General features: G+C 38.6%; 7 protein-coding genes across 7 annotated transcripts in view; 4 read left to right on the top strand and 3 right to left on the bottom strand.

Moving 5' to 3' along the window:
- Positions 1-9903: 9903 nt before the first annotated feature.
- On the bottom strand, positions 9904-10317 carry LOC116142102 (auxin-responsive protein SAUR64-like). The gene has a single exon (XM_031427552.1). It carries the CDS (start codon positions 10315-10317, stop codon positions 9904-9906), a length of 414 nt encoding a protein of 137 aa, XP_031283412.1.
- Positions 10318-11913: 1596 nt separating this feature from the next.
- Positions 11914-12324, bottom strand: LOC116142103 (auxin-responsive protein SAUR62-like). The gene has a single exon (XM_031427553.1). It carries the CDS (start codon positions 12322-12324, stop codon positions 11914-11916), a length of 411 nt encoding a protein of 136 aa, XP_031283413.1.
- Positions 12325-18768: 6444 nt separating this feature from the next.
- On the bottom strand, positions 18769-19207 carry LOC116142094 (auxin-responsive protein SAUR64-like). Its single transcript, XM_031427545.1, has one exon. The coding sequence runs from the start codon at positions 19177-19179 to the stop codon at positions 18769-18771; it is 411 nt and encodes a 136-aa protein (XP_031283405.1). The 5' UTR covers positions 19180-19207.
- A 20320-nt stretch (positions 19208-39527) lies between these two features.
- Positions 39528-46403, top strand: LOC116142165 (alanine--tRNA ligase, chloroplastic/mitochondrial). The gene is made up of 13 exons (XM_031427601.1): positions 39528-39672; positions 40621-40716; positions 40816-41024; positions 41429-41607; positions 41766-41844; positions 41931-42065; positions 42214-42363; positions 42532-42642; positions 42747-43649; positions 43751-44023; positions 44660-44869; positions 45439-45596; positions 45910-46403. The coding sequence occupies exons 1-13, from the start codon at positions 39564-39566 to the stop codon at positions 46244-46246; spliced, it is 2949 nt and encodes a 982-aa protein (XP_031283461.1). The 5' UTR covers positions 39528-39563; the 3' UTR covers positions 46247-46403.
- A 2693-nt stretch (positions 46404-49096) lies between these two features.
- Positions 49097-50672, top strand: LOC116142171 (expansin-like A2). The gene is made up of 5 exons (XM_031427607.1): positions 49097-49255; positions 49395-49504; positions 49593-49771; positions 49995-50127; positions 50220-50672. Exons 1-5 carry the CDS (start codon positions 49144-49146, stop codon positions 50463-50465), a joined length of 780 nt encoding a protein of 259 aa, XP_031283467.1. The 5' UTR covers positions 49097-49143; the 3' UTR covers positions 50466-50672.
- A 10990-nt stretch (positions 50673-61662) lies between these two features.
- LOC116142173 (cytokinin riboside 5'-monophosphate phosphoribohydrolase LOG5-like) lies at positions 61663-63209 on the top strand. Its single transcript, XM_031427609.1, has 7 exons — positions 61663-61820; positions 61931-62028; positions 62119-62149; positions 62248-62347; positions 62444-62514; positions 62625-62768; positions 62859-63209. Exons 1-7 carry the CDS (start codon positions 61698-61700, stop codon positions 62970-62972), a joined length of 681 nt encoding a protein of 226 aa, XP_031283469.1. The 5' UTR covers positions 61663-61697; the 3' UTR covers positions 62973-63209.
- An 8202-nt stretch (positions 63210-71411) lies between these two features.
- Positions 71412-71881, top strand: part of LOC116142156 (NAC domain-containing protein 22-like) — a 1381-nt gene continuing 911 nt past the window's right edge. Inside the window, exons 1-2 of the mRNA XM_031427591.1 lie at positions 71412-71669; positions 71765-71881. The exon at positions 71765-71881 is cut by the window's right edge and continues 152 nt beyond it. Of these exons, the coding sequence (XP_031283451.1) occupies positions 71513-71669; positions 71765-71881 (274 nt within the window). The 5' untranslated portion in view covers positions 71412-71512. The remainder of the gene's footprint in view (positions 71670-71764) is intronic.

Genomic DNA, 71881 nt, shown 5'->3' with positions numbered 1-71881 from the left:
AAGTCATCAACATAGAGGGAAATCACAGCCACTCCTTTCTCAGTTTTCCTAATATAGAGAGTGTGTTCATTAGGACTTATTGAGTAACCAAGGCTACACAAATGATCATTTATTCGGCTGTACCAGGCTCTAAGGGCCTGCTTCAAACCATACAAGGCCTTCCTCAGTAGGTACACATAGTCCTCCTTTCCCTCAACCTTGTAGCCTTCGGGTTGCTCTACATACAGCTCCTCTGAAATCCATCCATTCAGGAATGCTGACTTGACATCCAACTGGAAAATTTTCCAGTTGAACTGAGCTACAAGAGCCAACAACAGCCTGATTGTGTCTTGCCTAACAACCGGGGCAAAAGTTTCTGAAAAATCAATGCCTGGCTGCTGTGCAAAACCCTTCACCACCAGCCTTGCTTTGTGCTTGTAGATTGAGCCATTAGGGTTGATTTTCAATTTGAAAATCCATTTAACCTGAATGACTTTTCTTTTTTCAGGTCTTGGTACCAATTTCCAGGTTTGATTCTTATTGATCATGCTTAGTTCTTCCTGCATTGCAGCCTTCCACAATTCAGATTTTGCAGCATCAAAATAGCATCTTGGTTCCACCACTGCCACATTGCACCTTTCATACACATCTGTCAAAGTTCTTGTTCCTCTAACAGCATGATCATCTTCCTCATCTGAATCTGCCTCTTGAATCAGTCCCTCATTTCTCTCATTCTGACTTGATTCAGTTTGCACATCAACCTTTTTTTCTTTCCAATTCCAGACTCCACATTCATCAACCTTTATGTCCCTTGTGATTACAATCTTTTTGGACTCAGGAACATAAACTCTATAAGCTTTAGAGTTGCTGCTGTAGCCTATAAATATCCCAATTTCTGCCTTGTCATCCAATTTGGACCTTTTGCTGGCTGGGATCATCACATAGGCTATGCTTCCAAATCCTTTTAGGTTTCCTACTGCTGGCTTGACTCCACTCCAAGCCTCAATTGGTGTTTGAAGTTTGACTGCCCTGGTGGGCAGCTTATTCAGCAGGAAAACTGCTGTATTAACAGCTTCTGCCCAGAACACTTTAGAGAGGTTCTTTCCAGCCATCATACACCTGGCCATTTCCATAATGGTTTGGTTTCTTCTTTCACAAACACCATTCTGTTGAGGGGTGTATGGTGCTATGAACTGCTGCTTAATTCCAGCTAGGCTGCAAATTCTTTTAAACTCATTTGAAGTGTACTCTGTTCCATTGTCACTCCTTACTGTTTTGATCAAAGTTCCAGCTTCATTCTCCACCAGCAACTTAAATTGTTTGAACACAACAGCCACTTCATTTTTCTGCTTCAAGAAATAAACCCAAGTCACCCCTGAGAAATCATCAATGAAGAGTACAAAGCACCTGCTGCCTTTTAAAGATTCAATCTTCATTGGTCCACACACATCCGAGTGGATCAATTGCAGCTTGTGACTTGCTCTCCAGGTTTGATCCAAAGGGAATGATGGCCTACTGAGTTTTCCAAGCTGGCAGGCTGTGCACAAGGTCCTCTTCTCTTCTATCTCGGGCAGGTCTGAAACCATGTCCCTTGACTTGAGTTCTTTAATTCTAAGATAGTGAAAATGTCCAAGTCTTCTATGCCATAACTCAGACTCTTCAACCTTGGTGATTAATGTTGAGTTTTCTGGTTTTTTCCAGTCCAAAGGAAAACTTTTACCCAGCATCCTAACACTCAACAACTCATTTCCCTCACTATCCTTTATAATGCATGAATGGTTTTGGAAATGCAAGGTATAATTTCTCTCTAACATTTGGCCTACACTTAACAAATTTTGTGCAATTTCAGGTACAAATAGAACATTAGAAATAACCTTAGTTCCTGCCTGAGTTTGGACTGCCACATCTCCAATCACTCTTGCTTCCACATAGTCACCATTTCCAATCTTAACCTTGGAGCTATAGGTCCTGTCCAGTCTAACAAAAATCTCCACATTTGTTGCCATGTGGTTAGTGCATCTGCTATCTATCAGCCAAACATCTTTGCTGGTCTGCATTGAGTAGCATGAAGCTACAAATAGTTGTTCTGGTTCACTGGTCTGCTGCTGGTCATCTGCACTTTATGCTTGCTATGGTGGCTGTGCAGCCTTGTTCCTGCACACTTTCTCAATGTGGCCAAATTGCTTGCATCCCCTGCATTGAATCCCAGGCCTGAACCGGCACTTGCTGTCCGGATGTCCCTTCTTTTTGCAGTGGGAACATGGTGGATAATTTCTTCCTCCACTCTGCCTTTCCCACTGTCCACCAGCTCTCTCTTTTCCTCTCTTATCCCCAGCATATTTTCTATTACTTCCCTGCATATTCACTCCCTTTTGAGTAGCCAACATAGCTCCTTCATTTGAGTCCTCCTACCTCATCAACCTTCTTTGCTCTTAGGCCTGTAGGGCATGAACCAATTCAGTGAGGCTGATTTGGGAGAGATCTTTTGAATCCTCTAAGGAAGATATCTTGGACTCAAACCTTTCCGGAAGGCTGACTAACACTTTCTCAACTATTATCTTGTCACTCATCTCAACTCCTAACAGTCTGATTTTGTTCACCACACTCATGAGTCTATCTACATACTCTTTAACTTTCTCTACCTCCTGCATTCTCAACATTTCAAACTCTCTGCGCAGGTTCATGACTTGCATGTTTTGGGTTGTATCACTTCCCATGAACTCTTCTCTTAGTCTATCCCAAGCTTCCTTTGCAGTTTCACACGCCATTATCCTAGTAAATAAAAGGTCTATTACTGCCGAATGTATGTGAGAAAGAGCTCTTGGAGCTTTGGACATTTCCTCTTCATACATTCTCATTTGATTCAAAGTTGGGTTTGGACCAAGTTAAGGTGGTTGTTTCTCCTCTTCCACATATTGCCACAGCCCTTGCCCTCTTAGGTAGGCTCTCATTCTAACAGCCCAAATGTGATACTAGTCCCCATTGAACACTGAAGGTGAGAGAGAAGCAGATCGAGTAGCCATGCACAAAAACTGGTTGCAGTTTTGAAAGTTTTGTTCTTGCGGGAAGTTTGAAGTTTGATGGTGATTTGGGACGAGTTTTTCGAGTGAACTTGCTAGATGATCGTTGGTTAATGAAGCTCTGATACCATGTTAGTTTTTGATAATGCCGGTTGTGCAAGGAAAAGAGAAAGAGGAATGAAAAACTGGATGATATTTTCATTAGACAAAAGTCTGCATATAACATACTTTCACTTACTGTTTCAACAACTATCAGAGACTTTTACTTAATCTCAGCTAAACCACTCAAAACTAAGACTACTGAACCGTGAAGCAACCCCATGCACGTCCATGCACAGCAAAAATATTTTCAGACTTTCATACATTCGGCAAACCAGACTTCCAGCACAGCATCAACCTTCAACAGAAACCAACTAAAGGCAAATAAATTAACATGATTCGGTAATCGGCTGATTCCTCTTTCAAACCAAAGTACTTGAATAAAAGTATGGAATAGTTTTGTTTTTTTTTTAAGATTAGCTAAGATTCCATTTCTCGGAACATTGTTCCTAAGGATTCCTCTTGTCTTCTCTTACTGCTCTATGTATCTTCGTTGTGAATTCTGTTATTTATCAATGCACTTCTTGGACCTAAAAAACAGCATGATAAAGTACAAAGGTGATAGATCTACAGTAAGAACCACGAAAATTGATATAAGCTAGGGGTGAAGTCATAAGAAGTAGAACTACATTCATAAAGGTTAGGAAGTTAATTCATTGAAATAAGGACTCAAATTAATTAAGTAACCATGTAAAGTTATGACTTCTTCCTAACGAATTATTTTATATCATCAAAGAAAAAGACCATTGAAAGTTAAGAATTTTGGCGCAAAGACTAAAATAGAAAAAGAAAGTTGAAGATTGATAATATATCATATGGAAGAAACATAACTCGCATCAGTTATTAGACAAATCTCCTTCACTGTCAATACAAGAAAGGGAAAAAAAAAATTCCTTTCGGATTTACATAATTAAAAATTACAGCAAGTAAGTAAATTGCGTAATCTGTTTTTAGTCAGTAAGTCTACAAAGTCATTGCTATCAAAACAAAAAGAAATTCAATGGCCAAATATAAGTGTTTGCTGGGCCTTGTCCTTGAGTAAGAGAAGATGATGCCAAATGGTGACATGTTGCAATAGAGGTGAGTAAAGCCTTCTCTAATTCTGCAGGCATGTGTCCTCAGACCAATGAAATGACATACTTTAAGAGGGTACTATCACAAGGCAATGTGATAGCTCCATGAGTTGGAAGACCAAACTCTTCTTCAGACATTCTCAAGAGCTCTATGAAGACATTTTGGCTGAGATATTCCAAGGGAACCATGAACCTTTTCTCATCAGTTGTATACACAACAAAATGGCCTTTATCTGCAACTAAACTTTTTGGATACAAGATTCTCCTATGCTTTGCAGAAGCCATTCTTTGCCACTTCCTTGCCAATTCAACAAGCCTTTTTGGGCTGATCATGATTGGAAATCCGACTTAGACCTTTAACAAACTAGAATTTTTGAGTTATAGAGCTTATGTTTTTAAGCAGGACTAATTGTGCTATGCAGAAGTCAGTCAGCTGTGATATATATAATTTCACAAGTATAGCCCAGTTCACTTATTTTTGCCTTCTTTATGTTATGTTGATTGGAAGAAATGCCATGTGATCATCAATTATGTTTTGATTATTGCTAAGCAATAAGCATCAAGCCCCATGTATGCCATAATCACTTGGTCGTTATGCATTTGTTTTCTTCTGCCAAAAGGGATGCATTAAAGTTCTTAGTCCCTGTTGGTATTTGGCCAGAGAACTCTAAGAAAGAAAAGGAGAAAAAATGCTGAAAGTGAACTGCACTCTTTCATTATACTGTAACTTGCAATATATACACAACAAAGCTTACTGTTTTACCAACTACAACAACCATTCAGACTTTTAAATTTCAAAAACAAAGTTGGTAACTTAATACAAACTTATCTTACACTAAATACACCTAAACATGACACAAAAGTTAACAACTCCAGCAGCTTCAATTTCGGCAGAAAAGAGGGAATGCATCTGCTGCTTGGCACCAAACACTCATTCAAAAATAAACTGACTTAACTGAATTTTCCATCAAATTATCAATGCTTCAACACTCCTCCTTGATAATTTTGCTGGAAACACCAAGTCTGATCCTGAAGTCTTCTGACCTCCTGTACCAACTCCAAAGCGTGCTCCCTTTCACATACCTGATAACTATTTTTGCAGCTTAAAATGTGTTTCTTTAGTGATTCATAAACCTGGACAGTAGGCTAGTTGCAAACATGATGTCTGGCTGTTGCTGTAAGATTAACAAGCAGCAACAAGCTTCTGAACTGACCCTCATCAACCCTTTCTGCATTTTCATCTCTTGACAGCTTCAGATTTGGAACCAGAGGCACCTCCACGATTTGCAATTTTCCATATTGAACTTCTTCAACACTTCAATCGCATACTTTTCTTGATTAACAAAAATCCCAGCTGAACTTTGATGAACCTGCATTCCAAGAAAGTAAGCCATTTCTCCTAAATCTGTCATCTCAAACTCCTCAAACATGGACCTCTTGAATTCTTCAAGCTGAGTTTGCTTACTCCCTGTCACAAGTAAATCATCAACATACAAGGAAATGATCATAATAGCTTCATCATTCTCCCTAACATACAATGTATGTTCATTTGGACTTCTTACAAAATCCAAATTCAGCAAGTGATTATTTATTCTGCTGTACCAGGCCCTAGGTGCATGTTTAAGGCCATACAAGGCCTTTCTTAGGAGATACACTTTGTCTTCCTTTCCCCTGACTTCATACGCTTCCGGTTGCTCAACATATATCTCCTCATTTAGCCACCCATTAAGGAAGGAAGATTTGATGTCCAGCTGAAATATTTTCCATGAGAATTAGGCTGCCACTGCAAGTAGTAGCCGGATTGTGTCATGCCTTGCAACTGGTGCAAAGGTATCCAGAAAATCAACTCCATGCTGTTGAGCAAAGCCTTTGACAATCAGCCTTGTTTTATGCTTGAGGACTGAACCATCCGGATTAAGCTTCTTCTTGAAAATCCATTTAACTTAGATCACTTTTCTGTTTTGAGGTCTGTCTACCAAGTTTTAATTTTGGTTCTTTTCAATCATTGGAAGCTCCTCCTTCGTGGCCACTCTCCACACCTCTGATTTTGCAGCCTCAAAGTAACATGTTGGCTCAAGTGAGGCCATGTTGCATCTCTCATAAATCTCAGTTAAAGGTCTGGTACCTCTAACTGAAATTTCATCTTCCACATCACTCTCAACATCATCAAAAATCTGCTCATGTACAGCTTCTGTCCAGCCTGGTTTTGTCTCTACATCAGGTTTGTTTTCTTCCCAATTCCATACTCCATCCTCATCAATCTTGACACCCCTTGAAATCTGAATTTTTCTGGTTTCTAGAACATATACCCTATAGGCTTTAGATTGACAACTATAGCCTATAAAGATAACAATTAATGCCTTTTCATCTAGCTTGGACCTTTTTGCTGCTGGAACCAAAATGTAGCATATACTCCTGAAAAATTTTAGCCTCTCTACTGTTGGTTTAACTCCATTCCATGCTTCATAGGGTGTTTTGCTGTCCAAGGCTTTTGTGGGAAGCCTATTGAGCAGAAAAACTGCTGTGTTAACAGCTTCTGCCCAAAATTTCTTTGGCAATCTCTTCTCAGCCACCATGCATCTAGCCATCTCTACAACTGACCTGTTTTTCCTCTCACTGACTCCATTTTGCTGTGGAGTGTAGGGGCTGCTGTATTGGTGCTTAATTCCAGCATCTTTGCACACTTGCTCAAACTCTTGAGAAGTGTACTCTGTACCATTATCACTTCTCAAGATCTTTATGGTTTTTTNCTCCATTTTGCTATGGAGTGTAGGGGCTGCTGTATTGGTGCTTAATTCCAGCATCTTTGCACACTTGCTCAAACTCTTGAGAGGTGTACTCTGTACCATTATCACTTCTCAAGATCTTTATGGTTTTTTCTGCCTGATTTTCCACCAGAAGCTTGAACTCTTTGAATACACCAGCAACCTGTCCTTTTTGCTTCAAAAAATACACCCAACACATCCTAGAATAGTCATCAATGAATAACACAAAGTATCTATTTCCATTTAATGACAAGGTTTCCATGGGACCACACACATCTGTATGAATAAGTTGCAGTTTTTCAGTTGCTCTCCAGGTTTGATTTGCGGGAAACGATTGCCTACTCAACTTGCCAAGTTGACAAGCTTTGCACATGGTATCACTCTCCTCTAATTCAGGCAGGTTATGGAGTAGCTTCTTGGTCTGAATTTCTTTGAGACCTTGGTAATGGACATGACCAAGTCTCTTATGTCACTTTACAAATTCATCTACCTTTACACTGAAGGCCCTATGTTCAGTTTTTTTCAGTTTGATGGGAAAGCTTTTTCCCACCATTTTGACTCTCATTAACTCACACCCCTTACTATCTAAAATTTGACAGATTTGATTGTCAAAATGTAAAACATAATGGTTTTCTAACATTTGTCCTACACTTAGGAGGCTTTGAGTAATTTTGGGTGCATATAAAACATTTGAGATGAGTTTTGTACCTGTGGAGGTTTGGATTGCAACATCTCCCTTCCCCTTTGCTTCAACATAATCACCATTTGCCATTTTAATCCTAGACCGATGTGCTGAGTTTAATCTCACAAAATCCTGCAAGTGTGGTGTCATATGGTTTGTACACCCACTGTCAACCACCCACTGTCAGCTTATCTCATGCCTCTTTTGGAGTCTCATATGTCATGATCCTTGTGAATACAAGGTCTGTTACAGTAGCATGAATGTGGGAGAGAGCTCTTGCTGCTTTGGCTATTTCTTCCTCATGCAATCTCATTTTGTTCAGGGTAGGATTCTGTCCTAAAGGAGGTGGCTATCTATTTTCTTCCACATACTGCCACAGCCCTTGACCTCGGAGGAAGGCCTTCATCTTTACAGCCCATATGTGGTAGTGCTCCCCATTGAATACTGGAGGTGACATCAGGGCTGATTGAGCAGCCATTGTCTCAAGTTTCGTGTCTGACGCAGGGTAAACAAAGGTGCAGATGCAGGTTGTTTTGGGCTGAAAATGGGAGGTGTTCTTGAGTAAAGGTTGATGACTAAGTGTAAGAGAGATTTCAGGTTGTTTTGGTGTAAAGCTCTGATACCATTTGTTGGTTTTTGGCCGGAGAACTCTAAGAAAGAAAAGGAGAAAAAATGCTGAAAGTGAACTGCACTCTTTCATTATACTGTAACTTGCAATATATACACAACAAAGCTTACTGTTTTACCAACTACAACAACCATTCAAACTTTTAAATTTCAAAAACAAAGTTGGTAACTTAATACAAACTTATCTTACACTAAATACACCTAAACATGACACAAAAGTTAACAACTCCAGCAGCTTCAATTTCGGCAGAAAAGAGGGAATGCATCTGCTGCTTGGCACCAAACACTCATTCAAAAATAAACTGACTTAACTGAATTTTCCATCAAATTATCAATGCTTCAACAGTCCCACTTAAGTTAGGCATTAAACTTCCCAAGAGAAAACAGAAATCGAACAAAATCATGTTGTTATTCAAAGTATGTTGAGCTTATGTTAGACCAAAATCTTCTCGATAAAAGCAGGACCTAATTACTATATATGATTACTTACCTATATATGATTTGAGGCACAAAATCTTGCATGCTTATGTAAACAAACAATCTTAGAAGAATCTGCCAAATTTATAGAGCAGTAATTGCAAGGCACAAGCCCATGTGCTTTCCTTGTGCAGTGACTATCAATGCAAAGCTATTGTAAGTATCCATGTTAGACTAAATGATTTAGATACTGAACACAAATGAGACACAGAAAGCAACAAAAGGCAAGCATATTACCGCGATATGAAATTTGGCTGTTTCTTCTTTAAACCAACTACTTGAATCAAATTATGGAGATAATTTTGTCTATTTCAGATCTTCACTTGCCAAGAATCCATCAAGCTGATTATGTTGCACATATTGTTCCCCATATGGAATAAATGAGTTAGTTTTACCAAGCCGCATTCCTCGGAATATTTTGCCAAAGGATTTTGTTTGTCTTATCTTACTGTTCGATGTATCTACGAAGTGAATTCTATTATTAAGTACAATAGTTACAGATCCTCTCTAAGAGATAAAAATTTGATATAACCCAGGAGGAAAGTCTTAAGAAATTGAACTACCTTCAATACAGGTTAAGATGTTCATAGAAAAAAATGACTTAAATAAATAGCAGCCGTGTGATGACTTCTTCCTAAAGATTAATATTATATCCCAGAAACTAAAATTAGATCAAGATCATTAGGAGTTAAGAATCTTGTTGCGAAGAGTGAAATAGAAAAAGATTATGGAGGGAACATAACTAAAATCAGTTATTCAAGTCAAACTTTTCCTTCCCTGTAGTTAGGACATTGCAACTACTCAGCTTCAAGAAATCATTCCCTCTAGTCCTCGTTAAATCTTCAGTACCTTTATAAGTTTCACAGCTTATATGCAGCCCTGCTTTTCTGAGTAAACTACGGTAACTGATTAAATTGATCTATAGAAACTCAAATAAATTTTAAGGAATTTAGTAGAATGAAAATTTGCATTCACTAGTACAAATAGTTTGTTGCTATTGGTTACAAGAAACATTCATCTGAAAAATACATTTCTCATTCACAGTCAATACTGACAGAAAAAAGTTTCCTTCCGGATTAAGAAGACTAAAAATTATGAATGAAATTACATCACATCAAAAGCTAATTGTACAATCTGTTTACAGTCAATAAGTCTACAGAGTCATTGCTATAAAAATATTTTCAATAACCAAATATCAGTGTTTGTTGGTAGTGGCTTTGTCCTTGTGCAAGAGAACATGATGCCAACTGGTGACATGTAGCTATGGAAGTGAGTAAAGCCTTCTCTAATTCTGCAGGCATGCATCCTCGGACCAATGAAATGACATACTTCAAGAGGGTACCATCACAAGGCAATGTGATAGCTCCTTGAGTTGGAAGACCAAACTCTTCTTCAAACATTCTCAAGAGCTCTATGAAGACATTTTGGCTGAGATATTCCAAGGGAACCATGAACCTTTTCTTGTCAGTTGTATACACAACAAAATGGCCTTTATCAGCAACAAAACTTCTTGGATACGAGATTCTCCTACGCTTTGCAGAAGCCATTCTCTGCCACTTCCTTGCCAGTTCAATAAGCCTTTTTGGGTTGATCATGATTGCAAGTTAGAATTAGACCTCGGAAAAACTAGAACTCCAGTAGTTATGGAGCTTGTGTTTTTAAGCAGGACTATTTGCTGTGCTGAAGTTTGCGGGCAGCTGTGATATATATATATTCACAAGTATAGCCAGGACCACTCATTGTTGTCTTCCTTGTGTTGTGTTGATTGGAAGTTAGGCCATGTGATCATCGCCTGAATAAGTGGTTGCGATATTGAGCATATGTTTAGATTATTGTTGACCATCAACACCCATGTAGGCCAATATCACTTTAGTTGTGACACATATTTTCCTCTGCCAATAAGGAACGCATTAAAATTCTTAGGCCCAGTTAAGCATTAAACCTCCCCAGAGAAAACAGAAATCAAACAGAATCATGTTGTTTTTGGAAGTATGTTCAGATTATGTTAGACCAAAATCTTCTTGAGAAAATCACGACCTACTGACTAGATATGGTTTGAGGCGCAAAATCTTTCATGCTTGTGCAAACAAACAAGATTAGAAGAATCTACCAATTTTTTAGAGCAGGAATTGCAGGGTACAAGCCCATGTGCTTCCTTATGCTGAGACTATCAATGCAAAGCTATTGTAATTATCCATGTTAGACTATATGACTGAGATACTGAAGACAGAAAAATCAACAAAAGGCCAAAAATGTAACATAATTTGGAAATTCGCCGCTTCCACTTTCAAACCAAACTGCTTGGATAAGATTATGGAAATAATTTTGTCATCTTTAGATCTTCACTTGCTAAGATTCTATCAATTTGGTTGTGTTACACATAATGTTCCTCAGATGTAACAAATGAGTTAGTTTTGCCAGGCCCCATTCCTTGGAATATTGTTCCTAAGGATTTTTCTTGTCTTTTCTCCATGTTCTATGCATCTTTGTAGTGAAGTCTGTTATTTATCAAACCAGAAAAGAGTGCATGAAATAAAGTACAATAGTTATAGATCCCTTTAAGAACCGAAATAGTCGATGTAAGCTAGGAAAAAAGTCACAAGAAGTAGAACTACTTTCAACAAAGGTTAATTCCTGATGGAGATCAGGAACTAAGAAATCGTTTGAAAAGGGTGAAATAGAAAATGAAAATTCAGATTGAGAATGTATCATATGGAGGGAACATACCTAGTGTCAGTTATTCAAGAAAATGTAGTCAAGCTTTACCTTCCCTAATCCCTGTAGTTAGGACATGGCAATCACTCAGCTTCAAGAAATCATTCCCTCCAGTCCTCATTAAATCTCCTCTACCTTTATAACTTTCATAGCTTATATGCAGCCCTGCTTTTATAAGTATTATGTATTTAATAAGTTAACTGATTAAACTGATCTCTAGAAACTTGAATAAATTTAAAGGAATTCAGTAAAATGAAAATTTGCATTCACCAAAAAATGAAGTTGTTGTTGGTTACTAGATATATTTAATCGAAAATAACATTTCTCATTCACAGTCAATTCGTGAAAGGAAAATTTTTCCTTTTGGATTCACAAGATTAAAAATTATGAATGAAATTACATCACATCAAAAAGTTAAATGTATAATTTGTTTACAGTCAATAAGTCTACAAAAGAATCTTTGCTACCAAAAAGTTTCAATAGCTAAAAATAAGTGTTTGTTGATGGCTTTGTCCTTGAGCAAGAGAAGACGATGCCAAGTGGCGACATGTTGCTATGGAAGTGAGCACAGCGTTCTCTAACTCTTCGGGCATGTGTCGTTGGATCAATGAAATGACATACTCCAAGAGGGTACTACCACAAGGCAATATGATTGCTCCCTCGCTTGAAAGACCAAACTCTTCTTCGGACATTCTCAAGAGCTCCCTGAAGACATTTTGACTCAGATATTCCAAGGGAACCATGAACCTTTTCTTATCAGTCGTGTACACAATAAAATGGCCTTCACCGGCAACTACACTTCTTGGATACGAGATTCTCCTATGCTTTACCAAAGCCATTCTCTGCCACTTCCTTGCCAGTTTATAAAGTTTCTTTGAGATGATCATGATTAAAAATCAGAATGAGACTTGAACAAACTAAAACTCTGAGTTATAGAGCTTATTAATCTTAAGCACAACTATGAGCTGTGCAGAAGTCAGTGGCTAGCTGTGCTATATATATCCACAAGTATAGACATGATGACTTATTGTTATCATTTTTACGTTGTGTTAATTGGAAATAAGGCCATGTGATCAGTAACTGAATAGGTGGTTGGGATATCGGCCATAGATTTTGATTGTTGTTAAGCATCAACGCTGCATGTAGGGCAGTAGCACATGGTTGTTATGCATTTCTTTTCTTACACAAAGAGCCACTTAAACTTAAGCAATTAATTTCCTATGAAAATAGAAATAAAACTAAATCATATGCTTATCCAAAAACCATGTTTTGATAATTTCAGACAAAAATCACTTGATAAAAGTAGGACCCAATGACTAGATATGGTCAGAGCCACAAAATCTTGCATGTTTATGTAAACCAACAAGGTTAGAAGAATCTGCCAAATTTTTAGAGCAGTAATTGCAAGGCACAAGCCCATGTGCTTTCCTTGTGCAGTGACTATCAATGCAAAACTATTGTAAGTGTCCATGTTAGACTAAATGATTTAGATACTGTACACAAACGAGACAGAGAAAGCAACAAAAGGCAAACATATTGTTGTTGTTTATGCACTGTAGTTTAGCAAAGAAAAGAAAGGGAGCTAAAACTGAATGAATCAAGTTGTGTTTTTCTACATTTCGAAAAATGTTTACATTACAGCTAATAAAGCAAAGTTTAACACTGACTTATACCTACTTTGCAGACATATAATAACTTAAATTAATCGAAAGCCACACACTTATATCAACTACCAACTGCTGCATCAGAACATCCCTTACAATCTAGAATGCGTATCACACTTTTACAAAATAAGCAAAACATGCAGCATATCAAATACACCCCTGGCAGATTTCAGTTCAGATTTTGCCGCCAACACACATTCAAAAACTTAAAATAAACTGCTGCATTTCCAGCCATGCATCAACGTTCAACACTCCTCCTTGATGGTTGGCTGGAAAAACCAAGTTTGAATCTGAATTCTTCAAACTTGGCTTTGGAGACAGCTTTGGTCATAATGTCAGCCACTTGCAATTCACTCCTGCAATGCATCAGTTTCACTTCACCATTTTGCTCAGCCTCCCTCACTGCATGGAACTTTATTTTTATATGCTTTGTGTGTCCATGTTGCACAGGATTCTTGGCCATAGCTACTACAGATAGATTGTCACACATGATGGCAGTAGCTTTGTTCTGTTTCAGCTTCAAATCATCAAGGATTTTTCTCAACCAAATGGCTTGATTCACAGCTGCGGCAGCGGATATATACTCTGCTTCAGCTGTGGATTGAGCCACAGTTTCCTGCTTCCTGGAAAGCCAGCAGATAGCACCATGATTCAGGAAAAATGCAAATCCTAAAGTGCTCCTCATATCATCTGTCGAACCAGCCCAATCGCTATCCGAATAACCAACTAAACTGAAGTCTTCTGATCTCTTGAACCACACCCCATAATCAATACTTCCTTTTACATACCTCACCCATTTTGCTGTTTTGAAGTGTGTTTCAATTGGATTACTCATAAACCTGGATAGCAAACTGGTTGCATACATCAAATCTGCCTAGTTGCTGTCAAATACAGCAGACACCCTATTAAACTCTTGTACAATCCTTCATCAACCTTCTTAACATCCTCATCCTTCGACAGCTTTAAGTTTGGAACCAAAGGCAGATTTACTGGTTTGCAGTTTTCCATGCAGAATTTTTTCAAAACTTCACTTGCATACCTTTTTTGATTCACAAAGATCCCATCCACTTGTTGATCAATCTCCATTCCAAGAAAGTAAGACATTCCACCCAAGTCAGTCATTTCAAACTCACTTTGCATGGATTTCTTGAATTCATCCACTTGAGTTTGATTGCTCCCAATTACTAGAAGATCATCCACATACAAAGAAATGATCATCAAGTCATCTTCAGCTTCTCTAATGTATAGAGTGTGTTCATTTGGACTCCTAACAAAATCCAAGTTCAGCAGGTGGTCATTAATCCTGCTGTACCAGGCCCTTAGAGCCTGTTTTAGGCCATGCAAGGCCTTCCTAAGCAAATACACCTTTCCCTCTTCTCCTTGGATCACATACCCTTCAGGTTGTTCAATGTAGATTTCCTTATTCAATCAGCCATTCAAGAAGGCGGATTTTACATCCATTTGGTACACTTTCCAGGAGAATTGAGCAGCCACTGCAAGTAGCAGCCTAATGGTGTCATGCCGTGCAACAGGAGCAAATGTCTCTAGGAAATCCACTCCATACTGCTGAGCAAATCCCTTAACTACAAGCCTGGCCTTATGCTTCAGAATTGACCCATCCGGATTCAGCTTTTTTCTGAAAATCCATTTCACCTGAATAACTTTTCTGTTTTCTGGTCTGTCCACCAGCTTCCAGGTTTGGTTTTTTTCTATCATGGCAAGCTCCTCCTTCATGGCACTCCTCCAGGATTCTGATTGTGCAGCCTCTAAATAACTTGTAGGTTCCATTTGTGCTAAGTTGCACCTGTCATACACATCAACCAGTGTTCTGGTTCCCCTAACAGCAACTTCTTCTTCTGATTCCTCCCCTGAATCTTCTTCAATTTGATTAGGTTGAACCTCACTCAATTGAGGTTGTGTATCTACATCAGCTCTACCCTTTTCCCAGTTCCAAACTCCTCTCTCATCAACCTTAACATCTTAGGACACCACCACTTTTCTAGAGTCAGGAAGGTAAATCATGTAGGCCTTGGATTGGCTGCTGTAGCCAATAAATATTTCAGTCACAGCCTTATCCTCCAGCTTAGTCCTCTTTGCAGATGGCACTAGGACGTAGCAAAGGCTTCCAAAAATCTTCAGTTCATCCACTGCTAGTCTGACTCCAGTCCATGCTTCAAAAGATGTTTGGTTTTTTAAGGCTTTGGTGGGAATTCTGTTAAGTAGGTAGACACTTGTGTTTGCTACTTCTGCCCAAAATGGTTTGGGAAGATTTTTCTCAGCCATTAAGCACCTTGCCATTTCCATGACTGTCCTGTTTCTGCTCTCACAAACTCCATTCTGTTGTGGAGTGTATGGGCTACTGAATTCATGCCTTATTCCAACTTCAGTGCAGATTTTTTCAAACTCTTGAGAAGTGTATTCAGTGCCATTATCACTTCTCAAGATTTTGATGGATTTTTCTGTCAAATTTTCTACTTCTAGTTTGAATTTTCTGAATGTTCCAGCCACCTCATTTTTCTATCTTAGGAAGTAAATCCACCCAATCCTAGACCAATCATCTATGAACAATATAAAGTACTTGCTCCCATTGAGTGATAAGGTTTGCATGGGGCCACATACATCCGAGTAAACAAGCTGGAGTTTTTCAAAGGCTCTCCAAGCTTGGTTCACTGGGAATGGTTTCCTACTCATCTTACCTAGTTGACACACTTTGCACACACCTCTTTGCTGCTCAACAATAGGCAGATTCTGGACTAGATTTTTAGACTGCATTTCACTCAAATTTCTATAGTGTACATGGCCTAATCTCTTGTGCCACATTTCAGTTTCATCCTCTCTAACATTGCATGCTGTGTGTGGTGTAACTTTCCACATTATTGGAAAGCTTTTCCCTACCATTTTCACTCTCAAAATCTCATTACCTTCACTGTCTTGAATAATGCAGTTTTTGAAAATGCAGTGCATAATTCCTTTCCAACATTTGTCCCACACTCAAAAGACTCTGACTTATATTAGGTGCATAAAGTACATTTGAGATTAGCTTTGTACCTTTTGGAGTTTGGATTGCAACATCTCCCTTGCCTCTTGCTTCCACACACTCTCCATTCCCAACTTTAATCTTTGATCGATGAGAGTGATATATATTCACAAAGCAGCTCAAGTATGGTGTCATGTGATGTGTACACCCACTGTCAATTAGCCATGTATCATCACAGGTTTGGACCAGATTTGATGAGGCCACAAACAGCTGTTTTGTCTCCTGCATTGGCTGTTGTTCATCAGCTGTTTGAGCTTGCTGTTGGGATTGCTCTCCCTTGTTTTTGCACACTCTTTCAACATGGCCAAACTGCTTGCAGGCTCTACATTGTATACCAGGTCTGAACCAGCATTTGTGCTCTGCATGCCCTTTCCTTTTGCAATGAGAACAGGCTGGAAAACTCTTCATCCCACCAGTTTTGTTCCACTAGTTATTAGCCCTTTCTTTTCCTCTTCTTTCTCCAGCAAACTTCCTACAGTTCCCTTGTCCAGTCTTGCCCTTATAGGTTGCTAACATTTCCCCTTCCATTTGCATCCTCTAACCTTAAGAGCCTTCTCTGTTCTTGTGCCTGCAGAGCATGGACCAGCTCAGTCAATGTGATCTGAGTTAGGTCCTTTGAGTCCTCCAAGGATGAGATTTTGGCTTCAAACCTTTCCAGCAAGCTCACCATTACCTTCTCCACTATTCTGCTGTCTAACATCTCCACTCCGAGTAATCTGATTGTTGACAATGTTCATCAGCCTGTTAACATATTCTTTCACTTTCTCAGCCTCCTGTATTCTTAAATTAAGATTCAAACTCCCTTCTGAAATTCAAAACCTACATGTTTCTTGTAGTGTTACTTCCCATGAACTCTTTCCTCAACTTGTCCCATGATTCCTTGGCTGTTTCGCATGCCATAATCCTTGTGAAAACAAGGTCTGTGACAGCTGAGTGGATGTGGGACAGGGCTCTTGGAGCCTTTGATGCTTCCTCTTCATGCATTCGAATTTGGTTGAGAGTGGGACTTGGTCCCAGTTGAGGGGGTTGTCTCTCTTCCTCTACATACTGCCAGAGTCCTTGGCCCCTCAAGTAAGCCTTCATTTTGACTGACCAAATATGGTAGTGTTCACCGTTGAACACAGGAGGTAGAAGGGAAGCTGTTGGAGTAGTCATTTGTTTAAGAGAAACCAGGTCTAATGCAATGCAGTTTCTCAGAGAGCTGGATGAGTTGTTTTGGAGAAGAAATTTTCAGTTTTTTGGTTGGAATCAAAGTGGCTCTGATACCATGTTATTGTTTATGCACTGGAGTTTAACAAAGAAAAGAAAGAGAGCTAAAACTGAATGAATCAACTTGTGTTTTTCTGCATTTCGAAAAATGTTTACATTACAGCTAATAAAGCAAAGTTTAACACTGACTTATACCTACTGTGCAGACATATAATAACTTAAATTAATCTAAAGCCACACACTTATATCAACTACCAACTGCTGCATCGGAACATCCCTTACAATCTGGAATGCATATCACACTTTTACAAAATAAGCAAAACATGCAGCATATCAAATACACCCCTGGCAAACTTCAGTTCAGATTTTGCTGCCAACACACATTCAAAAACTTTAAATAAACTGCTGCATTTCCAGCCATGCATCAACGTTCAACACATATTACCATGATTTGAAATTTGGCTGCTTCTTCTTTCAAACCAACTACTTGAATCAAATTATGGAAATAATTTTGTCTATTTAGATATTCACTAGCCAAGATTCCATCAACTAAGCTCATTATGTTGCACATAATGTTCCTCATATGCAACAAATGATTTTGCCAAGCCCCATTCTCAGAATATTTTTCCCAAGGATTTTGCTTGTCTTTTCTTACTGTCCTATGTATCTTATAGTGAATTCTGTGATTTATCAATGCAGTTACTGTGGACTAAGAAAGAGTTTATAACAATAAGTTACAGAGGTTATAGATCCTCTCTAAGAACTACAAGAATCAATATAAGCTAGGAGAGTACTCATGAGAAGTGGAACAACATTCAAAGCAGGTTAAGAAGTTAATAGCAACTGTGAGATGATCTTCTTGAAGTAAAATAATAATTTACCAGACACTGATTCCAGCTGAAGATCATCACGAGTTAAGAACCTTGTTGCAAAAAGTGAAATAGAGAAGAAAAATTAAGATGGAGAATCAATTATATGGAGGGAACATAACAAACTTAGCTTCCCTATAATTAGGACTTTGGAACTGGCCAGATTCAAGAAATCTTGCCCTCTAGGCCTAGTTAAACTTTCTCTACTTTCATGAGTTTAACAGATTACATGCAGATTTTTTTCTGAGTATCATGAGTTTAATTTAGGTTCACTCATTAAATGGATCTTAGGAAACTCGAATAAAATTAAATGATTCGGTAAATTTACAATCTGCATTTACCGGTTCAGGAAGTAAGTTACTATGAGCTACTGTAAATATTTATCAGAAAATGACAATTTTCATTCACAGTCAATTCATGACAGAAAACCTTTCATTTTAGATTTACAAGGTTAATAATAAAAAATGAAATTGCGTTTATAAAAATACTTCATCAATAAGTGTATAACCTGTTTACAGTCAATATATCTACAGTCATTTCTATCAACAAATTTCAATAGCCAAATAAGAGTGTTTGTTGGTGGCTTTGTGCTTGAACAAGAGAAGTTGATGCCGAGTAGTGACATGTTGCTATGGAAGTGAGCAAAGCATTCTCGAATTCTTCAGGCATGAGTCCTCGGACCAATGAAATGACATACTCCAAGAAAGTACTATCACAAGGCAAAGTGATGGCTCCATGGCTTGGAAGACCAAACTCTTCCTCAGACATTCTTAAAAGCTCCTTGAAGACATTTTGACTGAGGTATTCCAAGGGAACCATGAACCTTTTCTTATCAGTTGTGTACACAACAAAATGCCCTTTATTAGCAACAAAACTTCTTGGATACGAGATTCTGTTACACTTTGCAGAAGCCATTCTCTGCCACTTTCTTGCCAATTCAACAAGCCCTTTTGGGTTGATCATGATTGGAAATATTAGACTTCGACCTTGGACAAGCTACAAGTTTGCGTTATAGAGCTTATTTTTGTGGTCAGCTGTTACATATATATATACAAGTCTGGCCAGGATCACTTATTGTTGCCTTCTTTGTGTTGTGTTGGTTGGAAACAAGGCCATGTGATCATCAACTAGATAGATGGTTTGGATATAGAGAATATGTTTTTATTATTGTTAAGCATGAATACCCCATGTCGGATACTATTACTTGGATGTTATGCATTTGTTTTCTTCTGCCATGAGTGTTGCATTAAAATTCTTAGGGCCACTTAGGTTAAGTAATTAATTCCTAAGAGAAAACTGAAATCAAACAAAATCACATGGTTATTCAAACTATGTTCTGCTCTTGTTAGACCAAAATCCTCCATGTGCTTTCCTTTTGCTGTGAATTACAATGCAAAGCAATTGTAATTATCCATGTTAGACTATATGATTTAAATACTGAATATGAAAGAGACATAGAAACCAACAAAAGGAAAATAAAATAACATGATTTGCAGCTTCTTTCAAACCCAACTACCCGAATAAATTTGTCCTCTTCAGATCTTCAATTGCCATGATTCCTTCAAGTTTTTATAATATCGTACATAATGTTCCTCAGATAGGACAAAGGAGTTAGTTTTGCCAGACCCCATTCTTTGGATTTTTCCCAAGTATTTTATTTGTCTTTTCCTACTGTCTTATGCATCTTCATAGTGAATACTGTTATTCAACAATGATTTCATAGTGAATTATGTTATTTATCAATGCACTTAATTTGGACCAGAAAGGAGTATGATGCAATAAAATACAATTTAGCAAAAACTAGGGGTGGTACAAGGGACTTGAAGTTTTGCCAACGTACATAAAGAAATTTAGAGAATTGGCTAATGTTCTCCATTAAGTCACATTTTTCCTCTCTTCCCACCTTGATTGGGAACTTGAGTTAAATAAGAGCACAACCTTGATGGCTCCAAGCATCTGCTGGCACTTAAGGCCAACACAAGTTGCAACTCATTCTACATAGTCAAATCATGGCATAAACTACAACATTAGCATCATTTAATCAACTGTAAAAGCTGGTTGTTCTAAGACTAGCACACAACGGTGAACTTTCCATTTTGGGAATTAGGCTTAATTTCCAAAGGGCGTGTAAGTTCAGTAGAATGAGTTTCTTTTCTCTTTCTGAGCCTATCTATATGTCCTTGCAAGATTAAAGCTCACTGTACTTATTTGAAGAGATTTGATATGATTCTTAAAGCCAATGGTTTTCCAAAGCCTCTGGGGATCAGTTTTAACAGAACTTCCTAAATTTGAATTCCTCATTAAGCAATTTGAGATTAGGTGCAAAATATTTATTTGTTTCTAACATGCACAAGAACTTTCAGAAAAGTTTCAAGGAGTTGATCCTTAATGTTTTCTATTGATATGCTATACTGATTCATACTTCATAGTTACTATTTTACACTGAAAATTTCTTTTGAATTATCAAAAGATGTATAGTGCAAAAACAATATATACACAGAAGTTCCATTCATTTACAGAACCCAATTGGGATTATAATATAATTCAGTAGCCACAAACTGAAAGTTGGCCTGCATGTACCTGATGGAAAGAAGCAGATAATGAGCAGTGGCTGGCAGTAATCGAATCAAGCAGAGCTTTCTTGAGACCTTCACTAACACCTTGCTGAATGAGTGAGACTAATTTATCCATGAAGACTGCATCACATGGCAACGTAATAGGGCCATCACTTGATAGTCCAAATTCCTCCTCAGACACCTTTAGGAGCTCAAGGAAGATGTCATTGTTGAGATACATTAAGGGAAACACAAAGCGCTTTTGATCAGTGGTGTAGACAACAAAATGGCCTTTTTCAGCGACTGATGATTTATTAGAATTACCCGCATTCACGTCTTCCATCCTCTGGCTCTTCCTCACCAGCCTGATCCTGAATTTCTTAGGGCTTATCATGCTGCCTATTGCCCGACACTGTGTATTGGGGACTCGTGAATGGACAATGTAGAATAAGAGAACAACTACGTGTGTATATATATATAGCTCAGAAGTACTGTACTTATGTGGCACAAGGATCGAAATTTGTTGCTCCAAAACCTATGCTGGTATGGTGGATAGGCCTGCAATCGAACCGAACATGAACGAACAAGCCCGTTCGAAAATCGTTCGATAAGCATGTTCGATTGTTCATGTTCATGTTCGTGTTTGTGTTCGAACGAACACAGGATGTGTGTTCGTGTTCGTTCGATTAACAAAAAGCTCGTTCGTGTTCGTTCGTAACTCGTTCGTGTTCGTTCGACTAACTCGTTCAACNAGAGGTTGGAATCGATCTTTCGAAGAGCTGTCCAGCTTATACTCTGGTGACCAAAAATCAGCGCCGGGCTCGACTGCCTCTCCTCCCATGGTCGGAGCTCCGACGAGGGGTTGACGGAGTGTCGCTGTTGATTGAGAAATGGATATGTTCTAGGGCTGTCGAATGAGCGATTGTGTTGTATATGAACCTTAGATCCAATTTCTCTTGATCCAATTACCCGCCTTGACCCATACCTAGCTAACACGAGTCCACTTCCAGGTCCATTCTCCAATTGCTCAAGCCCACACTCAATTGTATGTGTTATTCCCTGTTTACCCAGCCCAATTGAAATAATTCCTCTATTAAACCCATACAGCCCAACTGGTTTTTCAGCTCTATTAAGCCCAAACTTCATTTCTTCTAAAGCCCAATTCTTCTCCTCTATTTTCTGGGCTAACTCAATTAATTGCATTAATAAATTGGGCTGGCCCAATTTGACTTCAGCTTCTATCTCTAGTCTAAGCCCGTTTAAGGAGTTAGCCCACAATATGTCTTCTTTTTCTTCACACAATGGAGCAGATGGAGCTTCACACTTTTGGTGATATTCTTCCATTGTTCCAGTCTGTTAGATTCCCATCAGGGTCTTGTACGACCCTTCTTCCTGTGAGCCACTGAACCAATGAAGCAAGGCAAGTTTAAAGGCAGCCCATGTCGTCACCGGAGCTCGCACCTCCATCCACTGGAACCAATTGATCGCGTCACCCTCCATGCAAACGACCACCGTGGCCAACCTCTCCTTCTCGGCGATTCTGTACACATTGAAATAACGCTCAATCTTAAACAGCCACCTATAAGGATCTTCCCCTGTGAAGAGCGGCATCTCCAATTTTCGGCTACCAATTTCTTGCTGTGGTCTTTCGGTGTTCATCGATTCTCCGTTAACATCTTCCTGGTTTGATCCTTGATTTCCTGGGATTTCTGTCGACCCATTATCCTCACCTCTTCTTGCTTCTTCTTCATCTTTACGTCTCATCCAGACTAGCCTTTCCCTTAAGCACTCTTTGATGGTTCCCAAATCTTCCTTCATCGATCTAATCTCTTCCTCCATTTTCGTTTTTACCATTCCCTAACCTTGGCTCTAATACCATTGATGAGAACCTCTGTCAATTTAAAACAAATGCAGCCACAAAACAGTCCAAAATGCATAAAATGGCAATCCTATTCTAGAATTAACACTGTATTGTATTGATTGAATAGAAATGAGATTTTAACGGAACAAAATAGAAATAGCAACAAGCCAAAGAACAGATAATTCCCAGCAGTTCGAGGACCTAGGGACCTCCCTTAATGACCCTTTGAAAATATGTCTATCCTTCCCTAAAACTCCCCTCCCTTTATATACTAATCCCTTAACTAAAATATTCCTCCCACTAACAACTTGATTCCCCATCACGAGATATTTCCCAACTAACTCCCACTAGCACACATGCCGACTCACACAACCAGTACCCTACTGCCCTTTATGCCCTTTATATTGATAGATTTTACTAATGGGAGGTCTTATCAAAGTACTACATTTCAATCAGCCAAAAAAAAGGTTATATTAAGACATGCAAGCAGCCGTGAACTTCCTCTTTTGGGAATTAGGTTTAATCTCCAAAGGGCATGTAAGGTCAGCAGAATGAGTATCTTTTCTCTGTCGGAGCCTATCTTATGTCCTCTTAAGAAAATGCTCACTGGTAGTATTTATTTGAAGATATTTCACCATAATTCTTAAAAGTCAATGGTTTTCCTAAGCCTCTGGGGATCATTTTTTAGAGAACTTCCTAAATTTGAATTCCTCATTAAGCAATTTGTGATTAACTGCAAAAATATTGATTTGCTTCTAACATGTAGCACGAGATAGGACTGTATTTGAACCACATTGACCTGCCAAGCGCAAGAACTTTCAGGGAAAGTTTCTGAAGGTTTTGAAGCTGGAGAATTCTAAGGAAATGTAGCTGTTATGTTGGGTCACACACACACTCAAGAATGTTTCTCACGGGAATTGACNAGGTATAATCTCTTTTCCAAGCTTTGTTTGAAAATCGGTTTTAGAATCCATGCTTTCATGCTTTCATTCTCCATCTCCACCACTCTTCATGCATGTTGATTCTTACAATCACATGGCAATGTAATAGGACCATCACTTGATAGTCCAAACTCCTCCTTAGACACCTTCAATAGCTCAAGGAAGATGTCATTGTTGAGATACATTAAGGGAAACACAAAGCGCTTTTGATCAATGGTGTAGACAACAAAATGGCCTTTCTCAGCGACTGATGATTTATTAGAATTACCCGCATTCACTTCTTCCATCTTCTGCCTCATCCTCACCAGCCTGTTCATGAGCTTCTTGGGGCTTATCATGTTGCCTGACACTGTATATTAGCTATTCATGAATGGATGACTTAGAATAAGAGAAGCACGATTAAGTTAATATGTATTAAATGGTTTGGATATTGGTTAATTAGCATAATTTCTCTATATATTTAGCTCGGAAGTACTGTACTTATGTGGGCAAAAGGGTTGAAAATTGTTACTCCAAAACCGGTGATGGCATGTTGGATACATATGTCGAAACATGTTATCAACTAAAGATGCCATGAGGTTATCTCCTTATTCAACTCTCCAGGAAGCACCAAAATTTTACCTGAAGGTATAAACAAACAAATGTAGATAATTCTCATGCTAAATTATACAGTTTTAAGACCAAAAGTTCTTGGATTCTGGATGCTTATCTAAGTTTTCTTGTTAAAATTGTCACATTGTACTAGGAAAAAACACCCATACAGAATTCATAAACCTCTTTTAAAAATGTTAAAAATAGAAATTAACAATGTGCAGCAAATTGAACAAGAAATTATTATAGTCAGAAATAATGAAATACCAGTTTGATGACTCCGGAACAAACAATGTAAATGATAAACATACAAATAAAAGCATGACCATAAAAGAAAATTAATTGCAAATAGAATAGCCTGAATCTCTGGCTCTGAGCTAAGAGTTTATATTTATATATATTTGTTAGGGTCAAAAATCGTCCTTGGCCCAAATAGGAAAACTGGCCTGACACTGAAGAGGAAGCTAGGCCCAATCCCGATATGACCCAACCGAATTAGGCCCTTTCGGTACAAAATATAGCCGACCCAAACCACGAGGGCGTAAGCCTCCTAATCCCAATTCATCTTCCAGGCCCATAGGCAAATCCAAAGCCCACGGCCCCCTCAGGATAGTTTCCTACTCCTGATTAATCTCCCATTTAAGGTCACATTCCTATTCCTGATCACTTTCCTACTCGGAGTTACTCTCCTAATCAAAATCAAATCCGGACACTGGTAGGACAGCCTACCACGGCCCTAATTCTTCTAGGGTTTGCATCAGAGTCACACTAGGACTCTACTTCTACCAGGATTGGGAGACCAGACAATCACTATATAAGTAGAGGTTAGCCCTCTCACAAGGGGGACAGAACATTACACCTTCATACTGAGAGCTCTGACTTGAGAGCTTCACCTCACCGCCGTAGTCACAGTCCCTAACTATACTTCCGGTAATCTCTACTACCTAGCCCTCACTATATTAGCCTCTTTCAGCCTTGCTGACTTGAGCGTCGAAGTGCCTATGGCAAACACCACCCCGGTGTTTCCCGTTCGCTTCACGCATGTGTTTCTCTACGTGTGCAGGTGCAGCGGATCGCTAGTGGCCTCAACCTCACGGGATCAGACCCCCCTTCCGTACAGGTAGATTTTTACGTCTACAGTTTGGCGCCCACCGTGGGGCCTCTAGCAATCATTCAGCTCAACGAACCTTGCTACATGGAGGAACATTCCATGGCTGACAATCCCGACAATGTTAACTCCGGCCTCAAGGCCAGACTGGAGGCTTTGACCGCTCTCACGCAACAAAACTCGGACAAGGTGGCCGCGCTGGAAGCCGAAAATGCATCCATCAGGGCTGAAAACCAGTCTCTAAAGGAGAAAGTAAGTCAATTCTACGATCTCGAGTTTCTGCCCAACCAAGCACCCCCTAATCGGTTCCGCGCCCTTATCCCATCCATGTAACCTTTCTTCACACCAGAGCATCGCCCTTCGGCCTCTGGTAAAGGGCAACGTCCGTTAAGCGCACTAGCGCTCGATGACTCCGTTCTAACTAATGGGGACAAAGATATGCCAACAGAACACCGTCCAGCCGATCCATCCCAGCCTCGTGACCAAGACGATCTAGTAACAGAAAGCCCGCATCCGCCAAACCAGCCCATCCTTGCCGCCCCGCTCCACCTCCATTCGACAACACAAACACAAACACCATTCGGCTCGGCTCACCCTCGCAGGTTGAACGGCCCAACCAAACCTACTCCAGTACCCGAGCTCATCCATCCTGACGGACCGAGCGACTACCAGACGACTCCCCTGACCATTCATGTAAGGCGGAATAATAGAATAGTGACAATGGGAGTCACCCAACCGGAAGGGATGAACAAAGATCCATGCTACCAAGGAATGCACGACGAAATGATTTATCAGACTACCCCCTGAGGGATGACCCAACGGAATATACCGAGAACGAATGAAGTAGTAGACCCAGTATGACAGGATAACCCGGTAGTATCCCTCTCCCTTATCGAACAAATACTGGCCAAGAGGTTGGCCGATGTCGAGGCAGTGATGAGACGCATCCCAGGGATGCCGATCCCGATCCCGACCAAGAAGAGCAGACCCCATTGTTACGTCGATTCACCCTTTGTGGATGAGATCGCCCTGGCTGACATGCCCCAAAAATTCACCATCCCCAACATGAAAGCATACGACGGTACCACCAACCCGGATGACCACATAGCCTTGTACAAGCAGCGGATGTTCACAGTCTCCATACCCCGACCGCTTAGGAAGGCTTGCATGTGCAAAAGTTTCGGTTCTAGTTTATCCGGCCCGGCGCTCCAATGGTACACAAACCTCCCGAACAGATCCATCGATTCATTTGCTCAGCTTACCAACACCTTCGTAGTAACAATTCGCCAGCAGCAAGAAACTAGAGAAGTTGTCGGCCGACCTATACCGAATATACCAGAGAATGGGAGAGCCATTGAGAGAATATGTTAGCAGATTCAACAAAGAAAAGATCTCTATCCCCTCATGTAGCCCCGAGACTGTTGTGGACGCCTTCAGGAAAGGCCTCGTCCCGGATGGAGAATTGTACAAAGAACTTACGAAGCTGGGTTGCACCACAATGGAAGACGCTCTGGCCCGAGCAGTTATCCAGATAAGATGGGAGGAAGATGAGATGAACCGAGCTACCCATTCCAGATATGAATCAAGGTGGAGCGACAGGAAGCCAGAGCTAGACCCGTAGAGCACCGCTACCAACCTCCAGCACGCAACATGGGGAGAACCAGAAAACCTTATGATCGCCAACCCACAAGGAATGATGACAGGAAGTTCGGATCGAACCGGCACAAAATACCAGAGTACAACCTCAATGTCAAACCAACCTAGGTCGTAGTGATAATGAAAGGAACGGGATCCACTGTTAAGTGGCCTGGTAAGCTCAATCCCGAGGCAAGGAGAGACACAACCAAGTGGTGCGAGTTCCACAGCGATCATGGGCACAACACCGCAGACTGTATTGCCTTGCGGCTCGAGGTTGCTGCACTTCTGAAGAAGGGACATCTCCGTGATCTGCTTACTGACAAGGGGAAGAACACCATTAGCCAAAAAGGCTCCAAAGAACCATCACCTCCTCCGCGGGAACCCACACCGAAAGGCTTCTGTTCGCTCATCTTCGGAGGGTCGGAGATCAGTGGGGTAAGTTACTCATCGGCCAAGCGGTATGCTAGAACTAACCACCACCATGAAGTCCAGGTCATCTATCCGGTCTTGTGGTCACACTCTCATCAGGTAATTCAGTTTGAAGACGACAAACCGGTCACCCTGGCCGCTCCTCACCATGATGCTCTAGTCTTCTCCCTACAGATTGCCAACATCCTGGTGAAAAGGGTATTCGTAGATGGAGGTTCATCAGCAAATATCATGTTCCTCGAAGCAGTAAAGGCAATGGGACTGGAAGAAGCAAACATTAGCAAACGGCTGACACTGTTGGTTGGGTTCAGCTCGAAGTAGAAATACACTATCGGGGAGATCGTCCTTCCTATCTACGCCGGTGGAGTAAATAGACAGACCGTCTTCCTGGTGATCGACTGCCCATCCCCTTACAACGCCATCTTGGGCCGACCCTAGATCCATGACATACGGGCAGTCCCATCTACCTTCCACTAGACGATCAGGTTTCCAACCAAGTGGGGGGTATGAGAGATCAAGGGCGACCCCAAAGCTTCCAGAGACTGCTACAAGAACGCCTTCAAGAACAAGGGTAACTCTTCATAGCAATTACAGTCTCATCCAACCCCTCCGACCGAGCCAGATCAGCCCTCAATGGAAGAGTTGGATAAAGTATAGATACACCCGGACAACCCCGAGAGGAAGACCCATATAGGTTCCCGCCTCAAGCCCGAGACAAGAGAGAAACTGATAGAATTTCTTAGACAAAACCAAGACTGCTTCGTCTGGTCTCACGCCAATATGACCGGAATCAATCCAAAAGCAATGGTACATCAGCTAAAGGTAGATCCGGATCACCCACCAATAATGCAAAGGAGAAGGAAGTTCGTACCAGAACGGAACTGAATCGTCAACGATGAGATTGACAAACTCCTAAGCAATGGCATGATTAGAGAAGTCCACTACCCCGAATGGCTGGCAAACGTCGTGGTCGTAAAGAAAAAGAACGGGAAATAGAGAGTCTGCATCGACTTCACCAACTTGAACAAGGCCTGCCCCAAGGACTCTTTCCCGCTCCCACACATCGACATGATGGTTGATGCAACTGCAGGCCACGAGCTTCTTAGCTTCATGGATGCCTTATCTGGGTACAACTAGATCCTGATGCACCCCGACGACCAAGAAAAGACAGCCTTCATCATAGAGAGGGGAACCTACTGCTACAAGGTAATGCCGTTCGGACTCAAGAACGCCGGGGCCACCTACCAACGACTGGTAAATAAGATGTTCTCCGACCACTTAGGAGAGACTATGGAAGTTTACATCGATGACATGCTCGTCAAGTTCCTGATTGCCGAAAAACACCTCGACCACCTTAGCTAGGCATTCGCCGTTCTACGAAAATACAACATGAAGCTAAACCCAGCCAAGTGCTCATTCGGCGTCTCATCGGGTAAATTCTTGGGCTACATGGTCACTTAGCGAGGGATAGAAGCCAACCCCGACCAGATCAGAGCGATCCTCAACATACCATCCTCGACATGCACTAGAGACGTCCAGCGCCTTGTGGGACGAGTAACCGCCCTGAGCCGCTTCATCTCCAGATCAGCTGATAAGTGCCACCTGTTCTTCCATGCCCTTAAAAAATCCAACAAGTTCGATTGGACCCCCTCTTGCGAAGAAGCCCTACAATAGTTGAAGAGGTATCTGACCACCCCCCCGCTCCTTTCCAAACCTATGGACGGGGAGAAGCTTTACACTTACCTGGTAGTCTCAGAGACAGCAATATCAACGGTGCTAGTTTGGGAAGAAGAAACGAAGTAGTCTCTGGTCTACTACATAAGTAAGTCACTCCTTGACGCAGAAACTTGATACAGTCAACTGGAAAAGCTTGCCCTCGCTCTCATCCATGCATCCAGGAAGCTCAGACCGTACTTTCAGTGCCACCCCATAGTTGTGACCACCTCCTTCCCACTCAAGAAAATACTACACAAACTAGAACTATCGGGCCGACTCATGCAATGGGCGGTAGAGCTCAGCGAATTCGACGTATCCTACCAACCATGCACCGCCGTCAAGTCCCAGGCACTAGCAGACTTCATTGCTGACTTCACACCAAGCACCACCACCCAAGCTGAAAGGGAACTACTATGTATGAACGACGCACCACCCTCCAAGTGGACTCTCCTAGTGGATGGATCAAGTGATGTGAATGGGAGCGGACTTGGGATAGTACTGATCACCCCAAAGGGAGACATAGTCCAACGAGCAGTCCGGTGTGGGTTCAAGTGCATGAATAACGAGGTCAAATATGAAGCCCTCCTAGCTGGACTTTCATTGGCTAGAGAAATGGGGGCAAAAAGGCTGGAAGTGAAGTCCGATTCCCAGCTCTTGGTCAACCAACTACAAGGCACGTATCAAGCACGCGACTCGAAGATGACATCCTACTTGAGCATGGTCAAAGAGCTATAGGCCCAATTCGAAGAGTTCTCAATCGTACAAATCCCCAGAGCTAAGAACTACCATGCCGACGCCCTTGCCAATCTTGGCTCGGTGCTCCCATGCTCCTCCCAATCATCCATCCCCCTCCTATTTGTGCAGTGGCCAGCCAACTGGAAGGAGTAACCATTGAACAAGCCCCCCGTAGAAGCCATGGGCGTTGAACAAGCTGACTACTAAATGACTCCGATAGTAAGATACCTTGAAAATGATGAACTCCTAGTCGACAAGAACGAAGCACGCCAACTGAAAGCAAAAGCCGCCAGATTCACCATACATGAGGATCAACTCCTCAGAAAGTCGTTCTCAGGCCCCTATCTCAAATGCATAAGCCGAGAAGAAGCCCAAAGTGTTCTAGCCGAACTCCATAATGGCGAATGCGATAACCACGCTGGGGGACGCAGTCTTGCACACCGGGTGATCACAGTTGGATATTATTGGCCGACCATACGCACCGATTCAACCGCTTACATGAAGAAGTGTGACAGCTGCCAAAGGTTTGCCCATGTCTCACACCTCCCACCAGAGCAACTCCACTCGATCCTCACACCCTGGCCATTCATGAAGTGGGGAATGGACATCGTGGGAAAGCTATCTACTGCACTCGGGCAACGAGTCTATATGTTAGCTGTGACAGATTACTTTACCAAGTGGATCGAAGCCGAAGCCTTCGTACAAATCAGAGATCGAGAGGTTAAGGCCTTCATCTGGAAGAATGTCATCTGTAGGTTCGGGATACCAAAGGAGATCGTCACCGACAATGGATCCCAATTCATTAGCTCAGGCTTCAGGGACTTCTGTGACATGTGGGGAATAAAACTAAGTTTCTCAACCCCCCGCAACCCCCAGTCCAATGGTCAGGCCGAGTCATCAAACAAGACCATCATCTAGACATTGAAGAAGCGGTTGCAAAAAGCTAAGGGTGCATGGGCAGACGAGCTACCCGGAGTCCTCTGGTCATACCGGACTAAGGCTCGCTCATCAACGGGCGAAACCTCGTTTTCCCTCACATATGGTTCTGAAGCAGTCATCCCAGCTGAAGTATCAGTCCCATCCACCAGGCTCCAATGGGCGAACGAGGAATCAAACAGTCATAACCTCTACCAGAACCTAGACACAATGGACGAGCTGCGGGAACGGGCGAGCATCCGCAACACAGTTTATCAGCAATAGGCCGCCCGACATTACAACCGCAACGTAAGGATCCGCACTTTCAAGATAGGCGATTGGGTCCTCCGTAGGGTCTTCCAAAACACCAAGGAAATCAACTCTGGCAAACTCGGCCCCACCTGGGAAGGCCCCTACTAGATAACCAAAGAAGCAGGGAAAGGCGCCTACAAACTCCAGACCCCCGAGTTCAAAGACATCAACAACAGTTGGAATGCCGTTCACCTCAAACGCTACCACTTCTAGGTGAACCTTGTCCTTTTTTTTTTTGTTTTTTTGTTTTTTTTCGTTTCTTTTCATTTAAAAAAAAAAAAAGGATGAGTGGGCTTATCCACCTCCTCTTAGACAGTCAGCCTCACGGCCAAATATTTAATGAAGTATTATTTAGAAGTTCTCATCTCCAAATCAACCCCGGTCGATGAACTATTTACACATTCATATCGGCCCTGCCCGATAAACGTATGCACACCTTCAAATCGACCCCAGTCGATGAATTGCTTACACCTTCGAATCGGCCCTGCCTGATAAACGTACGGACACCTTCAAATCGGCCCTGCCTGATAAACGTACGGACACCTTCAAATCGACCCTACCCGATAAACGTACTAACACCTCCGAATCGGCCCTGCTTGATAAACGTACGCACACCTTCAAATCGACCCTGGTCGATAAATTGCTTACACCTCCGAATCGACCCCTCTTAACTCATGATGACACCTTCAGATCGGCCCTGCCCGATTCAAGAGCTTGCACCTGTAGATCGGCCCCACTCGGTCTATGAAACTCAGCACGACTTATGATTTGCACCGCCCAGGCGGCCCCATCCGACCCAAAAACTGAACTGAAGATGCAACTTCATTCATCCAGGGGACTACACACTCGATCGACCAGACCGAATGAATGGTCCTTGCACCATTGACAAGCAAAGCACCAACCCAGCCCAACATAAGGCCTACATGCCTTAGCCATTGGGCCACTCTGAAGTAACATACACAACATAATGCACCTACAAGAAGAGAAACAACGAACAGTTCATTCATCCAAGGAGACAACACCAGAAATCAAAATAATCAAATGTGATATATATAGCATCAAACGGCCCAATTTAGAATACAAAAATGGCACACGCGCCAGATGAAAGGGCATCGCAGGCCCCAAAATATCTAAACAAAAGAAAGCGCTAAGCGTCCTCAGCACGAGCCTCATCCTCCATCACCGAATCGGTCGCCATGTCCGCACCGCTAGCACTCGGCCCCGCAGCCTAGTCGCTCATGTCCCCAACACCCGATGGCCCCAACTGACTAAGGTCAGGCGCCTACTCCTCGTCCTGCGCCCCTGGATGACTAGTTCCTTCTTCCAGTAACTCCTGCACGAGCAGAATGTCTTTATCCGAATCCCAATGAGAGGTCCGCCCTTCCTTGAACTCTAGCATGAGCTTACCTCGGGCCTTGATGATAGCATAATTAGCAATAGAGATGCACTGCTCCCTGCGGGACTCAACCTCTACGGTCCTCTCGGCCAACTTGTGCCGTCATCTCTCGACCTCGGCCTCACTATCCCTGAGGCGCTGCTGACTCTCTTGCTCAGCCTTCCGGGACGCTGCCTCCCTCTAGGATAAACTAGTGTTGGCCTTGGATACATCTTGTATCCGCTTCTCCTATGCCACGACAGACTTCCTCAGATGAAGACTGCTAGTGAGTACCTGCACAACAAAACTTTGCCATCAAAACAAAATTCAAAAACAGGAAAAGCGAACAAGTACTGCCATACTTGAACGGCACGGGATACACCCCAATCAGTGGTAGCAACTGCACCCATCTAGTTCAGGCGCCTTGTCCGTCGGGAACAAGAAAGAGTCGGCCAGCTTGCTCATAGACGTCGCATCGGAATAAGTCAATGTAGTAGCTGGAATCGTGATAGTAATAGTCCCGGCCTCCTCATCCACAACGGTAGCTTTAGACGACCCGGCTCCGACTGTAGGCTACTGACTGGGCGGCTGCTGACTGGGCGGCGTTGCTAACACGTCCTCAACCCTAACGTCCGCCCTAACAAGCGACTCCCTCCTCCTCTTCTCTCGACGCCTGGCGATGGACTCACTCGCACTTAGGACGCTCAACTTCTTCATTAGTGACTCTGCAAGTGCAACTCTCCAACGATAAGTGGGTTCAGCCCGGACTCACCAAAAATCAGCTGATTGCAGTATTGACTTAGGAGAACGTCCCAAGTCTGCTTTAGCGAGGGGAAGGGAGTACCTCGCTGGATCGCTTCTACGCCGGCCCATAGAATGCTAGTCCTCAAATTTGACTCAGCCAACACCACCCGCCAGTCTCTCCGCTCTGACGGAATGGCCAACACCCTCTAGATCGCAACGTCCAAGCCATCTCTGCTCTGCCCAGCCCGATTATACTGAAGCTCTGAAAACAAAAAACACAATCAAGATTTAGTAATCAAAGTACAAAAGAAAATACTAAGTTCTTACCAGTTGCTCACCAACCGCCCAGGATCTTGCCCTGCCCTCTCTCTCCAAAGATATCCTAACCCCTCAGAAAGAAATAGCGGTCCTTCCAGCTCTTATCACTAGACCGCAGATCGGTCACCAGGTGAGACCGATCGTGCCTCAAGTTCAGCAAATATCGACCCTTCTCCTTATCGTTCTCCTTCAGGAAATACGAGTATAGCAACTCGTGCAGCCCGAACCTCACTTGGTTCCGAATGCACAAACCCTCCAAGGCCATCAGCAATCTCTAAGCGTTCAGCATAAGTTGGGAAAGGGCAATCATGAAGTGGTTCAACACCTCCCAAACGAGGCGAGGCACAGGCAACCTCAACCCGTCATGAAACCACTTCTCATAAACACAGATCCAACCCTAGGCCTCCCAATCAACCCTTTCATACGACCGCGGCGCCCGGATATCGACTGAACCAAGGATGTGATACAAGGTCTAGATGCGCCACACGTCACTATCCTTCAGCACGGGCGGATAATCTCCAGTCAAAATTCCACTGCCTTGCTGGCTCGGCTCTTCCTCAAAGCTACTGCGGGACGAAGATGGACTATCGGCCCCTTCGAAGTCTTCCCCACTCCTCCCATGCCTGCTCGAGCCACTCGGCCCAGCCTCACTTGCCCCTGGAGCGGCTATACTAACTCCAGTCGATACGCCCACCAGAACCCCTCTTCAGGCATCATCACTGTTGTCGGGGCACGCTAATACTCATCCCCTGGGTCTACCACAATCCCGCTCGAACTAGTCATGTCAGAATCTGACATGTTGACTCGATCGTCCAACCAGACAGATCGACCCAAGCCTTGCTCCTAACTGCCAAAAATGCTAAGTGTCAAGTAGCCACCAGACCCGAGATACCAACCGAACGAGATCAGAAATAGAGTTATAACTCGCCCCTCAGCACTGGTCTACCTACCTGAAGATGAGTTCCCCTAAGCCTGGTCGACCCTCCCGATCGACCGACCGACCGACCGACCAAGCTCTCAATTCAAACTTTCCTTCTCATCCTAGGTAACCGACCCAGCCAATCCCTGATCAAAGTATTCCTTCGCTCGCCCCAGGCGATCGACTCATCCTAAGATCAACCTAAGTCCACTCGCCCTTGTTCACCGACCTATCACCTCAGAGACACTCGTCTGGTCTAGACGACTGACCACTTCTCCACCACCGCACTCCTCTCTACTCGGTCGGATGGAGCGGAAGACCTAACTCACCCACGACTCCAAGATTTCACCCTGTTCGGTCAGGTAGACTGATCGAACGAACCCATACTTAACCTAACTTCGCTTTCCCGGATTCCATCCAAAACAGTCGAAAATCACCCGGAAACGGACCACTCCACTAGAAACCCCTCGGAAAATCCCAAATTCACACCTATTTTAGAAAAAATGTAACCTAAACACCCCAAATCCCACTCAAAGTTACCGGAAACTTCAAAAATCCCAACCTCTCTTCTGAAAAACTCGAAAAATACCTCAGCCTCTCCCAAAACCTCAGCAAAAAAAAAAAAAAAAAAAAAAAAGAAAACGAACGAACAGAACAAAGGGAACAAAACTTACCAAAAAACGTGCCGAAAATTGTAGAAGGGAACCACTGCTGCTCAGGAAAACTGGAACGAAAATGAAAAGAATAAGAGAAAAAGAAAGAAAAACAGGTTGCTATTCAAACACAAATGGAATACGAACGGTCCATTCATCAGTTTTTATAAAAGAAACCTAACAGAAACGGACACGTGGTGGCTTGCTACTGCACAATTGTCAGGGCGCCTCTTCGTTTTCCCGCCTCGAAAACAAGGATTCGATCCCCACCGAACACGTGGCAAGCATTCGTGGCACCTCGGAGATCACGATGCTGTACGAGAGCCGTGCCCAATCACCCTGTCATACCGACCGAGTCAACACGTTATTCCCCCTGGTCGACCAGCTTGAAACGACCCAGTCCGAACTCCGTATATTGAAAGGGTAGGAGGCCTTGTCCCTTCATCCCTCCATATCGGACGAACGGACAGACCATGGTCGGAGTTCACATATCCTTTCCACTCGATCGCCCGATCCTCCCGACTGACTTAGTCTTTGACTCTTGAAGGCACTCAAAATGCCCCATGTTTCCCTAGCCCAGAACACCCGGCCGATCGATCGATCAGCTTGGAACGGCCTGGCTGGAGCCCTCTTCAGAAAAAGGCAGGAGGCCTCGCCCGTTCATCCTTCCGTAGTGGACAAATGGACAATCTTTGGTCTATCTCATCAACTCGATCGTCCATGCATCCCGACCGAGCGAAAACTTTTAGGCTAACAAGCTCCCCACTTCACTTGACCCAGCATACCGAGCAAACGCCTAGGTTGCAGATTGATCTCTCCTCTCAGTCGATTGGACCTACCGAACGAGCACGTGAGCTCCAAAGCCTGCTTATCTTACCCTTCGGCCCCTCATACCGATCATGCACGACCTTGCAAGGATAATACACTCTGGACCGGGAATGGATGTCGAACGATTCCAACCAAGGATCACTTGCAATGATCGGATCAGCTATACCAACAATCGGCCATCCAGGAAAGAAGACCGAATGCCCCCTCGACTGTTTCCTACTCTCTGACTTCAGAAACTCTAAACTCAGAGAGTGGGGGGCAAACTGTTAGTGTCAAAAATCATCCTTGGCCCAAATAGAAAAACTGGCCTGACACTAAAGAGGAAGCCACGCCCAATCCCGATATGACCCAACCAGATTAGGCCCTTTTGGTACAAAATATAGCCGGCCCAAACCACGAGGGCGCGAGCCTCCTAATCCCAGTCCATCTTCCAAGCCCGTAGGCAAATCCAGAGCCCACGACCCCCTCAGGATAGTTTCCTACTCCTGATCAATCTCCCATTCAAGATCATCTTCCTATTCCTAATCACTTTCCTACTCGGAGTTACTCTCCTAATCAAAATCAAATCCGGACACTGGTAGGACAACCTACCACGACCCTAATTCTTCTAGGGTTTGCATCAGAGTCACACTAGGACTCCTACTTCTACCAGGATTGGGAGACCAGACAGTCACTATATAAGCAGAGGCCAGCCCTCTCACAAGGGGGACAGAACATTACACCTTCATATTGAGAGCTCTGACTTGAGAGCTTCACATCACCGCCATAGTCACAGTCCCCGACTAGACTTCCGGTAATCTCTACTACCTAACCCTCACTATATTGGCCTCTTTCAGCCTTACTGACTTGAGCGTCGGAGTGCCTACGGCAAACACCACCCCGGTGTTTCTCGTTCGCTTCACGCGTATGTTTCTCTATGTGTGCAGGTGCAGCGGATCGCTAGTGGCCTCAACCTCACGGGATCAGACCCCCTCTTCCGTACAGGTAGATTTTTACGTCTACAATATTCTTGCCTCAAAATTAAGACCAAGTACTAAAAGTCATGTTAGGACCAACAAAACGATAACAGTTGACATGGATTGTCAAGTTGAGCTATGTTTTTAACAATTCTCCCCAGTTCATAAGTGATGAAATTGCCAGGATTAAACAAGTACTAATAGCATGGAATTCCAAGGCTGATGATGAAAAAAAGAACAATTCCCACTAATTGCTACCAGACTAACCACAAAAGAGAACAAGGGACAAAAAAAAATAATAGAAGACTTTTATTTAGGGAAAATTAGAGAAGTTCAGTAAAGCAAGTTAGTAAAATTCAAGACACATGATTTCAGGTTCGAATCTTCTTTATTCCTAAGATTTATACGGATGATCAAATGATGGATGTTGTATTAGTCACCTACAAAAATTAGTTGAGGTGCACACGAGCTGGCCAGACCCTGTTTCAAAAAAAAAAAAAAAAAAAAAAGTTAGTAAAATTCCAAAACAGTAGTAACAAATTTTGTTATTGCTTTCTATACACTGATAAAATATAAGTGGGAAAGTGGTTTCTATATAAAGGCTCTCATATAGTAAAATGAGAAGTAAACGAAGTGCATTTTCAAGCACTTGAAAATAACAGCCCCAGCCCAATATTAAAATTTGTCCGAGAACAAACCCACCGATTTGGGTTTACACGGACAAATTGTCATATTGTTTTCTTTTATCTGTTTTTCATTATTTAGTGTTGAGACTGTGAGACTTGAGATCATGGTTGTTAGTATCCTATGATACGCGATACGTATCCTATCATACGATTTGATATGCATCATCAACAATACGTATTAGTGAGTGTATCTTAAACTTTTCAATACGTTGATATGTATCCTACGATATGATACGTATTTGTTTATATCCTTAAAAATATTAATACAAATCGATACGACTTTATTAATTTTGGTCAAAGGTCCAAAAAAAATTTCAAGTCAAATCCAAGTCACCCAACTCGATTCACTAAAACCTGCCCAAATTTATTCATTTTACATGGAGAAAGTGAAAAGGAAGATATATTGCCCATTTTGCATGATAATAATAACACAAGTAGAGTTATAGATATTGACATTGATCTTGAAAATGATATGAATGGTTAAAAGGAAATAATATAAATTCTCAATTTTATGATAAATTTTGATTATGTAATATCATAATTTAAAGCCAATAATATCACAAAATTTGTTAATTAATCATAGGGATGATATTAATTTTTTAAAAAATTTTATTATTTTATTAATTTTTTTTAAAAGACGTATCTGACGATACGATACGATACACGATTCGAAAAATTAGGTTTTCAATACACGATACGATATACGATGTAACAATCATGCTTGAGACCACTACAAGAGACAAAGATTATCATAAAATGAGAGGATAATTGATTGAAATGTAAGAGGTTCTTGCTGACGTGAAGCCTAATTTTCTAGTATAATCATGACTTGAGATAGTAGGATTTGACCGTATTTCTATAATAAATAATAATAACGATAATAAAAATAATAAAAGATTTATGATAATGTGATATACATGAATTTCAGAATTATTAATTTAAACATAGTGTTCAAAGTTCGATTGTTTCAAATTAAAAAGCTTTAAGATTAAAGAACGTTGATGGTGATAGAGATATTTAAAAAAGATAAACACTTATATAGAATTCGTTTTTCGAGAAAGATATGATATGTAAATATTTAATCTGTAACAAAGAATAAGTTATCATGAGTTCATCATTTTAGTAGTTTATGTGACAACAAATGTGGTAAACAAGTAGTGGCAGTAACATCACGGAAAAAACAACACAAAAGATGAAGCTTTCTTCTCCGTTTAGGAGACTATCAAAAGAAACTTAGGTCGTACATGGGATTAAGGCCGGATCTATCATCTGATGCCCCCACCCGCCCACCAAACTTTTGAAATTAAATTTCATTTTCACACATTGACCCCCCCAACCAACCAACTTGCTTTTAAGAATTCCCCCACACTCTTAACTCTTGCCCCTTCTTGGCCCTAATGGGATTAGGATTTATTAGAGCCGATGGTGGGCTGTACCCGCCCATGACACAAAAAAAGCACGGTATGAAAAAAAGCATGGCACGACATGACCCATGATTATGCGGGCCATGTCGTCGGCCTCAAAAAAGGCACGTGGGTCGATGCAAAAAAAATAAATTATTGTCTATGTTTATAGTTAAGATATATTTGAAGATTTTAAGAATTTAGAAATTAATGAAAATGAAGATGTATAATAATTTTTAATCCTAATTTCTAAATTTGTATTTGTAATTTATAATAATGACTTATAAGTAATTGATAATCCGTAAATTATACAGTTTTTATTTAATCTTTTTGTCGGATTTCAGGTACTTTCTAGTGCATTTTTACCTGAATTGGTGCTTAATTCTGTACTTTTCGTGTTTCAGGTTAAAATGGACTTTTTGTANAACAATCCTGCTTGTGACCACTATAAAATACAAAGATTTACCGTTTAACAAAGGGTTTACAAAAAATCTCAAAAGATTAACTGATTGAGCAGAAGAGGGAAAAAGAGAGAGAGAGAAATGAACATGTGGACAAGCAACCAAAGGCTTATCTTATTTACTTCATAAAAATGAGCAACTTATATAAAGGCCGAGTTGAAAAGTATAAGTGGATATTGAGTTTCACACGGAGAGACACAGCCATGGCAGGCCTCACTCTCCCACACTCCATCCATGGCGGGAAATCTCCCTTCATCTCTTTCCCTTCTTCTTCCACACCAATATCAAAGTGCACTTCTTCCCTCTGCTCTGGTTAGTATCTCCTCAGAGTTCTACACTTCATCCTCTGTGTTCATGTTGATGCTGTTTGTTTCTAATTTGTGTAAAAGTTTCAAATTTGGCGTTGTTTAGGATATTGATTTAGTTTGACTGTGATTTGATTCATATTGGAACAACCCCATTTCGTTTTTATTGTGAATATTTTTGTTTGTTGGTTTTGTGAAGCTGTGTTTATGGTGTTGGTTTTTGTAAATAAAAGATAAAAGCTTCAAACTTGCGGCTATTTGGACAAATTAAGGAACTTTGAAGTGTTATTCCAATTATTTGAAATAACCCCATTTGGTTTTAATCTTGAATTGCTTAGTTTGTCAGTTCTATTTAGCATGTAAATTGCTTTTGTTTTTAGTGTTGGTTATCTGTTTTCTCTTTTTTAAATTGGTACAACTCTCAAAGTTAGAGCTTATTTTCTGGAAAACTAATGAATTTTGAATACTAATATCAAACAACAACCCCATCTGGTTTTAGTCGTGAATTACTTTTGCCCAATTTTTTGGATTTGTTTTGCAAGTTAATGAACTTTGAACTCTGTTTTTGCTTATTTGAAACAACCCTTTTGCTTTTAGTTGTGAATTACTTTCGCCCACTTTCTTTCTTATTTATCTTTTTATATGAAACATGGAACTAGATATATTAATAATTAGTAAAGATAAAAAGATGGACAACCAACCGTCCACCAAAAGATAGTAAACAAACAGATAAAACAAATACAAAAATGGTATAACTTAATATAGCGTATGTTGTGTCATGCATTCGTACTCTATTAGTTTTGTGTATGATATATAACATCATTGGACATCTTTTCTTCCTTAGGATCTATTTTTTGTTTATTTAGTTTGACTAAGATTCCTGTAGCTGGTTTAGGACTTTAACATTCAGTGATTCTGCCTTGAGTCTTGACAGGATTTGCTGGCTTTGTTACAGGGATCATCACTCGTTTTTCCCCGAGTATCTTGCGCTGTGGGCGTTGTCTTCAGAGAGGAGCCAGGGGTGTGAAGTTTAGAACAAGAAGTACATCAGGTTGCTGTATTTAAATATTATAAACTTGTGAGAGTGTTTTCTCAATTATCTTCAGCTTCTATCTGCAAAGGATACTGTATTTATCTAGTTGCTTTTCAGCATCGATACAGCCTATGACTGAAGAACTGATGGAGGATGAGTCCAAGGATTTCCCTGTGAGTGGAGACTCAATACGTCAAAGATTTCTTGATTTTTATGCTTCTCGGGGCCACAAGGCTCTTCCAAGTTCTTCTCTTGTGCCAGATGATCCCACTGTTCTACTGACAATTGCAGGAATGCTTCAATTCAAACCTATATTCCTCGGACAGGTATGGCAAAGTTTTAATTGAAGTCCACCAAGATACAAATAAGATCAGGATGGCATAAATTTTCAGATGTCGGGATCTGGTTACATTTTGTTTGCTTATCCATTATGGCATTTTTTATCATTGTTTTCTTTGTTTTGCTCAAACCTTTTTTCACAACTTCTTATTTATTAATTCTTTATGGTTCAATTTTTTTTAAATTTATAATTGTTTGAAAGAAAATGAGATGGTGAAGAGTCATGCCAATGGTATCTAGTTGATATTGTCTGGATTGTTTGTGTGTATGTATGTTTGTATGATTTTTGGTGTTATATGTCTGCTAAATTTTCTGAATTGTTAGTTGCCTTTCTCGTTGTTGTCAAAGAGTATTTTGATCCTACTCAACAGGGTTAATAAAACCTTTTCAGATGCCCAGGAAAGTACCTTGTGCTACAACTTCACAGAAGTGTTTACGTACTAATGACGTGGAGAATGTAGGCCGAACGACCCGACATCACACATTTTTTGAAATGTTAGGAAACTTCAGTTTTGGAGATTACTTCAAAAAAGAGGCAATCCAATGGGCGTGGGAGCTGTCAACTGTAGAGTAAGCTTCAATTGATAATTTTCAATGAGCTACAATTCTTGGGATATATTGTTTGTGCTTCTTTGTGGAATGACGATGACAGTCTCAAGGTCATTTACTCATCATTCTTTTCTTTCAGTAAGAAAGTTTAATTATATGCTTACTGCTTTTGCTTACAGGTTTGGTTTGCGAGCCAACAGATTATGGGTTAGTGTGTATGAAGATGATGATGAAGCTTTTGAGATATGGGTTAAGCAGGTAAGCTAGACAGGGACTCATCATTTCTTATATGTTTAGTTATGAGAGCTCCCTATAAGTGATTTAACAATACAGGTTTGCATCAGGTTGGGATTCCCATTGAGCGTATTATAAGGATGGGTGAAGATGATAACTTTTGGACCAGTGGAGCTACAGGTCCATGTGGCCCATGCTCTGAAATTTATTATGACTTTCATCCTGAGAGGGGATATTCGAATGTGGTATGTCAAGATGAATCCAAGTGAATCTAGTTTATATATATTGCCTATTTTACTTATTAATCTTTATCATTGTGAGGGGAAGAGGAGATTTTCTTTAGAGATTATTTTTTCATATCTTATCTTTCTTCTATTTGGAATTAATTTCCAGGATCTTGGAGATGATACTAGGTTTATAGAATTCTACAACTTGGTTTTCATGCAATATAACAAAAAGGATGACGGATCACTTGAACCCTTAAAACAAAAGAATATAGACACTGGTCTTGGCCTGGAGCGCATGGCCCGCATTCTTCAAAAGGTATTCAATTAATCTGAAGTCCACCCTGTTTTTCATTAGTAAATGAGCAATCTTTTTCTTTTTTCATGTCAAAGCAAAATTGATGGAATCGTTGGTTGCTTACTTCTATGCTAACATACACATGTTAATGTCAAAAAGTTTAATATTAGGCATACTTTCACTTTGCAGGTTCCAAACAATTATGAAACAGACTTGATTTATCCCATTATAGAGAAAGCTTCAGAATTGGCAAATGTCTTGTATCATCTGGCTGATGATCGCACAAAGTTATATCTAAAGGTATGTTTTGGTTTAACATATTGAAAGAATTTGAACTGTTTGATTTCACAAATAGTCCTTTCATAAGACATAGGATCATTCATAGAGAGTTTTATTTTTCACAGATTATAGGAGATCATTCGCGTGCAATTGTTTATCTAATATCGGATGGAGTTTTCCCCTCAAATATTGGTAGAGGTTACGTGGTTCGGAGGCTTATCAGGAGGGTTGTTCGTACAGGTAGATTGCTTGACATAAAGGGGGATGGTAGGGGTAATCCTGAAGGGGCATTTTTGCCATCCATTGCAGAAAAAGCAATAGAATTAAGTACCCACATTGACCCAGATGTAAAGGCTAGAGCACCTCGCATTCTTGAAGAGTTGAAAAGAGAAGAACTTCGCTTTGTGCAGACACTAGAAAGAGGAGAAAAGTTGCTTGATGAAATGCTTAGAGCTTGTAAGAATGAAAATAATCCTGTTCTCACAGGCAAAGATGCATTTCTTTTGTATGACACTTATGGATTTCCAGTGGAGATAACAATTGAAGTGGCTGACGAACATGGCATTAGTGTAGATATGAATGGTTTTAATGATGAGATGGAAAACCAAAAGCGTCAATCTCAGGCAGCACATAATGTTGTTAAACTTGAAGTTGGTGATAGAGCAGATCTTGCTGAAAAAATTCCAGACACTGAATTTCTAGGATATGATACCCTATCTACCAGAGCAGTTGTGGAAAGCCTCCTGGTTAATGGAAAACCAGTGATAAAGGTTTCTGAAGGAAGTGATGTGGAAGTTTTGCTAAACAGGACACCATTTTATGCTGAATCAGGTGGTCAAATAGGGGATCACGGTTTTCTATATGTTAATCAAGGTACAAACCAACAGACTGCTATTGTGGAAATAAATGATGTTAAAAAATCGCTAGGTAATTTGTTTATTCATAAGGGCACTATTCGAGAGGGAGTTCTAGAGGTTGGCAAAGAAGTGGAAGCTGCAGTCGACCCAAAACTGAGGCAGCGAGCAAAGGTACTAACTAACTGCAGGTTACATTTTTCTTCTCCCTAATTCTGAAGTTTTAGTACTGTAGGCACAATATATACTTGAGATCAAACTTTGATGTTTTACAGGTTCATCATACCGCTACCCATTTGTTACAATCTGCACTTAAGAAAGTAATTGGACAGGAAACATCACAAGCTGGTTCATTGGTGGCTTTTGATCGTCTCAGGTTTGATTTTAACTTCCACCGACCACTTCTTGACACTGAGCTTGATGAAATTGAAGGATTGATCAATGGATGGATTGGGGATGCCACGCTTCTTCAAACGAAAGTCATGCCGCTAACTGAAGCAAAAAGTGCCGGAGCTATTGCAATGTTTGGAGAAAAATATGGAGAAGAGGTTAGAAATTTATTTGAAATTATGACAACAACCTTAATTAAATTTTACCCAGTCTACCCACATACATGTTTTACAATCATTGTTCCCTGAGAATATCATAGAGGATACATCATACATCAACAAAGTGATTTAAAGGATTGCTTGGGAATGTATCCTTTTGTTTCTATCAAATAGTAATGTACATATCCTAGTTGGTCTTATCAGTATCAATGGTGGTTAAGAAAAGGTTAAAAGATATATAAAACATAAGAATTGAATTCAAGTCTCTAATTTTGAATTGTTAAAATTAGTGACCCATGAATAACAAGGTCAGAAAATTTTGGATGTTACTTCTCCTGCCATGACACCTGTATGTTATCATGTGATCACCTTGGGAAGATTTGGCACTTGAACTACTGCCATGTAGTAGGCTTGGAATTTGAACTCCATATATGAATAGGAAAAATAACATTTTAGAATCAATGCGATGGAAACAAATGTGGATTTTTGAATTTATACTTGGAATAAGTTTGGAGGAAGGTGTTTTGTCTTGGTAGATTTATCTATATAAACATCAGAAGGAATATATTTATGACCGAGAATTATGACATGCAATAAGAAGCCAAACTAGTTTTTCATTTTCCTATTTTGTTGCAGGTACGTGTTGTGGAGGTTCCAGGTGTATCTATGGAACTTTGTGGTGGAACCCATGTCAACAATACTTCTGAAATACGTGCCTTCAAAATAATCTCAGAGCAGGGAATCGCATCCGGAATAAGGCGCATAGAAGCTGTTGCTGGTGAAGCTTGCATTGAATACATCAATGCCAGAGATTATCATATGAAACAACTGTGCTCCACTCTCAAAGTATGTTTACTCCTTATGAAACATTTATATGGATCGTGAGCAGATGTTTTGATTATTGTTAAGCATATGTTTAACCTGTCTGACACGTATCTGTAGTAGTAACATTCCCGTGAAGTGAGGTAGTCCACATTTATCAAATTGCCTTTTCTTTTGGGGATCTGGCTTTTCATTATTTAATAGAGCTTGATCTTTTCTTTTCCTTAAGAGAAGTAGAACCTAACCTGATATCTAGAACCTTTGTCCTCAAATTGCATTTGGTGCTCCTCTTGCCTTTAAATATATATTATTATGGTTGAAAGATATGGGCGAAGTCATATCCGGAATGAGAAAGAACATTAAACTTTGTCAAACACAGTTAAGATGGTTGTGTTTTTCGTTTATCCCAATTTCTAATTTTGAGAATACCCAGCTGTCAGGAGGAATTTATAGTTGTCCTATATTTGTTCAATAAAGCACTTTCATAGGTTCTTTGGCTTTTCAATGCATTGGTGCTTTTTATTTTTTCTATTATTCCTCGTGAACCTTACAAGGGTAAATATCTCAGTGTTATATAATGTAATGTTGTGAAGGTGAAAGCTGAAGATGTAACAACCAGGGTAGAAAGTCTCTTAGAAGAGTTGCGAGCAGCAAGAAATGAAGTTGCTGCTTTGCGTGCGAAAGCAGCAGTATATAAAGCATCAAATATTTCAAGCAAAGTATTCACAGTGGGGACCTCAAAGAAGATAAGGTAATTATCTGCAACGGTATATATGCATTTGCACTTGCACTGTTATAATTCTCGGAGGAAAAGGGAGAAGGAGAGAATCAAGAAATATCAAAGTCCTCCAGGAATTGCACTATCAAGTCATATCTTTTATATACGACACTGACATGAGATTCTTGTTACTTTACCTTTACCAGCTGCAAACACAAATATTTTTTGATCTTCTTTACAAAGATAAGTTAAATAAAATAATAAATAATTCTGTTGTGTAATGGTACCATAATGAATTTATTTATTTATTTTATTTTTATTTTTTTTGAAAAACAATCTGTGGCAGGGTACTAGTTGAGTCCATGGACAATATTGATGCTGATTCACTAAGAAGTGCAGCTGAATATTTGGTGGATATGCTTCAAGATCCTGCAGCAATTATTTTGGGCTCCTGTCCAGAGGAAGGAAAGGTGAGTTTGGTTGCTGCCTTCACTCAAGGAGTTGTTGATCTGGGTATTCAGGCAGGGAAATTTATAGGTCCCATAGCTAAGTTGTGTGGTGGAGGAGGTGGTGGCAGGCCCAATTTTGCTCAGGCAGGTGGGAGGAAACCTGAGAATTTATCAAGTGCCCTTGAAAAAGCTCAAGCTGATCTTGTCTTAATTATATCTGAAAAGGCAAGCTGAAACTCCATTACTCATTAGTACATCAAGGAATTTCATACAACAGTTTTTCTGAGGGCTCCTCACAATGTCATGTGAATAACATTTGGGGTAACCATACTTCTCATTGTATAGCAAAACATTGCCATGGCTTGACAAAATTGCCTTTTTATTTGTTGTATTTTATGGTAGGTAAAGAAATGTAGAGGACAGGTTTGTTCTAGCAATAGGGTAAATAGAGGCATGGCCTTTAGTGTTGCATGCTATACATTCAACACCAATTGTAAAACCTTTTAGCCTCTAAATTCTGGTTACTATCACAGTTCATGTAGAGAGAAAATACTTCAAAATTGTTTTTGTGGTGTCGTAAGCAGACAAAGGTTATTGGAAACAGAAGCAATAAACTAGATCCTTAGGAACAAGTTAGAATTCTGAAAAGCAGTTTTTAGATATGCAAAACCGTCTGTTGGTTGTTGGATACTCTTATCTAAAGAAATGGAAAGCTACAAAGAAAATCTCTTATACATTGGCTTCTGTTGTTTGAAAAGTGCATAGCTTTGCTCATTGTGGTGACCAAATATTTTAAAATATTTCCCCACCTGGAAAGAGAGATTCTAGAATTTATGATGTCCTTTAGTGCTTCAGCCATTCTCATCTTTAAATATTGTGGTTTCTGTTTCTAGTGTTGCCACTAGTGCAGAAGCTGAACCGCAATAAGTCCAGGTTGAGTCTGGTTTAAGCGTGAAAATGAAGCCAATCAAGAACTTTGGTCGGTCAATTTCCTCTTTTATGAGCACTTACATTTACAAGGCATCATAAAATTATCTTATAGTTTCACCTTCCACTACCACAGCCTCCCTTTCGTTCACAATTAGTGCACATCAAAGTGGATGATTTCCTCGTCAGGTCACTCTAGAAACTAAACTACAAATAAAATATGTACACGTCCATGCTTAATGTTTGAATTTTTGTAATGAAATGACAGCATAATTATGCATGAAGTTGTTGCTTCATCGTCATCAACAACAATTATTAGTTGTGCAATACCAATTTCTATTTCGTTATTTTAGAGTATGGAGATTTGGTATTTGATACAAATACCAAAATTGCTATGTGATGGAAATTAAATAATCTTTAATACCATTTATTGATACTGCTATCATCACTCATCAATAACTCATTTTAACAAAAAAAAATATTTTTATCAGCTATTATATATTCTCCACGGCCAGGCAAAGCCTTCAAGACATACAACTTGGTTTGATTTGGTCTGATTTTGTGTAGTCTGTATACTATCTGTTGCAAGATATATGCATGGTAGTGGCATTGCTTCTGTAGTTGAGAGTTGAGAGTTGAGACTTCATGGTTCACAGTCAATCTATCAATAAATCTTAGAAAGGTATATGTAAATATTGATTGATATTAACTTTGTCGAAACTATCAATAAACTTGTACATTCAATGATGACCTGTAGTAAATGTACCGATATCTTATCTTCAAAGGCAATTTAGCTGAATCTTTTGAATATATATATATATATATATAGGGACAAGATGGCATTGTGCTGGCTGATATGGATCAGCTCTAAGTTAGCTAGAAAATTATGATTGCTGGTCTCACCATGGACCAAAAAGTGTTAGCACCATGCCCAGGCAGGCAGCTGTATGCAATAGCTTCAAGTGGAGAATTTAGAGAACATTGTGGTTTACACCAATTACCCAACTGCAACCTATTTTCTAGGAAAAAGACAGTCAGAAAGCCTACAATCTTTGACTTGGAATGAAAATTGAAAATACCCACAAAAAAATATTAAGACGTTGGAAGGTAGGTAGTGGATCCAAAAAGAACCATTTGTTCAGCTCCTAACTCCCAAAAACAGAAGAATTAACAAATAACAAAGCCCTTGTTAACAACTCCACGACAATAAAATAAATAGAATACACTGACTGAATGCTAGAATTGACAAACCTGAGAAGGAAAGTATGTCCACAGATTAATTACAAGATTAGAATAAAGAAAACACAAGGTTTAAGTCACCTTAGAACATGACTAGCTGTTGAGTTTTGGTGATATTCTTGCTTGGTGAGTGAGAATTGTGCAGAATTTTTTCTTATCTTCCACTCCAAATAACAAGCAAAGCAATTATCATCACCATCTTCACCAAACTTATCTAATTCAATTCCTCTTTTTTTGCTACTGGGACCAAACACGTACTCACCTTTAATGAAGCCCACAAAAATGTCTTAAACTTTTTGTTAATCAAGTATTATCATATTATTAATATCTTAATTGACCTCTCAACCCCCTCCATTATCAAATAAAAAACCAACCTCTCAATCAGATGAACAATGTAATTCTATAGCTAATTTTGACTTTCCCCGGTAGCAAACTTAAGTAATTGTAATCGTTTAAAATGTTCTAAATTTAACCGGCCAAATCGATTTATTGACTGAACTAAATATCTTTTAATGAGGTTAAACTAAAGATAGTAATATTAATTTGACAGATTTACAGATTCCAGGAAAAGGAACATGGTAAAAGCAAATGTATGAAAACAGAAAGAAAGTCGCATATTCTCACAAGAACACAACAGCTGTTTGGGGATAGGCAAAGAGTCGGTGACTGGACCCATCTGAGTCTTTATTTTGTCCCTCCGCGTTTCCTCCGCAAATACATTTTCTCTTTCCTTTGTGTGCAAGCCTGTTTAATATTTTACATAATAATTAAACAACTTCAAAAGATTGATATCTATAAAAAAAAAAAAATAACAACCTGTTAGACTATGCTGGCCTGTAGGCTGTAGTCCACACTCGAACAAATTACTCTACGTGTGAAACTGTTCACTAGTCTACTATATATAACTCATTGCTTTCTCTTTTTTCTCTTATCACATTTCGTATCTATTTCTCTCTCACACAAAGATGGCTTTCTTTCTTTGCTTTCTCTTCTTTCTTTTGTCTTCTGCAACTGCTTGTGATCGCTGTGTCCACCAAACCAAGGTTGCTTATTTCTCCAAAGCCTCTGCACTTTCTTGTAAGTCTCCTGCTATGATCATTTATTTTATTTTATATGGTTAATTAATTACTGGTGAAATTTTTAATTTGGCATTGACCCAGATGATATTTTGAGGAGGCTTTTGATGGGTAATTTTTATTTTCTTGATTTGATGCAGCTGGAGCTTGTGGGTATGGTTCCGTGGCAGTAGAAATGAGTGGTGGACACCTTGCAGCTGGTGTTTCTCATCTTTACAAAGATGGAGCTGGTTGTGGTGCTTGTTTTCAGGTATATATATATACATTTTGTTCATTGTTAATTAATTTTTAGAATTATAATTGGTTTTAACTTTATTATATACACATATTTTTGACAGATGAGATGCAAGGACAAAACTCTATGTAGCACCAAAGGAACCAAAATAATTTTGACTGATCTTAATAAAGATAACAAAACAGGCTTTGTTCTAAGCAGTAGAGCTTTCATGGCCATGGCTAACAAGGGCAAGGGCCAAGACGTTTTGAAACTTGGACTTGTTGACGTGGAATACAAAAGGTGAACAAATATGAACCCCAATTTTTGACATTATTATATCATTATTTTATTTTTTTTCTTTCAAATAGTTTTGTCACAATGACCCATTACATAAAATAATTGGCCACAGTAATCAACTTTAAACATTACATTATTCAACTCACCCCACCTCCTGCCGGCTGCCACAATCACATTAATTGCCAGTAACGGTCCAAAACATAATTCATATTTTATATTCATTCAGGGTTCCATGTGAGTACAAAAACAAGAATTTGGCTGTTCGGGTGGAAGAATCAAGCAAGAAACCAAATTACTTGGCGATTAAAGTGCTGTATCAAGGTGGTCAGACAGAGATAGTAGCAATGGATGTGGCCCAGGTTGGTATAAAGAAATGGGCTTACCATTCAATTTAGGTTTAAGTAAATTACAATTCTGATGAATTGGGTTGTTAAATATGTGATTTCCACAGGTGGGTTCTTCCAACTGGGGATTCATGAGCAGAAGTTCTGGGGCGATTTGGGATACAAGTAGAGTGCCAAATGGAGCATTGCAGTTTAGGTTTGTGGTAACAGCTGGGTACGATGGGAAGTGGATTTGGGCACAAAATGTTCTTCCTGGTGATTGGAAACCTGGAGTTGCTTATGATTCCGGAATTCAGATTACTGATATTGCACAAGAGGGCTGCTCTAAGTGTGATGATGGAACTTGGAAATGAGAGGAGTTCAATTAGTTGTTACTACTAATTTTGATTTGATTCCTTGGACGTATACATAATCAAATAATTTAGAGGATTAGAAAATGAAGGTAGAGGAAAAGTCTATATATATTCCAATTCTTTTTTGGCATATATTTATTGATGATAGAAGTTTGTAACATAGGTTTATGTACCTCCTTAAATAATAAAATTTTGAATTGGGTATTATATTCTCTCCTTCTGTTCCATTCCATGTGTGAGAGACATGTCACGTTACTTTCATTAAAATCAGTAATATCATTTAACAAAGCATAATAACTTTACCTTGTTGGGGTGCACTTCCTCCTTGGAAAGCTTGAAAATATTTTAATCACTTCCTAACACACACTTTTCTTTTCTACGATTATACAGGATTGAATGAACTTATAATCTTAAAACAGAACAGTTTCTCAGCCCATTAGAGCTACCGAGAAAAAGGGTGGAGATTAACCCATCATCAAGGGCTTATGGGGCAGAACGTGTTCATAAGTGGGCATATCTGGCCTGATGCCAAGGTTTAGCTGGGACCATTTGTTTTACACCATCGGTGTGGTGCGTTTCATAAACTTCCTTACCGGGCTTGAAAGTAACCCACCAATTTGAAGGCAATCAAAAAATACTGAGTTGTTCATTTGACAAAGCCTGCCAAACTCAAGTCTAATTCATTTTTCCTGGCTTCTTGTATCAACTACTTCTTAAGTAGATACAGATTTTTGCAAAGGTTGTATAAAAGTATTTAAAGAATTGGTAAACCAGATGTCCAAATACGCTAAACAAACAACACTTCGCAAAATTTGATGGAAGAAAAACAAAAAAGGTTGGGAACAGACACTCTTGAATCTGAGTAGAGATTAAAACTCAACTCTGGCCCATGGGCCACATATGGCCTGATCCCAAGCTCTAATTAGACCAGATCGGAACCATTTTTGTTTTATACTTGTGATGTTTAAAGAAAAGAGAAACACACCTAGAGTTTCCGACTAAAGAATTTGAATCCACCAATTCAACTAAGTTTGTGTCAAAATGGAGTCTAATTTTTAATCTCTCTAAACTTTTTGTATCAGGATTTGTATGATGTGTTGCGTTTATGATTATTTAAGGGAGTAAACGACCTTTTTCCAACCAAGGTTTGTCTTAATGACATTTTCCACCCAAAAAAGTTCAAAATACAATTTTTCCATCCAAAGTTAATATTCCATTACTACCCAAAGCCAATTTTAACTGCGAAAATTCTCCTCGTCACCACCATTTGAACCTCCGGTCTCCTTTCTACCAAACCGCTCTCATTCCAACGCATCCGATTGCCAGTCATCACAAAACTAAAGTTTTATATTCTCAGCTGATTTTCGACTGATTCTAGCAATGAATATTCAATCGATCTTCACCATTCAATCCACCTATCTCTACTCTATAAAACCCCTCTTACCTTGATTCTTGGTAACTGGCCGAACACCAACTGAGAATGTAAAATATATTTTAAGTATTAACAGAATATAAACTTGGGTGGGGAAGTGTCATTAAGGCAAACTTTGGGTGGGAAAAAGTCATTTACTCTTATTTAAGGTAAGGTGATTAGGTGAAGTTCATACTATGTATAATATTGTTCATTATTCTCATGCAAAATAATACAAATTTTTGTATGTTCTAAACTAAGAAGTTGATATGTAATGTAACGATGCAAGGGTGTAAACATGGTTGGCTTGGCATGTGCTTCTTCATTAGATTACATTGGTGGTCTGGTCTCTCTTGTGTTGTGCGATAAGAATAGCTTGTAATCAATTGGGTAGTCGTTGCATTTCTTAAAGCCGAAAGGTACGTAGCCAGACAGATTTATGTCGCATCTTAGACTCAACTCGGTCAAGTTTAGAAGATTGACCCCAAGTCAATAAGCCACCTCTTATCATCACTTAATCTAGGATAGTGGAGATAATATTCATTGTGGTTAGGCAGAATCTTCAATATATTATATGACTAGAATGCTGTTGATTGGTTTGGTAAATTTAATAATATAGCACCTGATGCAGCATGCAACTACTTATGGCTTCAAACATCTTTAACCCTTTAATAATTCTTGTTTTGAACCACCACTCGTGCTTGATGATAAAAGAGCAAAAGAATGTTTCATGAACTTTTAATCGACTCCCTATAGACACTAATAGGGGTGATCACTGTGACTCTACTTGTTGACGTTCTAAGACTCCAGAAATTATTAAGGTGCGCGTAAACTGACTCAACACCTCATAATAATAATAATAAAAAAAAAAAAATCTTGTTTTGAAGAGTTTTATGATTAATCAATTATTTATCTACGTAATTAGGATAAGAGTTATAGTGCCAAATTGATCTAGAGATGATTTACGTGAAGTCACGAAGCAAAATATGTCTGTAATACAAATGTGAACATCAATAGTTTCCATAGAGAAAATGACCCATTAGCTTATTATTGTGCATTAATCAATTAATTAACATAATCACAAAAGGTTATAAATTCGCTCAGCAAGTGCCTTTGATTATTCAAGTCATGCTATATATTTGATTATTATGACCCCTACTCCCTGGCGTAGCATAACGACTGGAGAAAAGATTAATTACATACTAACTGATGATCTCTTTTCTCACTGCATGATTAATTATCATGTATATATATATTGTCTAACATCTAACTTATATGATTATCATATTTACGCACGTCATGGCAATTTATACATTAAATTAAACTCAAGTGGACCAAAGCTTCGAGCGTATTTGTTTTATTATTTTGAATAGTATTTTTAAAATATTATTGGTAGGTAGAGTTTGATGATTTTATAGGTAGAATTTAAAAATTAACAAAAAAAAACCCCTAGATTTGCTAATTTAACTAAATACCCCCAATATATAAAAATTTTATAAAATAACAAAAACACCCATACCCACACATAATTGCCAGATTTCGCCACCACCCTGAAATCTGGTCATAATCCGTTACGGCGCACAGCCGGCTGAATCTGGTCGGTCGTGCTCCGAATGGCCTTTTCCAACCAGATCCATGTGGATCTGGTCAAAAAGGCTAGTCTTAGGCCATAGATCTGGTTTTTTCTGGCTAGATTCATGGCAGATCTGGCCGGTAAATGATAGATCGACGCACTATCGGCTGAATCTAGCTGGTAGTGCATCATTATACGAATTCCAGCCACCTTCCGACGGTGGTGGTCGGAATCTGGCAAATTGAGTGAGTGGGGGTGTTTTTATCAATTTCTAAACTTTTTTGGGGGATGTTTAGTTAAATTAGTAAACTTATGGGGTTTAAATAGTTAAATAAATATATATTTTCAGAATAAGAAATAAACGTTATTTTTGAAATAGTATAATAGATAGGGAAAAATATTAAACCAAACAACCCGAATCATTTACCTCAGTTTATGTGGTATTCCAAATTCAAGTAAAGACGAACATATTTATGATTCAATTGAAACTTCTATTTTTTATGAGTTACGATTTTTTTCACCCAATAATAGTTTAACGACACTTTTCCATCTTCAAACTTCCTAATACACACTTTGATTTCTTTTATCCCTTACTGCATGTAGTATATTACTTAAATTTCTACTATTATTCAAGATTGAATGAACTTATAATCTTAAACATAACAGTTTCTCAGCCCAAACCCTCATTAGAGCTACCGAGAAAAAGGGGAGATTGACCCAATACATAACGTGGAAGCCCATCATCAGGGCCTATGGGGCAGAACGTGTTCAAAAGTGGGCTGATCTGGCCTGATCCCAAGGTCTAATGGAACCATTTGTTTTACACCATGGGTCTGGTGCATTTCATAAACTTCCTTACCGGGCTTAAAGTAACCCTCAATTTGAAGGCAATCCAAAAATACTGACTTGTCCATTTAACAAAGCCTGCCAAATCTCAGTCTAATTCTCTTCCACTTGTTGTATCACCTACTGTATGGGTATTAATATCATATATATAATTAGATAAACTACTTCTTACGTAGATAATGATTGATGATAACACATGACATTTTTGCAAAGGTTGTATAAAAGTATTTGAAGAATTGGTAAACCAGATGTCCAAATACGCTAAACAAACAACAACTTTGCAATTTTGATGGAAGAAAACCAGAAAAGGTTGTGAAATTCATAAACGAATTTTGACATACACTTTATTCTATACATATTTTATTAAATCTTCAGTTATTTGGATCATTGACATCATTGGACCACCGGTTGGATCGGTCAACCTGGAAACTGGGCCCTTGAGTGGGTCAGACCCGGTCTGGTTTTCAAAACATTTCAGAGCTTACAACACTCTTGAATTGGAGAAATGACTTACACCTACCAAGGTTTGGCAAAACGTTATAGTACCCAAAGGTTTCAAAACGACAAACAGGTACCTTCCGTTAGTGAAAGACTAGAATACCCTTGAGAAATATTAGTCTATTTTTTAATATTTTAGACCCCTTAAGTTTATTAATTCCACAAATACCCCCAGAAAAAGTTTAAAAATTAATAAAAACCCCCTCACCCACCCATACTTGTTAGATTCCGCCGCCACCGCCGGAGGTAACTAGAATCTATTACAACGGTTTATGCCACCACTAGAAATGGCCGTAATTTACCGATCTGGCCGTCGACGGCCGCAACACTCCATCTTTGGCAGTCAGCGACGACCAAAGATGTGGCCGTCGTTGTCTGTCCGATGCCAAAGTGTGGTCGTCATTGTCTGTCAACGATGGCCAAATTTGGCCGTCGTTGACATTCACGACGCCATTTCTTTGGCTGTTTTTTCCTGCCGAATTTGGCCTTTTCATGTCAGATCTGGTTTTTTCCGATCAATCCTGGTGAATCTGGCAGAAAAGGCTAAATATGTGAATTACCAGCTATTTACAGTGGTGGCGTAGACCATTGTGATAGATTCCGACTACCACCGGTGGTGGCCGCCGGAATTTGGCAAGTATGGGTGAGTGAGGGTGTTTTTGTTAATTTTTAAACTTTTTTCTGGGGGTATAATGGAATTAAAAAATTAAGGGGTCTAAAAGTAATTAAAAAAATAGACTATATTACTCAAAGGGCATTCTAGTCTTTTCACTAACGAAAGTACCTGTTTGTCATTTTGAAACCTTTTGGGTACCACTCTGTTGTTTCGCCAAACCTTGGGTGGTAGAAATCGTTCGGCCCTCTTGAATTTGAGTAGAGATTTGACTAGAAGTGTTACTAAAATATCATTGAGAATATAAGGCATTCCTCTAGTTGGAAGATGTCCATTCTTCGGATCATATGAATAAATATGCGGAGACCATTTTCTTATAAGCCTTAAACTCTGTAAACACATCAACAGGATTCATCTTTCTAACCTTCTAAATCAATATTTCTTAAATTACATGGACTGATTTTTAATTCATAGAAGCCATCAAACTATTATTTCATGAAGAATCCATCAAAGCTTCAGTAATTGCTAAGATATATTTTTCCGTTGTTGGGTTGTTAGATTACATCACTTTGCAAGGAAATAAAACCAACTCTGGCCCATGGGCCACGACGGCCTGATCCCAAAGCCCTAATTGGACCAGATTGGAGCCATTTTGTTTTATACTAGCATATGGATGTGATGTTTTAAGAAAAGAGAAACACACCAAAGAGTTTTCGACTAAAGAATTAGAACCCACCAATTTGTGTCAAAATGGAGTCTAATTCTTAATCTCTCTCGACTTTTTTGTGTAAGGTTTGTAATGGTGTTTGCTTTTATGTTATTTAAGGTAAGGTGATTAGGTGAAGTTCATACTATGTATAATATTGTTCAATGTAAGTCTTTAATGAAGTGAAATGCTGTTGACTATTTTTGTATGTCCTGAATTAAGAAGGGGTGTGCCAGACAGATTATGTCGCATCGTACACTGGGTCTAAGTTTAGAAGATTGACCCTCCCAAGTCTAATAAGCCAACTCTTATCATCACTTACACTTAATCTACAATATGAGAGAATATTCATTGTGGTTAGGCAGAACCTTTACTATATTATTAACTAGAATGTTTTTGATTGGTTTGGTAAATTTATAATATAAACCTAATGCAACATCCAACTAATTAATCCATTCAAACATTTGAACCCCTTAATAATTTTTTATTTTAAGAGTCTTACTATTAGTCAGTGATATTATTAGAACGTAATTAAGATAGAGTTGTAGTTCCATATTGATCTAGAAGACGATTTACGTGGAAGTCACAAAGAAATATATCCTGTAATCAGGGGCGGACCCAACCTTGAGGATGGCCTACCCTGACATTTTAAAAAAAATTGTTTTATAAGCTTATAAAAATTCTATTATAATATATTCAATCCTGATTTAAAAAAAAAAAAAATATATATATATATATATATATATATATATCAGACTCATACAAAACTTGTTATTATATATATATTCCAGACCTCATCATATTAAAAGTTTAAAACTCTCTCCATTTTTTCTATGTCCACCTATTTTTTATGATTTTATCCCTAAATTCTTATTCTCTCATTCTCTCATTCACTTTCTTTTGTTATTCGTTCTTAAAACTTTTGAAGATTGAAATTATTGAAGCTTTCTCTAATCAAGTACCACAATTGCTTTGTTTTCTGTTTTATTAGTTTTAGGTATTGTGTTGCTCATTTCATTTTAGTTTATTTTAAGTTGATCATGCTTATTTTTTGAAGTTTTTTTATTCTAATTTGATGGAAAAATGCATGGTCTTGTGAGTTTATTTTGTGTTTAAGAATGTTTGTTTTTCTAAATAACCTTAACTATATTTTACTGAATGTTATTCTTCATTTCACCCATCACTTTCCTAATTTCAAACGTCACTTTGGCTACTCAAAATTATTTAAAAAGTTTGATTTATTATCTATGTTTATACTAAGAAAATTTCCCTTTTTTTTTTTATTAATTCATAAAAGTCGGTAACGTTGACTTAATTTAAGTTTTGATTGCTTTATCTTAGTTAGACCTGATTAAAGTCTGAAAATTTATATATAATATTTGAAAGCCAAAAAAAAAATTAAAAAAAAAAGGAGAAATAAGAAATTTGTGTGAACATTTTTGGTGGATTGTAATTGTTGTAAACTCTTTTAATTATATTGGATTTAAGTGGATTGTTAGATTCCTGTGTCTTTTGCTCTCTTTAATTGAAGAGGTTTTTCCACGAAAAAATTTCTTCTGTTTCCTCATGAATTTGATGTTATTTTCAATATAATTTGCTCAAATTTTGCTTCTCATAGATTTATTCAATAGTAAGTATTGTGTTATTACATTATTTCTTTCAGATTATGAATTATATTATTTTTTGTGATTTTTTTAAAGTTTTCACTAGTTGTTTGACAAACAATGACAGATTCGTGAAGCCCCTCCTGAGCAAAAATCCTGGATCCGACAATGTAATGCCATGTGGAACATTGATCGTTTTCCAAAGAGAAGATCCCCCATTATCTTAATTACTAGTGCATTAATTAATTAATTAAATTAATCAAACAAAAAGTTAATTACCTCAAGCAAGTGCCTTTGATTATTCAAAGTTTTCTTTTTCATATATTTGATTATTCAATGACCCCTACTCACTAGTGTAGCATAACACGAATAAAATAATTACTTTTAAGTGGTCGAGTGACTTGATAAAGTTTTTGGGTGTATTATTAAAAAAATCTTGAATTCTGAGTGTCTTTATTAATTACATATTTAATTGACACTCTTTTCTAATTGCATGGATATAATTGTCTAACATCTAACTTATATGATAAAATGATATTTACGCACGTGGTGGCAATTTATACATTAAATTAAACTTAAGTGGACCATAAGCTTCATTATCCTCAATTTATGTGGTATTCAAATTAATGTAAATGAAGAACATATTTATGATTCAATTGAAACTTCTACTGGAAATATGTAGAGATAAGAGAAGAAAAGACCTATTTTTTTTTTATTTGTTTTAACAATCCCCAGTCCAAAGCACGTCCCAAGAATTAGCAATATTAATGTATAAGAATGAATGGTCATGTAGGGTGAGGGAGAGTTAAGCAATATGTTGATTAATGATTGGTTTAAGCGTGTGACTAATCAAACATTCTTGCATTGGCACTGCAGTCTAAAAATGACTTTGCAGCCAATTTAATCACGCAATGCCTCAAGGATTCGCGGTAATCATGCCCTTCAACTTGATTGCACCACACTTAACCTCTGCCTTTTCTTTTCTTGCACCCATCAAGACGCAAACACTCTTCCTAATTCACTTATCTCTCTCATTGGATCAAATGTCCTCGGAAATCACATACAATATTATTCATATAACCTTTTTTTATTACACACAAACACGAAGAATAATGTTACGTTGTAAATGAAGCATAGTAAATGAAAGTGGACTTGAGGTTAATGAATTAGTAATTAATGAGAAGAAGAGAGAGGACCCTTGTCCCCATCAATGTTTTTAATTCTAATATTAAAGTATTAGATCATTAAAGTGAAGAAGCACAGAGTCCATGATGAATGGACGGCGGAGGATAATGATTGCGCCTTTCTGCTAAGAACCATTTTTCAGTTTGCTATTGTTTTTAGTCACTTTCTTTCTAAATCTAATACTAGTCTAGACAAAGTAACAGTTCCTGTACCGTCTATGTTAGTAATGTGTATCTCATCATCTTCAGCTTCTCTCTCTCTCTCTCTCTCTCTCACTGCAGTGGTATTGTCATTTGACTGTTTGTAAACTGTGTGGAAACGTACATTGCCATGCCTATGGTCACTTCAAAGGACCTAAATTACAGCCTTTTACCATAACTTTCCCGCATGGTTTAGTAGGATATATATTTAATTATGGAGTTGAATAGTATAGTACATGAGACAAGGTACCACGAGTTTTCACTTTGCACTTTGCAGATCACCCTGCATGCAACATGGACCTTTTTTTTCTGCCTTTATTTATAAGCTCAAACTCCAATATACATATATTGCACTTGCAGGATCTATACAAGTTTTCAAGAATAAGATTAGTTCGTTTTGTGAATTTGTGATGTATCTCAAATATTTTTACAAGGCAAAGATTTTACAACTTTTGGGTACTTATTATATATGCATTCTTGGTGGGTCCTAATGCAGAATTTATCACCTCCTTCAAAGTCATTCCTCCTTGTGAAACGTGGAGAAAACATAGAGAGCAAGATAAGATATATATATATATAAGAAAATGGAGTCAGAACTGAGAAGCTGCAATTAATGGAAACGTGCTAGATGAATTAAATAGCTCTCTCTCTTTCCATTATTCTTTCTTTATGATTCAGCAGATGAAGATCAGTTAACAACATAGCCTCCATCATGGGCTCCCCTAACCACACAACTACAAGACAATGATTCATTTCAGGCAAAACTCCACAAGGGTCTCTCTCAACATGCCTCCATATGGGCTCCCCTAACCACACAACTACAAGACAATGATTCATTTCAGGCAAAACTCCACAAGGGTCTCTCTCAACAATAACTAAATCAATGTGCATGTCTTTCATATTCAACTAAAGTAAGTGCCGTGTTAATTTTTCTTCATTGAATGCTCCCCTTGGTCTTTCTAAGTCCCTTTCTTTCTTTCATTATTTACAATTTTACATGCAGAGGCAGCGCGTACCTGATTTAATGTTTGTAATGTTGATCACTGTATCAGTGACATGACCTGATTGATGATGAAGGAAGGAATTAGGAATGTTTCTCAATTCACCAGAGATTGTCTTTCACGCACCCTTTGGCTCGTGTGTATGACTGGTTACCAGTTTTCTTCCTTGGGAGAAAACAAACTATAGGAGAGGTATTAAGTAACTTAACTAGAATAGTGCAAGTTGGGATGGAACTTGAATGTTTTTGACAGCTGTGAAAACACCAAATTGTTGTCTGCGTATATATAATCACATTTGAAGTGATTGTATTAGATGACAAGATTGAGAAGATCAAGAAAAAGCTTTGCAGTAATAATAATAATCATTAAGCCGATGATGTAACTTCTGCAAAATCTCCTAAAAACACAGTGGGTCAATTACTAGAAAGACATCATTGAATTTTTCATAACTAAACTAGAAAAGGGTATTGATAATATGATGCCCTTTCAGATTTCTATGAGGTGTTTGAAGTTTAATTGCCAGTATTGCTTTTTATTTTTCATAAAAAAGAGACGAATGGAGTTTACTTGCGAGAGAGAGCATTGCTTTAGTGTGTGGACAAAACACTGCTTGCAAAAAAATAGGCTTTTTGGGACTTCGGGAAATGTAAAGCTAAATATGAAAATGACTAAAAACTCAGCAGACAATCCTGTGTTATGATTATGAACGTATCAGAATCACCAATCATCAATATACTCATCCACGCGCACAAACTTCACACCTTCTGATTCATTGGCTTTACGCTTTTGAGCTATATGATGTGTAGCCAAAGTTATTTATTGTTGCACTTTGTGGTGATATTTATACACTCTGAAACCATCTACTGTTTCATTTACGACATTTAATTCTAATCTAAATATCTAATGTTTATTTTGGTTCTATAATTTATATACAGATTGCATTGCACGTGTTCCCTCCAGATTTCATCGAGTGCCTTTAAGTTGAACATCTGGAGGGTCATTCAAATCTTGATCATTTCGGTGTCTTTAAGATTCCATGGAGATAACTCCTGAGATTAATCGGTGGAAAAACTTTTTCTCCTCCAATCTTAGGAAATTTATGCCAACTCCATCAAACACAAGTTTTTTTTCAGTAAAACAAATATTTTGATTGAACAATGAACAGTTTTGATGATTTGAATTTTACAGGTGGGAATAGTTGCATAGAATGTGTAAGGAAGCTTAACATTACCGGGATATACATAAATTTTTTTGATGATTCTGGCATAAAATAAGGACACGTGCCAGCCATGGGTTATGGTGCAGGGCTTTCTATCCCATCTGTCGCTTTTGCCTTTTTGTCTTACTTCATCTCTATCCATTTATCTCTTTCTACCTTGATTTTCAGATTTATATAAATAATATTTTGATCCTAGCTTTCAAGTTCTAACTTTTAATTTAACTTTATTTGCTTTTCTATTCAACAAAGTCAATATTGTAAACTTGGAATAGCATATTTGTGGAGTCTATAAATATCGCCCTTTCCCATTTATGTGCATCATTCAGTGCAGCCTAGTTGAGCTGAAGCCCTGCAAAACCAAGCCAAAACAAAAACCATGGAAATGGAAGCAAAAGTTGTGAAGAACTCAAGATTCAAGAGGGTCTGTGTGTTTTGTGGCAGCAGTACCGGGAAGAGAAACTGCTACCGTGATGCCGCCATTGACCTAGCTCAAGAGCTGGTACTGTTTATTTCCATATCTACATGTAACACCATTTACAAAACTTTCTTATGGTTGCTTTTAGTGTTATGTGATTAACTTAGTCGTGGCTTTTGTGTTTGTGTGTAAAGGTTGCTAAAAGATTGGACCTTGTTTATGGAGGAGGTAGTATTGGGTTAATGGGATTGGTCTCTCAAGCTGTTCATAATGCTGGTGGAAATGTTCTTGGGTAAGTAAACTCATAAATCTATAATTTTTTCAGGTTTTACATTTTGTAATCACTTATCCATGTGTGTTTTGGGAATTTGTTCTTCACTAGGATTATTCCAAGAACTCTGATGAACAAAGAGGTAACATAAAGAGATCTCATTCGGGTGTTCTTCCTTATAAAGTTTTCAGCTTTTGTTTTTGTTTTGTGTCCTGGGTTTAAAATTTTGCTTTTCTTCAGATAACTGGTGTGACGGTTGGAGAAGTAAGGGCGGTAGCTGACATGCATCAAAGGAAGGCAGAAATGGCCCGCCACTCTGATTGTTTTATAGCTCTTCCAGGTAAATTCAACCTCAACACTTCATTCTTGTTGTCTCCCCTCAAAATAAATATCGATAATGTTCACTCTTTTGTATATATCTCAACTTTGGTTTCAGGTGGATATGGGACTTTGGAGGAGTTATTGGAAGTCATCACTTGGGCTCAGCTGGGAATACATGACAAACCTGTAAGCATATATATATATATATATATATATATATATAGGGGATTTAAAAAGGGTTTTACTTTGGTTAAAAACCCTTTGTTTTCTTTTTGGTTTTTAATAATATTCTGCAGGTGGGTTTGCTTAATGTTGATGGCTACTATAACTACCTTCTCACTTTCATCGACAAAGCCGTTGATGATGGCTTTATCAAGCCTTCTCAGCGCAACATCATTGTCTCTGCACCAAACGCTAAAGAACTTGTTGAAAAACTTGAGGTTAGTCTGATTGTTTATTATTATCATTTTTCTTTTTGTTGTTTTTTAATTTGATTGTTTTGTTTCTGATGGCACTGTTTTCTTGATTAGGAGTACGTGCCTGTGCATGATGGAGCTATAGCCAAGGCAATGTGGGAGGTTGAGACACAGCAGCAAGTGGTGTTCAATGCTACAACAACTTTGCAGACTGAGGTCGCTCTATAAAGACAGACAGAACAGAAGATGAAGATAAAAAGAACAAAAAAAATATATATTAAAAGTTATGGGGAAAGAAGAAGCTTCAAGTCCTTTGCTTTATTATTAAATCTCATTTTGGGTCATATACCAACCATGAATCATACCATAATGGTATATGAAAGGTTTGAATGACTTGAGAGAGAAAGAGAGGAGAAGACATTGACAAAATTAAGTGGGTCTTTTTTGTATGTTGAAAAGAACTTATTAAAGGAAGAAAAAGTTAGTTTGTATTACTATTATTGTTTAGTTTGGTATGATGATTAAGCTTTTGCATTTTGGCACCTCGAATTAAGCACAAAGATTATAGAATGAAGTCAAGAAGCAAAAATCCAAAAACAGCAGGCTTTATTCTCTATGTCAAACAAATTTACCAATATGTCTTGCCTCCTCCCTAGCTACAGCCTGCATGGTGGTGTTATTTATTAGCTCCTTTTGGTTCTGCCAGTTTTTTAAGGTACTGTTTTTGTGTATGATGATTTATGCAATTGGGGTCACTTTGTGGCTTGCGGACTTCGTTTTTTCTACTATTGCTGTTTTATTTGGGGTCAAATTTGCAATATTAACGTATTAAGTGTCCCCGGTGAGTGTGTTCAGAGAGTGGTACTGGTACAGCTCATCCTTGCAGGGCCAGAGATTTTTTTAACTGTAGCTGGAGTCTGGACGTTGTTTGTTTTGATGCTACTGCAAAAGCAATGTAGAGAAAGACAAATGATGACCTGAAAAAATTGGAACAGAAAAACTATTCATTCTTGCAACCTCAACCAATAACCAAGGCCTGCTTTGTTCCACTGCCGTTACAAAAAATAGCACACTTGTAACAGAGAAAGCCCCATGGCTTTTTCTCTTAAATTATCATTGAGCCATTTAACAACACATTGGAAACTTTGACAAAAGACCTCGGCTTAATCATTCATCAAGACTGGCACAGATATTAATTACAGGCTAATGACAAGTGTAGTTCACGAAATGCAAAGAAATTATAAGTTGAAATTACCCAATTCACTGGCTTAATAATGAGTTAAATTTCTTATTAAACTCAAAGAGGGGAAACAAACAATTGATGGGGTTTTGAGTAGTGTTCTCTCTTCCTGTAAAAGCTAGTTACAGAAATCATGTATCCCCTAGAAAAAGAATAAGCATTATAGAATGTACAGGTTTTGGGGCAATGTGACTACAGAGATTGGTTGGGGACCAGATTAGTTTTGAGCAGTTTGTGTATGCCTTTTTTGGTTTCTGTTTTCTGGCCCGCTTTCCTTTTGCCTTAGGCAATTATGATACACAGAGTGCCGCCCCTCACTAATTTTCCCAAAAGACATTATATGTCAACTGGAAGAGCAGTGCGGTTGTATTTAACTGAACAGTGGGGACCAAAACTTGGAACCCATTTGAAACAAGGTATTCAGTAATTGTAGTAGTAATCCAGACAGCAATTAATTCAGGGAATGTTAACAATATATGTAGGAAACTTATAATGTTCCCAGGTTACATGAATCTGAATGTGAAACATATGACCTCTGTTTTGTTTCATTAAAACTTTTGAAATATTGTCACTAGGCCCGGATATGGTCCAAACTCCAAAGTTATTATGTGGGGAAAACCAAAAAAAGACCCATTTTACATCCTTTCAATCATGATATGTTATGTCAATACATCTTATTTGCATGTAAACATACACACTTCTAATCTTGTGGAAGATTTTCGACCTTGACGCATAAAAAGGGAGTGGACAGATGATGGGTCACTACTGATTTTCAAGCACAGTGAAATGAAGTAGTGTTGGGAAACATATTGCCTTTGGGGAAGGAAGTGAGGCTAAATAAGTGGGAGAACCTAACATCTCAAAAAAGTTTGGGAAATGGCATAATGGTACTTTTAACTAGAGCTGGGCATTTGGGACCGGGCCCAAAAGCCCAACTTTAAAACCCGATCCTAAGACCGGTCCTTAAGAGGACTGGACCTAGGAGGCCTGGTCCTAAAACGGGACTAGGCCTAAGGAGGAGGGCCCGGGCCCTCCATTGGGCCCTCCTCCAAGCCCGGGCCCAAAATTTTTTATATTTTTTCAATGTAGTCCCCTGTCAAATTACATAAAACCCCCTGTTAATTTTAAAACAAATATAAATTATAAGGGCTAAAATGAAATTTTACAGGTCTAAAAATTTTATAAAATTTATAAATTTTACCCCTAAAAAAGACTAAAAACCCCCTATAAAATTTTGTTTTGCCCCCAAAATATAAAAAATTTGAGTGGGAAAAATAAAATTATCCAAGACCCATGGGACCGGTCCTGGGCCCATGGGACCAGTCCCGACCAGGCCTAGGACCTGGTCCGGGTCCTAGTTTTTCTCATGGGCCTGGGACCGGTCCCAGGCCCATGAGTGACTGGTCCCATTTGGGACTGGTCCCTTGACCACCCCTACTTTTAAGTTTTAACTGCTTGAGTGATGAATCTGATAGCAATTCTACTGCTTTAAAAAGCCAGTAATAGTACTGTAAGTAACTAATCACTACTCCTAACACTAGTGACATTTCATCTTTACTGCTCTTACTTTCTTAAAGTAGACACCCCACTTGTAATGTTTGATTAGAGATATTGGCTCAATTCAATTTAAAGATTAAGCTTAAATGTGGGTTAAACAGACCTCGATTTGGCCCAATTCGGCTTTAAATTTTTTCAAATCTGACCCAACAAATGAACTAATGGGTTTGGAAGATCCAACATAATGGGTCCATAGAATTAGGGCATTAGTCCAATGGGAATCCTGTTTCATGTGGTCCTCATAACACTGAAAACCAAGCCAATTCGTCTCTTTTCTCCTTTTTTATTTTCTTCGTCTTTTTTCTTGTAGGCTGTATGATCAATCTTCCATAGTTTTGTCTGTCCCTTAAAGCAAGTCTTGCCCCAAACGACCTACAACTTGTAGACATAAAAATCTACCTATACGGAAGGGGGGTTTGATCCCATGAGGATGAGACCACTAGCGATCTGCTGTACCTGCACAAGTAGAAAAACACACGCGTGAAGCGAACGGGAAACATCGGAGCGGTGTTTGCCGTAGACACTCCGATGCTCAAGTCAGCAAGACTGAAAGACTAATATAGTGAGGGCTAGGGAGTAAGAGGTTACCGAAAGTCTAGTCGGGGACTGTGACTACGGCGATGATGTAAAGCTCTCGAGTAGGAGCTTCGGGTGTGAAGGTGTAATCTCTCTCCCTCTGTGAGAGGGTTGACCTTTGTTTATATAGTGACTGTCTAGTCTCCCAATCCTGGTAGGAGTAGGAGTCCTAATGTGACTCTGGTGCAAACCCTATAAGAATTATGGTTGTGGTAAGCTGTCTTACCAGTGTCCGAATAGGAAGGTGATTCTGATCAGGAAAGTGTTCTGAAACAGGAAAATGACTTCGAATAGGAGATTGATCAGGAACAGGAATATGATCAATGAGCTGTGGGCTCGGAACTCGCCTATAAACCCAAGAAGTGAGCTGGAACTGGGAGGCTAGTACCCAGATAGTTTGGGTCGGCCATATTTCGTATCAAATGGGACCGATCTGGCTTGGGCCTCTTTAGGACTGGGCCCGGTCTTTTCTTCACTAGTGATCCTGTTTGCTTATTTGGGCCAAGGGCGATTTTTGGCCCTAACACAACTTTACCTCCAAGAAAATACGTGTTGGCTGTCAAATGTCACATTCAAACAAGAAAATCTCAATACAATCGATGCATGTATATATGATCGATTATAAGATGTGTGGATATCACGCATATTGATGTAACAATCTTCTATTAGTTGGATGTATCCATGTAATCGTGTGTATATCACACTTATTGATGTAACAATCTCTTATCAATCAGATCTATCTGTATAATTGTGCGTATATCACATTTATTGATGTAACAATCTCTCATTAGCAAGATGTATTTGTATAATTGTGAGTATATCACACTTACTGATGCAACAATCTCTTATTAATCAGATGTATTTGTATAATTGTGTGTCTACCACATATATTGATGTAACAATATTCTATTAATTAGATGTATTCGTATAATTGTATGCATATCACGTATTTTGATGTAACAATCTCCTATTAGTAGATGTATTCGTAAAATTGTGTATATACCACAAATGTTGATGTAACAATCTCCTATTAATCAGAGTATTTGTATAATTATATTCATTACCCAAATCATTTTTTATCCTAAAATAAAAGATAAAAAAAACAATTAACTATTCAAAAACATTGTCTCGATATGGGTTTTTTTTTTTTAATTTTCTAACATATTACCCAAATAATTTTTTATCCTAAAATAAAAGATAAAAAAAACAATTAACTATTCAAAAACATTGTCTCGATATGGGTTTTTTTTTTTAAATTTTCTAACATATTACCCAAATAATTTTTTATCCTAAAATAAAAGATAAAAAAAACAATTAACTATTCAAAAACATTGTCTCGATATGGGTTTTTTTTTTTTTTTATTAAATTTTCTAACAACTACAAATATTTTAAAGAGTCTTTTTTAATAATAGCTTTAAAAAATCTAATGTGAATCTTAAACATGGGGTATGACAGGAATGTGAGTGGCATGAATTAGATTCGTGTGAAATGGTTCATAATCTGGGGCCCTTAAAAAGCTGCAATTGTGGCAATTAAAATGACGGCTCTAACCCAATTCACGCCTGAACTTGAGCTATAAAAATCCAGGCCCATTACAGCCAGAGTCTGAAATCTGAATGAGTGAACGCTCAATTCCCACTAGAGCCTCCTTTTAATTAATTTAATAATCTTTAGTTCATATTACGATTAACGATTCAAACTGAGTTGTAATCACAAGAAGCAATCATTATTTCCTTTAATCATCTAACAAATGATACGATACAAGAAGATAAGAGGGTTGATGTCGAACGGATGTCTATCTGATCTGTCAAATAAAGACAACTTAAAAAGAATAATGTTAGGCCTGCAGCAATAACATTTACGCGTAGCTGATTCGATATAGGGTATTACATCCAATGATACTAATAACAGTTTTTAATGTCATCAGAACCCTCGTCAATACGGAGCAATTTTCTGTCAAGATCCCATATCGTGATCTCATATCGACCAAGTGTGATACTTAAGTTTAGGAGTACTCTCACCTATTACATTAATCTTTTGAGTTGGACGCTCTCTTAGGCTTGATTTATAATATTGGTGCTATTATTAAGAGTTGAGTTGCGGAAAGGGTTATCTATAAGCTAGGGGCGTTGGGCTTGAGTTCTAACATTTTCCTATATAGAACTGCTCTTGAAGGAGGTGAGAGGGGTGCAATGTTAGGATCTCACACCGGGATCTCACACTAACCAAGTGTGGTACTTAAGCTTAGAGATGCTCTATTGGGCTTGAATACTAACATTTTTCTATAGTGATATGGTATTTTGCATCTTATAAATATTAAATAGAGCAAACGACATATTTCCACTCGAGGTTTAGTGAAATCCCAAGTTGATGCCCCTTATTGCATTTATTCTAGACTCTCATCCTTAAAGTAACGTCATTTCCTTTATTTTAATAGATTCATTCTCAACTTTTCATTGTAGCACAGCGCACGTTAGCATGCTAAAGTGCGCCAACACTTTCTTTCGCAAAAGACAGACTTATGTCAGCAAAAAGGGCTCACGTTAGTAGCATCCAAGCCAACGTTTTTAACCGATTCTAAAATTCAAAATCACTTCTGAGACCACCGTTAGACTCCTCATAACCTCGTCTATAAAACTCATACCTTCACTTGTAGAACCTCACTCACTGTTTCTGACCACCTCTAATAGTCACTAACGATATTAATTTAATCTGTAATAAATACAACAAAAGGTATCAACTTGGAATTTCACTGAACCTCGCGTGGGAGTATGTTGTTTACTTTATTAAATATATGATAGTGGAATAATCTTTTGACTTGTTATTTCATCCTTTCACACTTTTTCATACTGAACAATTCAAAATAACAATATAAATATACAATAACTCATGATTTAGAAGTAAAAGTTTCCACTGTTATACATACCCAAGTGCAAAGTTTTGGAGTGTATAATATGTTGGGTAATTTGATGTGGTATTAATATGGTCTTAATACTCAATCGCGTAAATTTAAAATAAGAGTTAATATTAGCATATATAATAATAATAATAATAGATGTGTTGTGATTCGGCTTTAAGTCTACATTAATCAAAACAAGGATCTCACCAACCACTACTTTTTTTCTAATCTTATACTTTTACTTTTACTTTGATCATGAATTAAAAACTTAAACAAAACACATTAGTCTAAATAGTTTATTAAACAATTCTAATGTGAGCAAAACAAGAAATATTCTGATAACGATGGAATTGGGTTTAAATATGATTAGGCTCATCTTATTTTATCACAAACTCACCTTTCACTACTGCTTCTAATTGTGAAACCGTGTTGGCTTCAGTACCATTCGCTAAACTTTCATTAGATTCATGAAGATTCCAAGAAATTTCATGGAAACTTACCTGCAATTGCTCTCTCTTATTAATTTCAATTATCTAACACCAAATTTAGAAACCACTTAGATCAATAAACAATAACAATAATTATCATTAGATGATCTGATGATAAAAAAACAAAAAGAGATTTTTTAAGTCTTTGATTTCGAGTCATTCCAGACACTAATAGAGATAATCACTGTAAAATTAGTTGAGATATGCGTAAACTAGTTCAAACACCCTTAGTAATAATAATAATAATAATAATGAATAAACAACAAGGATTGATCAAGAATTCAACATCCACCTTTTCTAGTAAAAGTTTACAAAATCACAAGTTAGGATTTACAATCTCGAAAAATCAAATTCTCATATGCGAGTACAAAAGGAATTTTAAGTATAAATTCTAGAACATATCAATGGAAAAGACATTGTATGCGTCGAATGGAATATGGATGTCGGATTTTTCTAAAACTTGAAATGAATCGATAATTTAGTTAAAGAAATTAGAAAAAGGGTGGAGTAATAATTAAAAAAGCCTGTGATTTGCCTTATTGATGGAAAGACTTCCAAATGGGGTCTTGGGAGAAGACTTCCAAGTCAAAGCACTCAAAATTGAGGCTATGAATACTCTCCTTAAATCATAGATATTATATTAAAATAAAAAATTAATAATAATTGCTGACAACGCGGAGTGGCTTTAGAAAATTTGTATGCTTTTGATAGTTATCACTTTACAAAAGACTTTGGAGTTTGGAATATAAACAAATTGACCCAACACAGAAAATTTGATGGATACGTAAATGGAGTATTATTGAGTGATTGATTTATGCATCTTTCCATACTTTTAATTACTTCAACAACCTCCTTTATCAGGATCATTAACCTCCTTTTTTACATTTCTGTAATTACTTCATCAGAAAAAAATTACATGAATTTTAAAGCAGAATCACACTACAATCAGTACCAAATTATTTTAACTCAAAGGGTAACATGCAACATCATTTTTAATATCATAAGTGATTTATAAGTTTCCGAAAGGACAGTTTAAAGAATATTTCGCATTTTTCGTGAAATTACATGATGGTGTGTTTCTTGGAATGAACAAGTTCTTGGGATGTTAATTTGTTTCCCAGTTTCTTGGTGAAGTTCAGTTAAATTTTCTGACAAAAGATTTTCGTTTCTATTGCATTTAATGAAACTCAATACTTAGCAACAAAATTGCAGAACATATAACTACAAGAATTATGAAGAACCTACTCATAATGATCTCTGGGTGGTCAAGTCAATAGAGACTCTTGGGTGTATTATTTAAAATATTTTGAGTTTAAGTCTCCTTTTCGAGTGCTAATAAAAGTAACTATTGAAACTTTTATCAAACTGATAGTTTCAAGATCTCAGAAGATTAATTGAGGTGTACATAAATTGGCTTGGATATCTCGATAAAAAAAATAAAAATTATAAAAAAAAAAGGGAACCCTGCTCAAAGTTATGACCATTTCAACCGAAATAGTAATAGACTTGAAGGGTTTTTAGTATTCGGTGGACAGGACCAGTTGAATAGCTGACCATCTATTTGTTTGAAACTTGAAATTGCGGGATAGTTCATTGTTCAAAAAATAAGCGATCAAACAGTGTGGTAGAAATTTCATTGGAAAAATCCTGCCTTGCCTGAAATTTCCAAGTAAAAGTCCAAAAATTGAAGAAAACGTGTTGGTGTCCCCATCAGTAGACACAGGTAAACACTTTGGTGGATTTTATTATGTATTATAAGCGCGTGGGTTCCACCAATTTTTATTTTTTTTTCAGTCTTTTAAAGAGACTTTTACTCTATGTTCCCCACAAGTTTGATGACTTGGTCCAGTGGTCTTTGTCTTCTTAATTTTCTCTTCTTATTTCTTTTAACTTATAAATACCCTTTGTCTGTGTGTGTTAACATGCAGCAATACCACTATCACTTTTCACACAACCTTAAACAAACCAGAGAGCATTACCTAATCTTATTTTGCAGTTGATGATATCATGACATCAGAGCTTCAACTTCCAGGATTCAGGTTCCACCCTACTGAAGATGAACTCCTTAATTTTTATCTCAAGAACATGGTGTTTGGGAAAAAAATTCATTATGATATTATTGGTTTGCTTAACATTTATCGCCATGATCCTTGGGACTTGCCAGGTACATATATGTATATATAGATGTGTATATATTTAATTATTATGCAAATTGGTTAGGCTTGGAGTTAATGTTTTGATGGTTTAATTTGGTTTCAGGATTGTCGAAGGTGGGCGAGAGAGAGTGGTATTTCTTTGTGCCTAGAGACAGGAAACATGGAAGTGGAGGAAGGCCTAACAGGACTACTGAACATGGATTCTGGAAAGCCACTGGTT

Source organism: Pistacia vera, unplaced genomic scaffold (assembly GCF_008641045.1).
Source record: "Pistacia vera cultivar Batoury unplaced genomic scaffold, PisVer_v2 Contig405, whole genome shotgun sequence".
NCBI lineage: Eukaryota > Viridiplantae > Streptophyta > Magnoliopsida > Sapindales > Anacardiaceae > Pistacia > Pistacia vera.
This window is presented reverse-complemented; position numbering and strand designations above follow the sequence as displayed.

Bases quoted from the DNA above. Each gene is read 5' to 3' on its own strand.
- LOC116142171 (XM_031427607.1), top strand. From the start codon at position 49,144: ATGGCTTTCTTTCTTTGCTTTCTCTTCTTTCTTTTGTCTTCTGCAACT. The intron at 49,256-49,394 runs GTAAGTCTCCTG...GATTTGATGCAG, and splicing joins CAAAGCCTCTGCACTTTCTT to CTGGAGCTTGTGGGTATGGT. The intron at 49,772-49,994 runs GTGAACAAATAT...ATATTCATTCAG, and splicing joins GTTGACGTGGAATACAAAAG to GGTTCCATGTGAGTACAAAA.
- LOC116142094 (XM_031427545.1), bottom strand. From the start codon at position 19,179: ATGATCAACCCAAAAGGGCTTGTTGAATTGGCAAGAAAGTGGCAGAGA.
- LOC116142102 (XM_031427552.1), bottom strand. From the start codon at position 10,317: ATGATCAACCCAAAAAGGCTTATTGAACTGGCAAGGAAGTGGCAGAGA.
- LOC116142173 (XM_031427609.1), top strand. From the start codon at position 61,698: ATGGAAATGGAAGCAAAAGTTGTGAAGAACTCAAGATTCAAGAGGGTC. The intron at 61,821-61,930 runs GTACTGTTTATT...TTGTGTGTAAAG, and splicing joins TTGACCTAGCTCAAGAGCTG to GTTGCTAAAAGATTGGACCT. The intron at 62,150-62,247 runs GTAACATAAAGA...GCTTTTCTTCAG, and splicing joins GAACTCTGATGAACAAAGAG to ATAACTGGTGTGACGGTTGG.
- LOC116142165 (XM_031427601.1), top strand. From the start codon at position 39,564: ATGGCAGGCCTCACTCTCCCACACTCCATCCATGGCGGGAAATCTCCC. The intron at 39,673-40,620 runs GTTAGTATCTCC...GCTTTGTTACAG, and splicing joins CACTTCTTCCCTCTGCTCTG to GGATCATCACTCGTTTTTCC. The intron at 44,024-44,659 runs GTTAGAAATTTA...ATTTTGTTGCAG, and splicing joins GAGAAAAATATGGAGAAGAG to GTACGTGTTGTGGAGGTTCC.
- LOC116142103 (XM_031427553.1), bottom strand. From the start codon at position 12,324: ATGATCATCTCAAAGAAACTTTATAAACTGGCAAGGAAGTGGCAGAGA.